General features: G+C 33.3%; 1 protein-coding gene and 2 long non-coding RNA genes across 5 annotated transcripts in view; all 3 read left to right on the top strand.

The window, feature by feature from the left end:
• Positions 1-180, top strand: part of LOC136235609 (24-methylenesterol C-methyltransferase 2) — a 1414-nt gene extending 1234 nt beyond the window's left edge. The window contains exon 1 of the mRNA XM_066025409.1: positions 1-180. This exon is cut by the window's left edge and continues 1234 nt beyond it. The gene's annotated coding sequence lies outside the window, so the exon portion shown is untranslated.
• An 8254-nt stretch (positions 181-8434) lies between these two features.
• LOC136234932 (uncharacterized) lies at positions 8435-11389 on the top strand. 2 transcript variants are annotated; one of them, XR_010691554.1, is made up of 4 exons: positions 8435-8954; positions 9771-9886; positions 10024-10239; positions 11203-11389. It is a non-coding gene; the product is annotated as an uncharacterized lncRNA (long non-coding RNA). The 2 variants fall into 2 exon arrangements; XR_010691553.1 differs by lacking the exon at positions 11203-11389 and having other exon boundaries at positions 8468-8954; positions 10024-11182.
• Positions 11390-39912: 28523 nt separating this feature from the next.
• On the top strand, positions 39913-54359 carry LOC136200740 (uncharacterized). 2 transcript variants are annotated; one of them, XR_010673473.1, is made up of 4 exons: positions 39913-40351; positions 40458-40543; positions 42113-42406; positions 54168-54359. It is a non-coding gene; the product is annotated as an uncharacterized lncRNA (long non-coding RNA). The 2 variants fall into 2 exon arrangements; XR_010673472.1 differs by lacking the exon at positions 54168-54359 and having other exon boundaries at positions 42113-42815.
• The last annotated feature ends 17730 nt before the right edge of the window (positions 54360-72089 follow it).

Here is a 72089-nt window from a genome sequence, read left to right as displayed (position 1 = left end):
CCTCTTCAAAATCTTCTTCATATTTGTTATAATTCCTTGTATTTTCTGAATTTCGTGGATGAATCTGGAGAAATTTGTTGTCGCTATAGTTTAAAAAAAAAAAAAATCAAGAGGTGAAAATAGGTTTGTTGGTTAATTTAATTTTGATTATATGTGGTGGAGAGTGATGATATTATTTTATTTTATTTTTTTTTATCTGATATTTTAAGATGGGAATCTGATTGTCGGATTTTTATTAAAGAAAAAGAAAAATAAAGGAAGGTGGAAAGAAGGCTAGGCGCACATGGGATTGGGATTAGAAAGTAACTTTTGCTAGATCTTGACTTTTTTTTTTTTTTTTTTTTTTGCCAGCAGTTTATGACTTTAAAAATAAATTATATCTTATAAATTGATTTTTTAAAAGAAAAAAGAGTAGAATTAATTTAAATGGGGATGGAGATTTGCCGTGGGAGCGAAAATGGTAGTAAAAAATTTTGCATTTGTAATTTGAGGATGTGGATGGTTATGTATCCATAATCTAACATAAATTAGGGGTTTGTTTGTTTTACCTACTGTTTGCTGTTACGGCAAACAGTTTGCTGTTTACTGTTTGCTGTTACGGTTTACTATTTGCTATTAAATAAAACTGTTTTTCCAACAAAGCAGAGATTTTCTGCTTTTGTAAAAGTTTACTTTTCAGGTGTAAAAGGCAAACAGAAGGTCACCAACCAAACATTTAATACTGTTTTTCAAGTGTAAAAGGCAAACAGGAATGTCACTAATCAAATATCTAAAACTCTCCCTTTCGAACTGAAAAGGCAAACAGTAGCACGAAAGAGGGCATTTGGTATCACATCCATAATCTTAATACTGTTTTTCAAGTGTAAAAGGCAAATAAGAATGTCACTAATCAAACATCTAAAACTTTTCTTTTCGAACTGAAAAAGGAAACAGTAGCACAAAAGAGGGCATTTGGTATCACATCCATAATCAACATAAACTAACTGATTATAATAAATCATAAGTGAAATAATAAAAATCTGAACATAAATAATCAAACAAATATTATCAGTTCTAATAAATTTTTAATGTGATGACACGTTACTTATTGAAAAAAATGAAATAAAAATAAAGTTGGATAACTTGATTGGGAATGAGATAAATTAAAGATAAGGCTCTGAGTTGAGGATTTATTGTATTTTTGGTTCATGTTTGTTTGGGAGAGGTGTGGTACAGATGATGATTAATTTAAGGTTTAAAACAATGTTAGCCGTTCAATTACCCAAAATATCAACCAATCAGCAACAATTTTCCATTCTCAGCCCCCACAAAAAGATATTACTGTCCCTTACTAAAAATTTGAAAAATTCAACTCTCTCTCAAACTCAATTTTTTTTCCGAAATTCTTGATTACATGTGTAATGGTGGGTAATCCGTCATTCCCGAGAAGAGACGAGAACAACCAATCCGTCGAAGTCGAGGTATATTTCCATTTAAAAATTTCTGATTATGTTTTATAATTTTTGAAAAAAGTGGCTGTCAGGGTACGGTACATATGAACATCACGTCCCACCACAAAGTGGAGCGTATGAACATTGCGCCCCACCACAACATAAGAGCTTTGTCTTCTTTATATTTAATATCTAGAATTTCCAGATCCAGCAAAATAGAACTAAAATTATCAAGGTGTGACTTTAGCGATGTACCTTCCGCCATATTGAGCATGTGAAGACAATGTTTCACAACAAGCTTGCTGGTGAGGTTTTTGGACATGTAGAGAGATCCAAATTTCTCCCATAAGCCTTTAGGAGTCTTCTCATGGATGATTTCATATATGATCTCGTTCGACAAGAATAACTGAATGGCAACTAGAGCTTTCTCCTCCAATTCTTGTTTCTTCTCCTTTGTTACCGTGAGAGGTAACTCGTCTACTACCACCTTGTTCAATCCGTTCTGTGTCAAAATGGCTTTCATCTTGGCAAAGCTGATAGTACGATCATACTTCTCGATATCAAATTTTGTCGTCATAGTATATACCAAAATAAATATTAATTGACTATGATACCAATTTGTTAAGGAAAAACCTCGCAACGGAATGAAATATTTAATTTGGATAAATAAATTCACAACAAAATAAAAGAAGAACAATAAGTAAATGACACAAGGATTTACGTGGTTTTGCAGTGTGCCTACTCCACAGGTGAAGGAGACCGAAAATTATTCCACTATAGAAACGAAAGTGGTATAAAAGATTGGAAAAATAACACTCAAAATCCTTAACCCCAATACACCCAAAACCTTACAATTCTCTCTTTGGAGAATATCACTCAAACTAGCAATTTAGTATCAATTGCTTGGACGCCCAAAACCTATGAGAATGCATGGTATTTATCGCTAAATTACACCAATGGTCACCGTACTTTACCCATTTTCACATTATGGCCACTGAACTTCATTTCTTCCTGCTATGACCACTGAACTTTACACTTTTTAACACCGGTGACCACTCAAATTTAACTAACTTCTCAAAATGACCGTTAACGATCGTTAACGACCTCAAAATGAAAATATTCAAGAATTAAAGTTGTTCAGAACTGTCACACCCGACCCTAAACGACCTCAATCGGCATCGGGCGTGAAATAGAAAGGTCATAATCAATACTTAGGAGTCTCCAATTTACTATGACGACCTCAATATATATTTACCAACTCCATTATATTACAATTGCAATACCAAAGTTCTAACCATAATTCTAACAATAAGCAACCAACTTCCAAACCTCGCCTAAACGGTCGGTAACCTTCTCTATATCCTGTACTTTCTCACCTAAAAACATACAAAAATCTCAGTAAGAAACTATCAGCTATAAAAACCAACTTTACTTAACATAGCTACATATATACCTTTATAAAGGGATTTAATCAAAACCTTCTCAAATATACTCAAAACTTAACGTTTCATCGAATCATTTCATAATAAAATAAATCTTTTATCAAACCAACTTGTAATCAAATAAATGTTTTATCAAACCAACTCGTAATCAATCAAACGTAAAACCTTATATCAAAATCAATCATAACCGAAAACATAATCCAAATGAACTTAAAACATTGTATCCATCCTCGAGTTTCTCCCCTTAAGTATCAATCCATAACCACATATATAATCGAGACGTCTCTTAACATTGCCTATCCCATATGGTCTTACCCGACACTTCTTTGCCATACCCAATATGTCTTTCAAACTGTGTACACAGGCCATGTCCCTCACTGAACATGGTCTTCAAATATAAAACCACCGATCCGGATAACTCTCGATGGATATAAAATCATAAAATCATAACGTGCTCAAATTTTCTTTCACAATCAAATTCCAAACTATACTATTTTATAACCATAAATCATTTGGCTTCAATTAGCTCTTTTGTATCATAAAAATCATATTTTGAACTTCAATCCAAAATAATAACAACAATAACCGCAACAGATTTCTCAATCCAAAAACAATTCGTAAGAAATCATCAAATTCATTTTGTTCAATATAGATATATATTGAAACCAAAAACATATATGTATATATGTAAATCAACCAAATTAAGCCTTAAATCAACATAATGAAGTAAAATATGAAATTCACATAGAAGCATAGTCAATAGCTTCATTTGAACCATAATTTCACAATAAAAAGCAAAATCGTGAAAAACCCAATTTTACAATTCTCTCTCTAAAAATTCAGTTTCTCTCTCCTAACCAAACAACACTCAAATGACCTTAAAACGAAAATTTTCAAGAATTAAAGTTCCTTAGAATATCATTAACGCTTTGGATTTTTTATTTTTAGCCGTCAACGGTCGTTTTGAGACGTTAAGTGGCCACTGCTGTTAAAAAGTGTAAAGTTCAGTAGCCATACCGGAAAGAAATGAAGTTCAGTAGTCATAATGTGAAAATGGATAAAGCTCAGTGGCCATGGGTGTAATTTACCCTGGTATTTATAATTTATTTCGATATTAACGTGGGTTATTCTCAATCATATTCCTATGGGAAAAAAGGAATACATAATGTGTAAATATAAAACAAGAATCTAGTGTTTTCTTATTCACATCTTTTATGAGAAACTAATAATTTAGAACTCGCCTCTCTATCAAAACTTCAATCTCCAAATGATGGAAACAAAATATGAGATTTGCTATATAATATGTTGGGATTACAATATTGTTTGGTTTTGATGACAGATTCAAATTGGAAGTGGAATTTTATTAGTTCTAAAATTATTCTCAGCTTCAGAGTCATTACCGGTTTGCAGAATTCAGAAATTGAACCTCCTCCCTCAGCCAAGCATCTTTTGATCATTAACTTTGATTAAGCAATGTCTGATACAAAATGCAGTTGTTTCGAGATGCACGTGGTCGGTTAACCAGTCCATTAAGGTTTATTCAGTCGGTTAACCATTTGATCAGTTTTTTTAAAAACACTAACCATACGCTAGTCCATTGAATTTGGTTAACCAATTAACAGGCCATCCCCGGGCATGGGCATGGGTAGGAGGAGCGCCTGCCCAGGGTCCAAGGGATGGAATGACCCCAAAAATAATATTTTTTCTAAAAAAAAATATTAATATTAAATCTTAAAAGATGTAACCGTTATACTCTTAGGCCTAAACAATTAGCAGTGCACATTTAAGCATAACGGAGGAAAATGTCGAAAAATAATTTTTTAATAAAAAAATACAGAAATTAAAATCTCAAAATATGCAATGACAATAAATATAATTCATAGGCCTAAACAGTCACGACATATAAATTTATAATTAATTTTTCGCATGTTGATGCACATGATGGTTATTCACAAATGAAAGTGTTGCAAATTCTTTGACCAAAATTATTGATGTTAGCATTCGAAATTTTTTAATTTGTCAAAGCAGCATATTATTATCCAAATATTTCAATTGCGTTTCGAATCCTCTTAACTATGTCAATGACTGTTGTATCTGCTGAAAGAATATTTTCAGAGTTAAAATTATTGAAAATTTATCTAAGATCATCAACATCTTAAGAAAGATAAAACGTTGAGAGAATATTGATGCAATACTATTTTTAGTGATTTTGCATCTAGAATTCTTGTAGATAATATTTTCTATGAGCAACTGATATTTAATTTGAAATAAAATAACTTATTTAGTTAAAATTTAATGTTTTTATGAGATCCATTGTTACATGTAATAAAAATGTGTTATTTTTAAGTAATTTTTATTTTACATTATTGATTTTTTACATTATTTTTTACTTGCACTGATTTATTAGGGCCCTCATTCGGTACTTCACCCCTAGGCCTCTAGAATCTCAGGATCGGCCCAGCCAATTAATTTGGTCGGCTAACCTTTTATTTTGGTTTCTAACCATTAGTAAATAAAAATAAAAATAATAAAAGACCTCCAACTTTTATTGTGAGTGGAACGGCGGGTCAATGGGGAGTTGAAGAGATTAATGACGGAAAGGGAGACGTGTATGCATTGTGTCTGTATGGACTATGGACTAGAGAGTGAAAGAGATGAAAAAGTGAGAAAAATAAACTAGAAAGGATAAACTAAGTAAAAATACGATTAAAAAAAAAGAAATGAAAAAATAATCTTTGGATGAATTATAAATAAGCAATCCGCAACCGATTGTTCCTAGCTACATGTACACGTTTTAAGTGTCACACCTGACTCTAAACGGCATCGAGTATGAACAGAAAACAGGATAACCAACTTCTAACAGTCTAGAAGGTGAACCGATTTTCTACGAATAAAAAAATTATTCAGACTACCTAAAGTTTATTTATTTATTTGGCTTGGACTCGATAATTCTATCAATCTTCCTACGTATCCCGAACATCTTTTAATCTTTAAATCGGGAATCCAAGGCACGTAGTTCTACCAATTTTAGGTAGTTCTGTTAACTTATCGACATGTTAATAATTTAACTGTATTCTTCACTTTATTACTATATAACTTTATAGATAAATCATTTTATCAAAACGAATCAAATTAAATAAAGTTTTATCAAAACGAATCAAATTAAATAAAATTTTATCAAATCAACTCGTAATCAAATAAACGTTTTATCAAACCAACTCGAAATCAAATAATCGTTATATCAAACCAACTCGGAATCCAATAAACATTTTATCAAACCAATTCATAATCAAATAAACTGCTTTAACAAACCAACTCGTAATGAAATAAATCGCTTTAACAAACCAGCTCGTAATCAAATAAACGTTTCATCAAAATCAGTAACAAAATAAGCTTGCTATTAAATATATTTTTCAAATTCTCACATATTGCCAAAAACGTAATACCAAATTTCTATGTGTGTCCATCCTCGAATTCCACCCGTGTAGATTATATCATAACATCAAACATATCAATAATCGAGATATCTCATTCATATCTTGCCTTGCCTAATGTTAGGACTACCAGCCGTGCACTCTGGCCATACCACCATTAGGTATGGTCTTACAACTTAAAACTCCTACCTCAAGCAATCCTAGATGGACAAAACCATTTTATATATCTTTCAAAATATCACAACATAAAAATCATATTTGAACTTCAATCCAAATCACAGAAATAATAACAATAATCGAACCAGCTTTCTCAATCCAAAAATACTTCGTATAAAATTGTCAAATTCATTTTCTCGACCAAATTTCCAAAATCCCACGATACTAAATAATTATTCTTCAAATAATCAAAATCAAAATCAAAAGTATATAAATATTTTAAACAATATATTTTAAACGATCTAATACAACGTATTCAAAGCCACTTAAATAATTTAAAACAGAAACTTATTTTTATCTGTCACCGGAATAGCTATTTTAAACCGGATATAGCGTTAGACTAGTTATATTATCATAAGTCTATTTGTATATTTTACTTTATGCCGACTCTAATCGGTAAATATCAATACCGACTCTAAGTGACAAATATCAGTATTAGTCCTTCTAATTTATAACTTATTTAACTCTAACAATTAAAGTCACTTAAATATAATTTAAAACTAAATTTTAAACCAAACACTTTTATCGCACTATTTTTATAGGTTACCGAAATTATAACGTGTAACACTGAACCGATCTAGTTAATTCAGACTGAATATACCATTAAACTCGTGACACTACTATCATTGTATTAATACCAATTTTATCTTCAAATTATCCGAATGTATTTTGTAACTATAAAATTTCTCATATTTCCTCTCCACACGTCAACCATAAATCAAATTAACCAAATTAATTGTAAAATAAGATACTAAATTCTGAACTCGTACCTAGAAAATTTATCGAAACCCCAACGATGTAAAATTGGATGCACCTTGTACTTCCAACGGTATAAATCGAGACACAACGGTGTAAAGTTGAATACACCTTATACTTCTAACGGAATCGTTTGTTTTCTATTTTCTAAATTTGCTTTTCCATAATCTCTCTAGTTTTCTTTTGTACTCCTATCACAACTCTCCTCATTATATATATCCTATATCTTATTTATAATAACCTTTAATTGATTAATTATTTTAAATTTGATTTTAAATAAAAATATGTGGCATTACTATATTTAAACAAAAGAAAGGTTGGGAATGTGTAAGCATGAATCAAAGACACGTATGAAATATTTCAACAACACACCATTCCTAAAATTTAAGTACACTTTCTATTCTAACTTAACACCATTTATATTTATATTAATAATAAGCAAACTAAGTAAGAGAGATTTCATCTTCTCTGATTTTTTCAGAAAACCGTCCAACTCCCTCCTCTCTCCTCCTAGTTTCTTCTCATCTCTTTCCTTATTTTCTCAAACCCTCATCATCTGTCAAATACACAACTTTTTCTATTTTGTGAATCTACTTTGAAGAGAAAGAGGGAAGTTTATCTTCACTACAAGAAATCGCTCTTTTTGTGGGGAATATCTAGTGGGGAGATTTTATTCGCCACTAAAATTAATAGATTTGTGAGGAACACATATTTCGTCACTGATCATAAGCTTTCCATGGGGAATTTATTTGTTCCCCACATAAAATGATATACCAGTGGAGAAATAATATATTCGACACAAAAATATATTATATAGTGGTGAAATTTTAATTCGTCATAAAATTGGATATATTTTTGTGTGGAATTAAGGTGTTCCCCATAAAATAATGCATGTTTTAGTGGCGAAAAATTAATTCCACACATAAACTCCTTATAGTGACGAATTATAAATTCCCATAAAATTGTATATATTTTTGTGGCGTTTTAAATGATTTCCCCACTAATGTTAATTTTTTTTTATTTTAAAATGAAAATCACATTAATAAATTCGAATTTACATAATTTTTATTTTTATTTTTTTGTAGTTAACAAAATAAATATAATTTTAATATTATTATATTTTTAGAAAAATTATTTATAAGTATTTAAGATTGTATTTTCTAATATATTTATATATCTTTTTTATTTAATATATAATTTTTGATGAGAAAACATAATAAATATTTCTAGTTACTATATATTATTTTCTACCAAATACTAAAAATTCCTATTGGGTATGGGTTAGGGTAAAGCAATTCATTTCTTCCCTCTTTCCTTAGTCCCAAACTACCGCCGCCTCATCCCCCTCTTCTCAAATCTGGATCCTTTCTTGTCCCCCCTCTTCTCAAATCTAGATCCTTTCGACTTATTTTACCTTCAGTTACTGCTGATGACGACAATGGTGATATGGGAGGTTATTAGAACAGATATGGCGGAGGTTTTCGGATCGACATTGGCGTTGAGGTTAATGGTGTTGCTGAGACTGGTGCTTCTGTTCAGCAGCTTAAGGAAGGTGAGACCGAATGTAATTTTTTATTTCATTTAGAACAGATATGGCAGAGGTTTCCGGATTGACATTGGCGTTGAGGTTAATGGTGTTGCTGAGACTGCTACTTCTGTTCAGAACCTTGAGGAAGGTGAGACCGAATGCAATTTTTTATTTCATTTAGAGCGAAAATAAGACAGAATTGGGTTTAATAGTTATACGTTTCCTTTTCCATTGATGAGTTGCAATTTTTGAACATGGGTCTGCCATTTCTTTTTCTTTTTGCATATTATTTTTAGTTCTAGAAAGAAATTGGGAGTGTAAATTATGTAAGGCTGATTGATGTATTTTTTTCTCCATGTGTATAATGTTAATCTTGCAATTTCCATTTGCTATATTGTTTTATATGGATTTGGTGATTTTAATTTGCAAATTGGCTAATCATTGCTTGCTTCTCATGCCCACTTTCCTTAATCATGTTATAATTTGGATTAAAATTAGAGCAAACTTGGTTGATTTAATTCTTTTATGTATCAGACTAAATTTTACCATTTTTGGTAGTTGGATATGGGTTGGGCGTTCAGTGTAGTATGGGTTGCTTAATTTGTTGATTAATAGCATGATTTGATGTTTATTTAACTTAAACTCAAGTAAGGTAATATTGTTTCAACATTTTTTCAGAACTGGTATACCAATTCTGGAAATAGAACTGGCACCAGTTCTGGAAATTGGTGTCTAGTTCTGTTTCCGGAACTGGTATACCAATCTGGAAATAGAACTGGTATCATGTTCTGGTGTTTAGTTCTGTTTCCAGAACTGGTATACCAATCTGGAAATAGAACTGGTATCATGTTCTGAACAGAACATGTATACCTTATGTTTAACTTTTATACTTCTGTTACTCAATCTAATCCATTGTCATCACCTCTTTGTTTCTAACTCTTTGCTTTGTTTCTGATAAATGCAGATCTATAGTTTGCAATATCATATACAGCACAAGAGCATCCCATTGCTAATGCTGCTATGAGAGCAAAGATTCAGGAATCAATGGGCCAGAAAGAAGCTATATAAGACTACCTCAAAGTAAGATATCTGAAATTTTGGCTCTCTTTTGCTAAAATTTTGTAACTTTTCTAGCTTTTTTGTATTAGTTCTTGTGATTAATTTATGTTATACTCACAATTGCTTGGTAACTTGCTAATTTAGTTATATTATTGTAGGTTATGGGTTCTGATTTGGATTGAGTAAGAAAGGAGCAGCAGGCAGTTTGGACCAGGATGAGCTTTCAGGTATATTGCCAATGATTTTGAGTTGAGATTCGTTCTGTTTTTGATGATCTTTTAAGTGATTTTTTTTAGTATAGACAAGGACACAGAGTTGGGAGTGGTTCAATCTGATGACTAAGCGCTGAAGTTTTGCTCCTGTCTCCATTATAGGCATGTAATTTATGGCAATAATGAAGAACCTTAGAAGTATTTGCTTGCTACTAGTTTTGTCTTCTTATAGTTCATTTTTAGGATCTAGTTGTTTTTGCTGCTATTTGGTTGCCTAAGATTTAGTCATATATAATTCATGTAGAAAAAGAAAATGTAATGCATATCTCCTGTCTCCATTTTAATGTCGGTATTTGGCAGATCATGTGTTAGAGTGAATAACTATGATGTTTATCATATCTAACTGATTTTACAAGTGTAATGCATTCATATATCTCTAAGCAATGAATTTAGCCTTGTTTTCATTTTCTAATTATTTGGATATCATAAAATTATTCCTTATAGTGTCTATTGCCAATTGTTGTTATTAATATTTGTTATAGTTTCTTATACTTCAATTGTTTGACTGTTCAATTAATTAGCACGGTATTATAATTATAAAGGATAAGGTACAAAATAGCACCAATTTAAGCTTAACGTTTATAATATAGCATCAATTTAGGCCTCACGTACAAAATAGCAACAATATAGGCTTAACGTTTACAAAATCTTATATTTGTTTTTCGTAAATGATTCCATTACTACTAAATTGCATTCCTCATGTAATATATGCAAACTAAAAGTAATTGAATGTCCACAATATTTTGAACACTAGTTAAAATAATATTGATACATCTCAGTGTTCGAAATATTGAGCCTAAATTGGTACTTCCCCAAAAACCTTAAGCCTATTTTGGTATCTTATCCCTAATTATAATTTAAGTCTAGTATTTAAATTGGGTTAATTTGTTAACTTCATCTGTGAACTATATTGCTATTTATATTATAGCTCTTAAAAGATATGTGTAATGTTAATAGCTTTATAATTCAGGGTCAGGGGTCATCAATGTATAATTATGAAATTCATTTTTTTTTTCTTACACATGCAAATTTTCTTTCTTAACGAATTTTGTTTGATTTATACAGATGGAACCTTGAGCATAGGTAATTTATCGGTGTGTCTGTTTTTAATATTGGGACTTGCAAAACCTACTGTTATTATGTATACTTATTTATACAACTTTGCCAAAGATAGAGAAGATTTGGAGTAGAAACTCTTTTTGTATCTATATCTATATATAGTGCATTTTGTAAAGTTGTTAAATTATTTTTGTCATTAGTAATAGAATTTCAGATTTTATACTATTTAATGATGTATTTTATTTTATTATTGTTACTTTTGTCAAGATATATTTTATTAGAAATGTCTAATTAAATTAATTAAAAACAAATTAATGACTGAGATTAAATTATCCCATTAGTGAATAAATATATATATATTATTTCCAGACAACTATGCATTTTATTTGTTGGGTTATTTTGTTCATAAAATGTATATAATCAATGATGATATAAATATTTCTCATAAAATATATATATGTGAATTATGTCGAGTTTTTTTTGTCACACAATGTAACAAATCAATGGCAAAATACACATTCCGCATACCATATAGTGACGAACTTTTCGCCATATAATGTCACTCATCAGTGTCGAAAAATAAATTCCCCATAACATCTATATTAATTGTGATGAATGTTTTGTCACACAATGTCACTCATCAATGACGAAATATATATTCTCCATAACATATATATCAATTGTGGCAAATTTTTCGTCACACAATGTCACTTATCAGTGGCGGTATGATGTGTTCCCCATAAACTATAATTGTTTTGTGGCGAATTTATTCCCCACAAAACTAAATATTAAACAGAATAAAATATTTATCAGTGGGGAAATAAATGAAATAAGTGAGAATATATATTTCGCCACAATATGATACCTAATTGTGGCGAAACGAAAATTCGCCATAAACACCTACTGTGGCGCCTATAGGGTGGCGAACTGAGGACGAAGTATGATTTCGCCACTAAGGGATTTTGTGACGAAAAAATAGCATTTAGTGGCAAAATATTTCTCCACAAAATGCACGATTCCTTGTAGTGCTTCCTTCTTCTTCCTTCCACCGGTTAGATTTACTGTACTTTTTTATTGTTTTTTTTCTGTCTGTGTTTATATACTTCATCTGATCTCTTTATTCATCTGAATATTGTATCGGTTTTCCATTATTCTTTCATTTATACCTTTTTCGAATTTAGCACGAGCGGAAACGGTTTATCTTGTTCGTAGATCAATAAATCTACGTGGTTGCAACAAAAGAAAGGATTCACATCCGAATGTTCAGATCGGCTTAAATGATGATGATTGGTTTGCGGGTGCTTTTCTATGGATTTGGAATTACGAGAATTATATATTTTTTTGTTCTTTTATGTTTTTAATACCTTTTATGGTTATTTTTGCTCTTTGTAATCATTTTAGTGCCTTTATGGTTCTTGTAAGGTTTAATTCCTTGTGTTTTTCTTGTTGTACTTGCTTGTTTATCTATTAAAGATATAAGTTTTTCTATCAAAATAAATAAATAATAATAAGCAAACTAACAATATAGTAATAATTAATTATCTATGTGTGGAGATGGTGACTTCCACTAAATTAATAATAACCTACCTCATCTTTCCCAAAAATATATGTATTAATAATTAAATATAACCTAATTAAATGTTTTGAATCATTCTTCATCTAAATAGAACTAGCTTTACACCCGTGCGATGAACGAAATTTTTCTTTTCAGATTTTAGTCAATGTAGCTATTCGTGGAAATTATCCTATAAAAGTTTCAATGGATATGTGAATCGAAAAGTAATGAAATATTTTATGATATTTATATTGAAGTGATGTAATTAATTATTATAATATGTTTATAAAATTAAATTATTATGACGCGATGCAGTGCAGAAATTTAATATAGTTGAGAAGTTTAACGTAATGGAGATGATTTAAGAATATAAAATAATTCCACATTTAGTTTAGTCTTCAAACCTGTGATTTGAATAATTCAAAATCCTACAGAATTAAAAATAAAAACTAAAACTTTATCACCTTATTTTTAATATATAATTTGAAACACTATTATATAATTTAAAATAAATATAATGTATATACGATAAGAAAATTATTAATTGATATTTATCAACTAATTCTAGTTATACTTATCATGAATAAAAGAATATATATTCTGTCAAAAAGAATATATGAAATAAGGAATTGCAGATTCATAAAACAGTTTTGATTTTTCTAACGTATGCTTATATGAAAATAGCCATATTCTAATACCTCTAACATTTATCAATACATCAAAAATTACCTAGGAATGGGAAGGAAAATGAACAAAAAAAAGAAACCAAAAACAATTCTCTCCCATGCTTAAAACTTGAAACAATAATAACATCACCAGGCCAGCATAAATGCATCAGCGGAAATTTTTCAATCAAAGTAACTTTTATTTCAAATAGATTTCATTGAAACAACATATACACTTTGATTATAGAGTGTAAAATATATGAAATGAAAGTATTTGAGCTGTACAGTATACCAGAGAACAAAAGAGAAAAAACTCCCGATCTTCCCAAATACTCGGTCTCTTCACATCCTTAAAATCCGCTGGTAACAGAACTGTTCAGTTTATAAGACTTATTTACCAAAAGCAACTACTTAATTAATTTCCTTGATTAGCGTATTAATTTGGTAACGTTTTCACCTGGAATGGATAGTGAGCAGGTCCCCTAGATGGTGCTGAATTGGTATGAACCATTCTGTCTCCATAGCATCGCTAATCAAAATTGCTTATTTAGCAAAATTAGGAAACAATTAGATTAGTGGTAACAAAATCTGATAAGACTTATTTACCAAAAGCAACTACTTAATTAATTTCATTGATTAGTGTATCTATTTGGTAACGTTTTCACCTGGAATGGATAGTGAGCAGGTCCCCTAGATGGTGGTGAATTGGTATGAACCATTATGTCTCCATAGCATCACGTATATGCCACATGTCCATGCACATCTAATAAGTGGCAATGTAAACATCAGAGACAATGTTGATCCTCCTAATAAGTGGTAATGTAAACATCAAAGTTCAGAATGGAATTTTAATTGCAAGAGCATGAAAAGTTGGAGGAAACAATAATAGTGAATTGGGAGCCCAAAAAAATGACATTTTGGAACATGTCTAGCAGTACAACCTATTATATAAAACCATGAACATAATAAAGCTTAAGGTGGAGAATTTACTACAACTCTAGAAGCCAACCTCTCAAGTTCACTGTTTATTAATTCATCATCAAAGCCATATAAAGAGACCTATGTAATTGAGAGAGAGAGAGAGAGAGTTATAAATAAAAGCCTAAATTTCAATGCCAAAAAAATTAGTTGCCACCTAATCCTTCCAAGTTCTAGTAAATGAAGAAACGTATGTGTAAGCTCTAGAGTATTTATGAAATTAGAATAAAAATATCAGAATTTAAGGTTACCTGAGGATAGTGGAAGATGATTCTTCTTCAATATTGGCAACCAGAGTAACAAAGACAAAATGATTTTTACTCCAACACTTTTCTCTTTTCTTCCGACTGTAGTTCACCATCTCTGTCGATTCTAACTATTGCAGGGAAAAAACAAAAAGAGTTAGAATAATAGATATCCCATCTTTCAATTCTGATGGTTTGGGATTTCTACACTTAAATTGAACTTCACCCAACAAATTGAGCTAGGCATAAAAGATAAAGAAGGAAATCATCATAAACAACTATACAATAATAAAAATGCTAACATGCACCAAGATATTCAGAGGCCGTCAGTAAAACTACACTTTTAGTTCGAAGGATGAATTATGAGTAAAAGGTATGCCAGATTAAAATTTGTGTTATATCCAGAATTATTATCATTTTCTTGGGCAGCAGTCTAAGGAACTTTAAGAAAATAATTTTAGATCACAATGACCTCTATCTCCCAATACAAATGACAAAAAAAAGTAAGGGACTTATACAGTACTTGCCTTGCATTTGGCCTCCGTAGCATCATCTTCCTCTTTCCTGCGCATTACCTCCTCACAGGCTCTTTTCTTGGAGTCTTTAACATTTAGAATTGCTCGTTCTAGTTGAGAAGTAGTTCTTTCAGACTTATTTTCTTCAACTTTTTCTTCTTGCAGACCATCTGTGATCTAACATCATAAGAAACCGAACTAAGACAGATTTTTATAAGAAATCTATAAAATTCTTACAATTGCACACAAATTCAATTCAATTATAATTGCTTCAGTAAAATCAAATTCACGAACTCAAAATTCAAAAGTAGCAGACAAAATCTCAGGAGAAAAATAATGTCATAACGAGAATAATCAAATAATAGAGGTTTAAACTCTAATTAGAAATCAGTTTTCAATCTTAGTAGCTTGCTCTCACAAATAATTTATGTAGCTTGTGTTGGTCCGTGTAACGTAGTAAAGTTAGTTACACGGGGTTAGGAACTATTATAACTTTTTAATAATTAAAGCTGACTTATTTTAAGATTTGATGCTTTAGCTCAATTTTAGGTCAGCAAGGCTAAGTATGGTGTGAGATAACTTTAGACAGACACTGACTAGAGCTGTTTCAATCGTGAGTTGAGAACTAACAAATTATTTTACTGAGTAATGTTAAGCAAGCAACACATGCATATATATATATCATGAGAAAGGGTTAGAAGTTACTCAGCAGACTTATCCCGGTTCGGCCTCTCCACCTACGTCCAGTCCCCGAAATCCTTCCGAGCTTTTTCAATACTCTACTGAGCTCTTTAAAGGTAGAGCACAAACCTTTTACAATAGCAACTGAGTATGCAAGAATACCGTCCTCTATTCCTCTACTCAATCCTATCTACCACTGAGTACTATAGCCGAGTACTCCGCTTCTCTCTACCACTGAGTACTATAACCAAGCACTCAGCTTCTCTAACCTTTCATAGATGATACAAGATTTGTTCTCACTTAGTGAAGAACACTTTAGATGAATAAAATCACTCTAGACTTTTACACAAAAATGAGAGTTGGTGTAAGAGCTTGCTTTTTCTTTTCAGACAGCTTCTATTTTGGATTTTGCAAATGAATTGACTTGATGAAGATTTGCTTGTCGGTCTTGTTAGATTCAAGTGATGGAATGGTCTTTTTATAGTGATCTTTGAGGCGCCAATGATTTGAATCCCGACATAGCTGTTGTGGGGAAACGGTCTTCATTCGTCATCATTTGGTCAGCACTCAGTGCTGCAGGCCAATCCTATCTTCTGTTTTCGTCAAGAGCCAGGTTTGCCAGGTTTGTCTTCTAACGCCAGGTTTGTCTTCTTGCGTCAGGTTTGTCTTCTAGTAAATATCAGACGGTCCATGCTTCTCAAAAATGTCTTTCCGATAGATTTCCGAGTCTTCTGAATTTTGCCCAGAATACGACAAATTTTATTTTCAACGCTGATCACTATCGAAGCTGACCTGAAGGCCACTCAGCTTGACATAGCGGCTTCGCCTTCAAGCTTTTATGAAGAAACATTTCTTTTCTCAAAACTGAGTTGCATTCTACTTAGCTCCAGCTGTGTGACTTACATCCGCTGACTTTTGGCTTTCTCTTATAGATATTTAATTCATGTTCTTGTTAATAAACTTACTCAACATTGAACAAACTCATTAGTACAATTAAATCAAAGCACTTAAATTTAATTTTTTTTGGATATTTTAATCATGGGATTAACTTAAATAATTTTGTCAAATCAAAATCATGTGAAAGGTGTTTCAACAGCTTGCTCTCACAAATCAGGTGTGTGATAAACATATAAGGGAAGTCCTATAGTAAACATATACTGGAAGAACTCTTAGTGTTTCAACTATATAAATGATTGGCTAGCCTTATGAGCTCATGGTATTTTCAAAATAAAATCTTGAACCATCATTTGCAATAGGACTTACAGCTCTGTTCTGAGCAGCAATTCCATTAATGCGAATGTCTGTTGGTACCCCTCAATTTTGCAGTATGCCTCTAGTATAGTATGAAACAGAATACGAAAATCATTAAGCAAGCACTAATAATATCGGCAATTAAAGCTTAAAAGAATTCAAAACAACCCTGAGCAGAATACAAACCTCAAGTCCTATTTAGTAAATCAAAGCATATTTAGCATCAAAACTATTTAGTAAAAGCGTATTTAAAATAGAAATCAGTGTCTTTAGAATAGAATCCATCTGTCTTTCTTTTTCTAATTGGAGAACTTTCCGAGTCGTTAAGTGGTTCATTTCTTTTTCTAAATGGCAAAGTGCTTTTTCTAATTGTATATCAGATTTATCTAAAGAAGTATTAGATTCATCTAAAGAAGTATCACTATCACTATCACTATCACTATCACTATAAGAATCACCGTTATCTTCACCTGAATCATAATCTGAAAACCAATTTATATCATCACTATCAGAATCTGATTCATCATTAAATAAATGTTTAGCCTCCTCATAACTACTGTCAGTGTAATTCCTTGAAATAATAAAGGGAGAATGCAACGAAATAACGCGGCTTGGAACTAACGAAATAATAATAACCCGGCTTGGAACTAACGAAATAACAATAACATGGCTTTGAACTAAGGAAATAACAATAACGCGGCTTGGAACTAACGAAATGCGTCTAATACTGAGATAATGACTGAAAAAGTTTGGAGACACAAAAGCTCCGATTGGAGACAATTTACGATTTTCACTAATAGTAGTGATTATATTTTTGGTTTGGGTATACATACCTTTTTTGTTATTTCTTCATAAATCTTAAAGTTGAAAAAACTCACCTTTGAAACTGCATTTTGGAAGAAGCACAGAGATAATATGGCGAGTGGAATTATCGGCTTCAACTAAAAGAACTCTAAGAACCATCCTCGGAAGAAATTATAATATGAGAAGCGTTGCCCAGATACTAATTTGGCCAACCGATTGAGATTGAAGAAATGGGAGGAAAGTATAAAACTGTCGAGGGAACCGTGTTAAAATAACGTGAAATGAGAGAAGGCGATGCTTTAGGAAAATGACACGTCAGTAAAGATAGTCTTAAAATACGACACATTAGCAATATTTTCTACAGATTTAGTATATATATATAGATAGATGTTGTTAATTGTTTTTTTTCTTCTTTCTTTTTGATAAAGTAATACGAAATTTAGTTGTAACATACATACATATGGTTTTTGTAGTCGGAAAAATGATATGAATGAGATATCTCGATTATTGATATTGTTGATGATATGAGAACCTACACGGGTGGAATTCGAGGATGGACACACACTAATTTTGTATTACGTTTTGAAAATGCTTGATGATTTGAAATATAATGTTTTACGTTTGTTTGATTACAAGTTGGTTTATTAAAGCAATTTATTTGATTACGAGTTGGTTTAATAAAATGTTTATTTGATTCCGAGTTGGTTTGATAAAAAGTTTATTTGATTACGAGTTGGTTTGATAAACATTTATTCGATTTGATTCCTTTTGATTAAACGATTATTTAAGTTGTCGTTTTGATAAAATGATTTATATACAGTTAAATCATTAATGTTTCAATAAGTTAAAACGAGTTAATAAATTAAGAGAACTACCTAAAATAGGTAGAACTACGTGGTTTTGATTCCCGAATTAAAGATTAAAAGACGTTCGGGATACGTAGGAAGCTTGATAGAATTATGGAGTCCAAGCCAAATAAATAAATAAAACTTTAGGCAGTCCAAATAAATTTTTATCTATTAGAAAATCGGTTCGCCTTTTTGACTTATGAACGCCCGTTTTCTTATTTTCCCTTCATACCCGATGTCGTTTAGGGCCGGGTGTGACATTAAGTATCCATGTTGTGTTGTTTTTAGGCAAAATTCAATCTCAGTTTTTTTTATTAATTATTGTTGATTATCATTTTATTAATTAATCCTTATTTATTTTAAAATTTTAGTTTCTTCTACTTAATTAAATTTTTAATCATTTGCCAAAAAAAAAAAAAATTTTTTTTAATCAAAAGTATGCCTTAAATTTTATACATAGATTGTGATGGCCTCATACGTCCTTCATTTTTTACATTATATAAAATTTCTCTTTATACTTGAATTTTTTCCATATTTATGTGGGATTCTGAAATAAAACCTACCTATTTTTTCCTAAAGATGAAAAGAGTTTGAACTTCAAGTGTATATATATATATATATATATATATATATATATATATATATATATATATATATATATATATATATATATATGATATTTTTTAACATTTGATTGACATTCAGTCGGTTTCGGTTAACTACGGTTTTTGAACCCCTTCTTGCTCTCTTCCTTCGTTCACCACCTCACCAGCATCGAAGTCACCCTCTCTCTCTCTCTCTCTCATACCACAGCGCTACTGAGTCATAGGAGGAGCTGCTGCAAGCAGTTATGAAGGAGAATTTCTTCTTCCTTATTTTTAAAGAGGAGAGAGAGAGAGAGAGGAGAAGGTGGCTGCTGAATGTGAAACCTAAGCCTCTGTAAGTGAGGCTTTTATACCCTCATTTAAAAAAGTAATGGGGTCGGTTTTTATAAAAGAACTAATGCCAATGGGAAACCAATGGGGTCAAAAAATGACAACATATTCGCAATGGTTTTTTTAAACCGACCCTAGTGACCCCTAATTTTTAATTAGGGGTCATTGGAGTCGGTTTTTAAAAAAGGTTGCCAATGATAAATCGTAGCCAATAATCAGTTTTCTAATTTCGATAATATAACATATGCATTGCATTACGAAACCTATGCTCTATTTTTTTTATGAATGAAATTTTGATTTTATATTTTAAAGATATTGATAGATAATAAATTAAATATTTGCATTGAGAAGAGATATTATGATGTTTTGGGATTAAATATGAGAAAGTTAAAAGTAAGATTTGTTTTAGTTTGACGATTTAAAGAAATAATATTATATAGTTTGGATATCGTAACTTATTAATTTAAATGGCGGTTTCCATGCTATTGTAATTGATCAATTTGTTTTGAACTTTAGATGCTAGTATTAGTAATTTAATGACTTTTATATCATGAAATGAAATTTAGTGGCTATAATGTTAGTAGCCATATAGTTCAAGGGTCAGCACTGGTAGAAACAACCTAGTGCTTGTGCGGACAAAACCCCCTTGCTCCGGCGAAACCCCTTCTCCCTCTTTTTTGAAGTCTCTAACTTTTTCTCCTTTTTTTTCAATTGTCCTCCTTGCTTACTTCATTCACCACCTCACCAGCATCGAAGTCATCCTCTCTCTCTCACACACCACCGTGCTACTGAGTCGTAGGAGGAGCCGCTGAAAGCAGTTATGGTGGGGAATTTCTTCTTCGTTAGTTTTAAGGAGGAGAGAGGAGAAGGTGGCTGCTGAATGTGAAACCTAAACCTTTGTAAGTGAGGCTTTTATACCCTCATTAAAAAAAGTAATAGGGTCGTTTTTAAAAAAAAAAACTGATGCCAGTGGGAAATCATTGGGGTCGGAAACCGACCCTATTGATAATATAATCGCAACGAGTTTTTTTAAACCGACCCTAGTGACCCTTAATTTTTAATTAAGGGTCATTAGAGTCGGTTTTAAAAAAAGGTTGGCAATGATACATGGTTGCCAATGATAAATCGTAGTCAATGATCGGTTTTCTAATTTCGATAAATAACATATGCATTACGAAACATATGCTCTATTTTTTAGGAATGAAATTTGATTTTACATTTTAAAGAAATTGATAGATAATAAACTAAATATTTGCATTGAGAAGCGATATTGTGATGTTTTGGATTAAAAGACGAGAAAGTTAAGAGTAAGATTTGTTTTAGTTTAACGATTTAAAGAAATAATATTATATAGTTTGGATACCATAACTTAGTAATTTAAATGGCGGTTTCCACATTATTGTAATTGATCAATTAGTTTTATTATTAGTGATATGTTAAGTATCTAATAATGAAGTTTTCTCTTGTCTTGTCCTCTTGGTAAGTATTCTCTCATCTTGTTCTTTTCGCAAGTTTATTTTTCTCGTGAATTTTCATTGATGCTTGATCGAGCAATTTGGAACTGTCCTTTGCGAATCAGAGCTTTGATGAGAAGGATTTTAATGATGATCATTTGGATTTTTGTTGGTGTTTAGATGGAAGATTTTTGGTTGATTTTAAACACTTCGAATTAAACACTTCTATTTTATTTGTGAGTTGCTTGATCATGAAGAAATCACTTGTTCTAAAGTGTATGAATCACAACATGGAGAAGTTGTTAAGTCATATGGTGTTGGAATAATAGCACATGTTGGTCAGAAGCACGCACCTAATGGTGCAAGGTGGCTGGTGAGAGGTGCTAGGAGCCGCGGTGGATTTCGGTCAAAGTTGACTGGCGGTTTAGCAGGGTTTAATCATAATTCCCAATTTGGTAGTGACGTAATTGCTAGAGATGTTACATTGAATCAAGGAGAAAAGTGGGGGTTTACTCAAATGATAGTTAATAAATAGGAGAATATTGAAAATGGTAAGATATTTATAATTGCTGCTCGCGGTACTCTGCTTACTCACGCTTTGGGAAATTATCGTATGTCATACATATCTATATGTTAATTTTCATTGGTTGAATTTGATTTTATATTTTGACACAATGGCATATTAGAAATATTGTGAAGCAATGCAAGAGTTAGGTCTTTCTGTGATGGAAATATTGTGAAGCAATGCAAGAGTTAGGGTTTTTTTTTTTTTGATGAAAACAAGTTTGATTACATCATGTATTCTTTCTATCTACATCACTATAAATGATCATCACATATATAATTTTAGGTCATCAATTTTATTAATTTTCCAACAAATTTTATTTGTTTTGAACTTTAAATGTTAGTATTGGTAAATTTTAATTACTTTATATCACGAAATGAAATTTAGTGAATATAATGTTAATAGCCATATAGTTCAAATGTCTACAGTGGTAGAAACAACCTATTGCAGGGTTGAATCATAACTTCCAATTTGGTAGGGCGTAATTACTAGAGATGTTACATTGAATCAAGGAGAAAAGAGAGGGTTTACTCAAATGATAGTTGTTCAAATAAATGGGAAAATATTGAAATTGGTAAGATATTTAATGCTATTTTAAACAAGAAGGTGGTCATTTTGGCCCCAAAATGTAGAAGAATGGAGGAATCATTACATGAATGGACTATTTCAGATTTAAAAAAACAAATAGAAGTGGGCTAAAAAAATTCAAATGTGGGCTCTACTGGACATGCTCGCCTATCATCGTGAGTATCATTGCTTGGAACTATCGTGGACTCTCCAACCCATGATTAGTTCATATTCTATGGGATCTTGTCCATGTTAACAAGCTTCTGGAAGGAAATTATTTTTCTCGTGTTGCACAAGCTCTTGGGGTAACCACTTAGTTAAAGAACAAGGGAGTTGATAGTGTATTGTTGAGACAGATACTAGTGTCGATCTTGCTCAACCTTCTTTTCAATCTCCTTATGGTGTGTTATTGATGATTGTAGAAGGTTGTTAGATTCTTTTAATAACATTTATGTCAGTTATATTAATCATCACGCGAATAGAGTCATTAATTGTCATGCTAGTTCTTCCTATTATATGTCAAAACTTATGGAATGCTCTTCTAAACGTCCAAATTTTATTGTTCAAGCTTTGAATCTCATTTTGCTTAATACATATGGTTATCTTTTAAAAATAACAAGGACACCAAAGTTTATATTAACCTGATTGTCTTGTTTTTAAGGGTATACAATACTAACAGATATTTCTATTTTTAAATCATTTTAATTAAATTGTTATGAAATTTACAGTGAAAAAATATTTACAGATATTTTTGAAAGAGTGTTAATATCTTATATAACTCATACAACACTAAAAATCAAGTGACCCCAAAATATTTAATAATCTTAAAAATCATTTAAGTTTAAATTAAATAACTTCTTTTGTTTATTAAGTTTTAATGAATTTCAATACGTGAAAAACCAATTTTAATAAATAAAACACAATAAAATTAAATAAGCGGCGTATTTTATTAACTTAAAGTTCCAAATTGTATTTTGTTTTAGGTTTTCCTTTTATAGATTTTCTTAACCTTTATGAGTTGTTTTATTATCGGATTTGGATCCTCTCAACTTAGGTTTCAACTTGAGAAGTCGTAATTAATACATCTAAACCACTAATTATAAAATCAATAAAATTATTTTATAAATAAATACATTCTAATTAGTGGTTGGGATTATAATAATTAAATCTCAATAATTAATTTCATATTATCTGTTGAGTATTACCAACATCCTTCTAATCATGTTGTCTTGAACTTCTTCATCTCTAAAATGGGCAAAGATTTTGAAGACACCGTGTATGGTTTTATGGTCTCGGTGCATAGTAAAAACAAATTGGTATTCACTAAGGAGATCCAATTTCTTCTTATATCTTTGTGCTTGCCATGGATAGTCTAGCTCATTTAGTTCAGAACTTTATTTCTAATAATAAGCTTCGATCTATGTCCCTACTATTTCCCATATGTTCTCCGTTGATGGTGTTTTGTTGTTTCTTGAGGGAGATATGGATCACCTGTGTGTTATTATGGGCATTATGGACATCATATGCTCTACTTTTTGCCAAAAGCTTAATTTGCAAAGTCTAAAATATATTGTTTCAAAAATATGTCCGCTAAGATTGTGTAATCAATTAATTGTTGCTCGTGGTATTCTGGTTACTCATTCTTTGGAAAATTATCGTATTTCATACATATTTATATTTTAGTTTTCATTGGTTGAATTTGTTTTTAAATTTTGACAGAATGGTGTATCAGAAATATTATGAAGCAATGCAAGAGTTAGGTCTTTTTATGATGGAAATATTGGCAATCAGCTTAGGTGTTGATAGGTTCTCTTATAGGAAATTGTTTGAAGATGGTTTGTCTTTGTTAAGATGTAACTATTACCCTCCTTGTTAATAGCCAGATCGAACTCTCGATACTGGACCTCATACTGATCCAAGTTCCCTAACCATACTTCACCAAGATGAGGTTGGTGGTCTAGAAGTTTTTTCAAACAATGCGTGGAAGGTTGTTGAACCTGTTCCAGAAGCATTACTCATCAACATTGCTGACACCTTCCAGGTATGCTTAACTTAAACATCAATTTAATTTTTGGCTATTTATTATTTATAAGCTTTCATATGGCTATTTAATTTTTGGCTATTTATTTCTTAAATTAAAACTCCTAAACAAGTATATTATTCTTTATTTGAATATTTACATTGGCATTTTGATTATAGAAAAAATTACAATTAATTAATAATAATGATGAAAAAAATAATTAAATTAGATAATAATATTGATATTTTAATTTAATGAAAAAATTATAGTTAGATAAAAAACAATGATAGAAAAAAATTGATATTCACATTACATAAAAGGAAAAAAAGAAAAAATATGAGATACATTTAGACAAAAACTAATGAGTACATTACAAAATAGCAAAAAAAAAAAAAAATGAGGAGTATTAGATAATAATATTGATATTTTAATTTAAGCAAAAAATTAGTCAACTGTTAAATACCGCAACCAAATTCCTTATCACCGCTTCTTTTGGACTTTTTTGCCATTCTCATAATTTTGATAAAAAACTAAAAATGCTCTCTCCAAAATCATAAATCCGAACAATAATAATTGAAATTATGAAAATAATTGATGTGTGACAATCCGAACCCCGAAAATGGATGATTAGGAGTCGGAAACATTAAGATTTACATCTTTTTATCAAAGAACTCATGAAATAATACATATTTTTCATGACGATTTTACATTTTTCGTCACAAAAAATAAGAGATTTTCATTTTTCGTCATAAAAAATTGAATGATTTAGTATTTTTCGTCACTAAAATTTTTACGATTTTGCATATTTCAAAATTTGGTCTAAACGGATGCGACATACCGTTCGATCCATGGCAGGAACGGATGCCGCGTAACGCTCGACCCATGGTGGGAACGGATGCGGGAGCAGTATGCCGCATCCGTTCCCGCCATGGGTCGAACGGTATGCCGCATTCATTTAGGCTAAATTTTAAATTTTCTCTCAATTTTTTTTCCCAATTTCGATTTTTTTTTATGCCAAGAGCAAAATTGTGAGTGCGATGATAAGGAATTTGGTTGTGGTAAATAGCAATACCCAATTATTATAGTTAAATAAAAAACAATGATAGAAAAAAATTAATATTCACATTTACATAAAAGGAAAAAAAGAAAAAATATGGATACATTTAGACAAAAACTGATGAGTACATAAAGAAATAGGAAAAAAAAATGAGGAGTAAGGGACTCAAACTTAAGCCATCATGGTAATAAAGAGATTATTAGATAGCACCTAAACCAACAGTGCAAATCTAATTTTATGTTACATGGTTACAACCTAAAATACAACTACTAATTAAATTATTTTGGGGGGCTATCCGGGACTAAACCACTATTCCTTAAGGGTGGTGCCGGAGTCTGGGGGGCTGGAGCCCCCCTCAGCTCCAGGCTGTCTCCGCCCCTGCTCATACAACACTAAAAATTAAATAATTTCCAAAATGTTTAATAATCTTAACAATCATTTAAGTTTAAATTAAAGAACTTCTTTTATGTATTAAGTTTTACTAAATTTCAATAAGTGAAAAACCAATTTTAATAAGGTAAAACAAAATAAAATTAAATATGTGGTGTATTTTATTAATTTAAATTTGTTTTGTTTTAGGTTTCCTTTATAGATTTTCTTAACCTTTATGAATTGTTTTATTATCGGATTTGGATCCTCCTAACTTGGGTTCAACTTATAAATTAAATATGGGGTGCTCGAGGTATGTTAAATGCTTCCTTCATGTGTAAAACATCATAATATCAAATCCAACGAATTTCTATTGTGAAGCAAAATTGTTGAAATCATATTCTTCATTGCCATGTTTCTTAGATGAGTTTTACTTGGTTACGAAGAAGCATGTTAACTAGTTATTAATAGAACATGACAAGTTTTGTAATAGAATATGACAAGTCCTATTTACCAGTCATGTTGTAAATTATGGTAGATTGTTTTTTTGACATAGTGGTGATGCTATTTGCATTATAGGTGAAGAATGTACGAACAGAAATTTCATGTTGGTCTGTTATGAGGTTCTCTGTGTGCAAAGATAACCAGACTCCTTGCATAATATCTATCATTCTTTTTCATGCTGTCACAGCTCCCTTCAATCCAAAGTTTTATTTATTTGACTATTTATAACTTTAGTTCAAATAATATCATTAACGAGGGGAAATATCATTATAAAAACTTGAAGCAATTTAACGAGAAGATTTTAATCTTTTAAAATATTTTAATGTAATGAATTTTTTTATCATTATAAATATTATAATGAGAAGATTTTAAATCATTATAAATATATTAATGAGAATATTTGCTTATTATTAAAAAAATACTTTAATAAGAATAAAATTGTTATCATTGTAAGTTGATAATGAGGATAACACTTTATCCTCATTAATACTTTTAGTAAGGGACACCAGTAATGAAAGGTGTCATGAGAGTAATTATTCTCATTAAAAATGGTTTAATGAGAATATTTAAACTTTTAATGAAAATATCTCCCTTCGTTAAAAGCTATTTTTTTTAGTGGTTTCGAAGTCATAATCAATACATCTAAATCACTTATTACAAAAACAATAAAATTAGTTTATAAGTAAATAAATTCTAATTAGTGGTTGGAATTATAATAATTAAATCTCAATAATTAATTTCATCTTTATCTCTTAACACATAACTAGTGGTTGAGATTACATCATAAAATCTCAAGTTAAAACTCAACTTGAGATAATTCAAATTCTTCCTGTCCCTGTGTGGATTTTCTATTTGGCTCTAGTCTATAATGGGGGCATAAAGTTTATGAAAAATGATAAATCAGACAGTTGAAAGAAATCAGGTTAAAGGACCTTAAAGTAAAAAAACACGACAACATCGAAAACTATAAAGGACAATTCAAGTAAAGAAACACGATTAAAAAAAGAACCATAAAAATCCATCAAAAGAGTCGAAAGGTTCAGAAGAACAATATAAAATATCAAAAGTTAAAAAACAAGACAAAAAGGACAATTCAAGCATTTGGATTGCGACTCAAAAACCGACTAAAATTGTTTGGGTCGCGTTACCCACCAATTGGCCAGGCGACCAGTTTGGATTACTCGACTTTATTTCCCCATCCATCTAAGGGCTCATTTGGTTCACATGTTCAAATGTTCTTGTTTGCTATTTGTTGTTACTGTGAGTTGTTTGTTATCGCTGATAGGTAGTAAAATTTGACCAATTTTTTTTTTTTTATCTTGTGTTTAGAATTAAAAAACAAAAAGTAGTTCAGAAAAGTAGAAACAAAAAACAATAAAGGGATGAGTACATGAATTATATCACAGTTCACACTTTAGTACTTGGGTTATATTTTATCAAAAAAGTATATCTCAACTATGAGTAACTGAACGTTTAAGTACATTTCTTCGGTAAGTGACCGATCAACGACTGTTTGGCCACTTTTATACAGATAATTAGGACCCAATATACACTTACTTATCTAAAAATACTACCATACCCTTAAATGAATTAAAAAAATATTCTATTTCTATCTCCTTTCAATCTCTCTCTCTTATCTCTTTCTTTCTATCCCTCTCCTCAAATCTGTTTCTCTTTATTTCTCATCCATGGCTACCATCGATGATATTATTAACAACCTTCACTAGATAATTTAACTCACAATCTCCCAAGCTCTTCAACAAATGCAGAAAATGAAGTATCAAATTTCGCCACCGGAAAATCCAGAGTGGTAATTTGCATAGGAGATATCCACAGATTCTACTCCAAACTCCAAAACCTCTGGTCCAATCTAAAAAAAGTAATCCACCCAAAAGATTTGACATTTGCCCGACTCATATTTTGGGCGATTATTGCGACCGAGGTCCACATGCCAAAGAGGTCAAATATTTCTTAATCAATTTACCCTCCGTTTATCCAAATCAGAAGCATATGTTTCTCTCCGGCAATCACGACCTAGCTTTCGTGGCTTTTCTAATAGTTCTGTCGGAGCCTAGAAACGGTGTGTCGTTTTAGAAAAGGTGGAAGGCTTACGAAGAGAATGAGGATAACAAAGGATGGTATAAGGGTTTTGGGTATGAAAATACACTACACCATAGATTGCCATAACAACCAATTTTCAAAAATCGTTGCATTATCTATTTTTTTTATTGTTAATGTGATGTAGATTGAAGTCGGGTGAAGGTTTTAATCGTAAACCAACAAAGATTACAAACTTCTCTAGTTTAACTAGAACGTTGAATAAACCCACAAGGATGAACCTTGGTGCTCCAATGGAGGCTTTCAATTACAATAATATCAAAGTTGTCAAACATTACAAAAAGAGAGGCTTAAATACTTCCTCCAAACATGTGAAAAAGGACAAAAGGCCCTTGAGTAGGGTTTTTTAGCAAAGCATAACAATAAGGGTAAAATGAGGAGGCTAGGTAATAATGGTAGTCTAGTAATTAAAGGGTGATGGCAAAGTAGTAATCATGATGAGTGAAATGGTCCCCCCTTCATGGTGAGAACTTGGAGGAGAAGCAGCCTCCGGCATAGTACGCCCCGCGTACCCGGGTTTACGCCCCGTGTGTTAGTCTCTAAGCTTGGGGACGCTCGTTGATGCTCCTTACGCGTGGCGTCTTCGGGATTGCGTCCCGCGTAATTAAGCTCCTGAACTTGATGGCCCAGAGGATTGGGATCTACACGTGGCATCCAAGGCGTACGCCCCGCGTTCGTGACCTCCTGAGGTGATTCTCGCTCCAAACCGCTACCCGCGTCCCGCGTGCTTTTAGGCACACCCCGCGTATCTGGTTTGGCGCTGTTGCCATTGCTTTCCTCCATTGGTTCCTCTCGTGCCTCATGTTTAGTATCCGGGTTCATCTTCATGTTTGCGGACAAGATTCCCTCATCATAATGTTTATATAAATGTAATACGATTACATATAAAATGATGTCTTTGATTTTATGTTTGACTGTTTAATTTTAACCAAGGCAACAATAATATTACATTAACGATATGTCGTTGCCTTATTTTTTATTTTTTGAAATAAAGCCAAGTTTTATTAACTTAAATCTAGGGCCGGCTGAGCTTCTAGGCAACCTAGGCAATTGCCTAGGGCCCCTAAAAATTAGGGCCCCATATATATTATTATAGTAATATATAGGTTAGTTTGGTTAATTGGTAAAAAAAGGCAGCTGAGATAAATTTGCTACACATATAAGATTTTAAGTAAAAAAAAAAATTGTCAGTTTTGGAGATTGGAAAGTACAAAATATTGCCATATTTTATTTTTGGAAGGATAAAAGAGGCCCCACTCAATTGACTAAATGCTAGTAAGTAGATTATTATTTCTTCTTTTTGTGTTTGATCAGAGACTTGGAAAAGAAAATATATTCAGTTGTATCAGTTTTCTAATGTTCAAAAACTTGAAAAGACAAGATCAGTCCTTATAAATTGAGTTCTTTACAATTAAATTTCTTTACTACATCTTCTTTATATTCACTTACAATTGTGCTCAACTATAATTATTATAATCTGGTTCTCTACAAGTTCTTCTTCATACTCACTTACAATTTTGCTCAACTATTCTAATCTGGATTGATTTTTGTTCACTGATTCATCTTATCAGATATAAAATTATTGTTCCTCATTTAATACTTCCTTTGATGTTTCTTTAGGTGACTTTGCTATATTTTTTATAGTTTCCATATTTTGTTTGTTATTTTTGTATATTTTCTTTATTTAAATTGAAAATTGCAATTTATAATGAAGAGAAAATATGAATCTGGTTATGAAAAAAAGACAAAAGAAAAAAAGAGCCGAAGAATTCGTACAATCACAAAAAGGAGCTCTTAATAAGTCTTAATAAGTTTTTGATAAAAACTAAATCAACATCACATGAACCAGAAAATGATATGGTTATGGAGGAGTCTAGAAGTATAGAAATCAATATGGAAGTATTAGATGAGAATGTTGATAATCAAACGGATTTACGTTCTACTATTTCACAGGAAAGATTAAATGGATTAGCTTTATTGTCTATTGAAAATGAGACATTAAAGGATATTAAATATAAAAATTTAATTAGTGATTTTGCATCTCAACGGGCTAGAGCAATTTTTAGATGAATATTAAATTTGTAATTTCATGTATATAAATATATATATTTTTTCATGTATTTGTAAAAGTTGTAAGGTATTCCCCGGCCAAAAGAGAGGATGATATTATACTTAAATACATCTATTTATTTTTTATAGTTTTGCTTGTATATAAGGGCCCATATTTTATATTTCGCCTAGGGCCTCAAGTAGTCCCGAGCCGGCCCTACTTAAATCAGATGAAAGAATATTGTTAAGAAATGGTGGTGGACATGCACACTAACCCCAAACAGACATCGAATTGACCGCTTTTGCTAGAGCATATGCACCCGAATTCGCTGAACACTTAATAAAATAGATAAAACACAACTCTAAATCTCGTAATAAATGAATACAATCAGAAATAGTGTTAACTAAATATGAAGGATATTCTAAACCCATTTGAATTATATTGACTATGATGAGACAATCAGACTGAATTTGATTTTTCTCACTGGCGCGATGCATCTTAATCCAACTTAAAGCTTTTTTGATAGCCATGCCCTTGGCTAGCTGAGGACTGAGATTTCGTTGAAAATCTTCCATCTTAACTAGAATGCATTTTCAAGAGTAATTACTTGATGATAGACCTAGGCATGGGCCGGGCTCGGGCAACCCTGTCGGGCTTTTAATAAAACCTAACGAGCCCAAGCCCAGCCCAGCCTGCAATAAATTGAGTCGGACTCGAGCTCGGCCTAAAATATGAATCCCAAGCCTGTCCGTCCAAACTCATCTGTATATTAAAAAAAAATACAATTAGGAAGTCACACCAACTTTTCTTAATAAAAAATAGTACACACAACACAATACTTAATAAGTTTGGAAAATTTCTAATAAACTAATTGTCTATCGAAACATCAAATCCAAAGTAAATTACAACATAACAATAAAAAATAGTTAGTTGGTGGTAAGGTAAGTATATATATCATCTCATAAAAAATATAATTAATTTATATTTATAAATTATATATATATATATATATATATATATATATATATATATATATATATATATATATATATATATATATATTGAGACGATACAATGGCAATGATAAATTATATTTATAAATTATATATATATAAATTATATTTATAAATTATATATATATATATATATATATAAATTATATATATCATCTCATAAAAAATATAATTAATTTATATTTACCCTAAGAGCACGCACTGAAAACCCGATATTAATAATAAAAAAAAAATATAACACTGGGAGGGAAACTGAAAAACAAAGTAAAAAATCAAATAACAATACAACAACAACAACAAAGCCTTAGTCCCGAAATGATTCGGGGTCGGCTAACATGAACCATCATATAAAACCGTGAAATTAAGTCGTGTCAGCGACACAAATCAGTGAAATCTAAAGTGACCAACATTACAGATATCATTCAAAAGCAGTGAGTGGCAGAAGAGCGGAGCCGATTGCCACCACGTAATGCCGGAGGAGGAAACGGGCTAAAGCATCAACAACCCAATTACCTTCTCTGTATATGTGGGTAATCATGATGGACATCTGCGAGCACTGTTGTAGACACTTCAACCAATCTTGACGGACGGACCAAGAAACGATGGTAGAATGTGAATTTAATTTATTGACCACTAACAAGAAGTCCGATTCAAAGCCTGTGTATGTGTGTATATATATATCGGGCCGGACCGGTCCGATGAAAATTCATATAGCCCAAGATCGCACAGTTTCTGGTGGGTTTATTAGGATTGGGTCGTGTCGGGTCTGACACCAATTTCATGTGTCCAAGCTCGACTAAATGGGTCTGGACGGACTAGGCAGGCTTGCCGGCCCATGCCCAGGTCTACTTGATGATTCTATAGATGGAAAAAGAACGTTTGATGCAAGAATTGAAAAGAAAAGAAGAAACTTGTCAAATGACAAGATAAAACCAAATTTTTCAAATGATAATACCCATATCCGTTGAACAACAACGAAAATGAAAGAACTCTAAATTCTCCTTTTAATCAACATTGTTTAACCCATTTTCTTCTTTATTAGGCATTCCTATGTTTTTCTCATATCTTCATGTTGCTTCTTAGAGCTCTACACCCCTCTCAAGTTTTTTTTTTTTGTTTTAACAAAGAAAGCTTTGTGTTGTTAACCCCAAAGTTGTTATTAAAGCGTCCTTAATTAACGTTATAATTAAATTAAGCAACGGTGTACTATATAAAAATATTATTCTAACGTTGCAATTAATAAAAATGCAATCACTATACCTAATTAGTTTGATAAATTTAATTTCAAAACTTGTTAATTAATGATTATATATATAGTTTGTGAATAATTACATGTATTGAATAAAATAGTGTAATGTAGTATAGACAGTCATAAAAAAAACAATTAAAGAAATGAAATTTATTCCAATTAATGTATAGTATATATAATAGCGGAAGCAGAGAGAATTTGTAAGAAGTGTTTTAGATGCTTTTTAGCTTAGTTGAAATTGTAGGAACAAAGAGAATAAATGAGTTAATGCGTTTTAATTATCTCTATGTAAGAGTAGCAGTACTGCTCACTTGAACCCTGAATGACCAAAGCTTGGATCTAACGGTGAATGACCAAATTCATTTGGTCATTCAGGATCCAGGTGTCACACCCGACCCAAAATGACATCGGGTATGAATGGGAAACAGGATGACGAACTTCTAACAGTATAAAAGCCAAACTTATTTTATAATAGATAAAAATTCATTCTGAACTACCTAAAGTTTTATTTAATTATTTGGCTTGGACTCCATAATTCTATCAAGCTTCCTACGTATCCCGAACATATTTTAATATTTAAACCGGAAATCAAAGCCACGTAGTTCTACCTATCTTAGGTAGTTCTCTTTAACTTATTTACACGCTGATGAAATTAATAGACTTTATTTTATCGCTACTACTATTCATAATATATTTACCATCCCGATCTACGAATTCGACTCATCAATTTTTAACATGTTAAAAACTTAATTAATTTCCTAATAATGTAACTTAATTTCGGAATAGACAAAAAACGCTTATTCAGACCGCCTAAAATTTATTTATTATTTATTTAATATACGCGAATACTTTATCGATTCGACAATATAAAACTTATGTCGGCATTTTATCAAAACAACTCGTAACCAATCAAATGTTTTATCAAACCAATTCGTAATCAATCAAACGTTTTATCAAACCAAATTCGTAATCAATCAAACGCTTTATCAAACCAAATCCGTAATCAATCAAACGCTTTATCAATCAAACTCGTAATTAATCAAACATAAAACCTTATATCATAATCAATTCATAACCCAAAACATAAAACTTTATATCCTTATATCCATCCTAGAGTTTCTCCCCTTATGTATCAATCCATAAGCACACATATCAATTCAATAACCACATAGTCGAGACGTCTCTTTAACCTTGCCTAATCTCGTATTGGTCTTACCCAACACTTCGCTGCCAATGCCCGACTAGGTCTTTACACTGCGTACACATGCCACGTTCCTCACTGAACATGGTCTTCAAATATCAAAACCAACCGTCCGGAGTACTATGGATATATAAAACTCATAAGATCATGATGTCCTCAAATCTCGTTCCAAAATCAATAATTCCATAACTACAAAACCAAATCATTTGCCTTCAATTAACTATTTCGCAAACAATCACAATTATTCAAAGTAGTTTATAACTTAAATACCAAAATCCTTTAAAATTAAATATTCTTTTAATATAAATAAAATTATTAAAAACTCGTATAAAATAACCGATTCATAATTTAATCCAACTTCAAAAGTTAAATAGCTCAAAATATTATATGTTTTAAAAGTACATATTCTTATCGGACTAATTCCGGTCACCGAAACAAAAATTCTAAACAGAATAATTAATTTGAACTATGAATACTCTTAAATCACGTTAAACTATTAAGGGTATATTCGCTCTAATTTTATATTCAAATTATATTTGAACTTTTATATTCAAATTGATATAGACTCTATTAAACAAATATCAGTATTAGTCCTTCTAATCTATAACTTATTTTAACTCGACAATTTCAAGTCTCTAAAATGTTAATCAAACACGTTTACCAGACTATTTTCGTACACTTTTATCGGACTATCGGAATTGTAACGTGTAAACTAAACTAATATCGTTAACTACAACCGAAGGTTCAGTTAGACTCGTGACACTACTACGAGTGTATCCGTACTAATTTTATATTCCAAACTCTTGTGCTAATTTTATATCCCGGTTATACATTTAAACTCGTTACGCGGCTAAAAGGTCTTTATACTGAATTTCACATCGATAAATCTAAAAGACAACTTTCTAAATTTTATATTTTTATTAGTAATTCATAGGCTTGATAAATTACTAATTTTAACCTTGTTAAAATTCAAGGAAACTACCGGAACTAAACTTACATAAAATAGTATCTAAAATATTTTAAAAATAATTTAGATCTAAAATACAGTTACCGAAATGACGTCGTTGGTCACCGTAAATGAATCGTGTGATCCGTTGACAATTGATCCAAAACGTCATCGTCGATCACCACCGTACACCACCGTAAATTACTCGATAACTCGATAACGTCATCATCACTCACCACCGTAAATTACTCGATGTAATCCATTAACAGCCAAAAGTCTTTTTTCCCCAAACCTCCCTCTTTTCCTTTCCATCTTTATATATTTTATATCAAATTGTATCTTTGATTTGTTAAGTTAAGTTGGTCTGAAGTTTCCTCTCCTTTTATATACAGGTATATGTAACCCTAACCCCTTTTCATACCTCCCAAATTCGCCTCCCCTTTTTCTTATCTCCATAGATATATGAATGTTTTTAAATCAAAAGAAAAGGATCATATATTATGTATTATGTGTCAATAGATATCATTAGGTGGATAATTATTAAATTAACATGTGTACATGAATAAACATCAGATTAACATGTGTTTTTATCAATGCCATTTACATGCCACGTTTTTCATTCTCATTTTTTTTTTTATTTTTTCATTTAATTTTTATTATCATAATCATAAATATCACTTTAATAGCTTAGTGGAGGATTAATGAGGTTTACACATATGATGCTTAATAAATTTATATATTAATTACAAAATATTAATTAAAGTCCTTAATTATAATTTATTTTAAAACACACTTTAAATTTTTAATTTTTTTACATGTAACACATAAAATTAGTTTTTAAACTATATCTATATTATTCAACCAATTATTTCATCACCTAATAATATAACCCAATCTAATATTGAGTATAAAAATTAAATTTTGGACACGGATGTTACACCAGGTGAGCACTACTCAGAGCAGTACTGTTCACTTGGACCCTGAATGACCAAATGAATTTGGCCATTCACTGTTAGATCCAAGCTTATTAAATTTAAGCCTTAAGATGATTTGCATCTCCACCACATGATCCTAATAAGATTGGATCTAACGGTGAATGCCCAATTTGGGATCCATATTAACATATTATTTATTGTCAATGAATAGCTCATCAATTAAAGTAATAAAAGAAAGTAAGAGTTACAGGAAGATGAAAAAACACAAAGCGAAAGAAATCCAAAAGTCACAAATAAACACACACACACATATTTATATATAAAGCATGATAGATAGTATTCTATCATTACATTCATTGGTCACAGAAAATCAAAGTTCCCATCGACCTTTAATTTTGATAATATATTACCTTTGTTCTTAATCTTATAGTTTTATTTTACTTCAAATAATATAGTCTTATAATTTTATTCTTACTTTATTAATCGATTCAGATTTATTTAGGAGTGATTTCCATTGATAAACTGTATTAATAGCATTTTCTTCAAGGATTATCAGAATTTAGACTTTGATATCTCCAATTGAAGAAATCTGATAGAAATAGAAGATGCGTTCACAACTAAAACCGGGAATCACAAATGTATCAAAATTTATAGGAAATCCTTATGCATTCTGAAGGTAATTCGATTTTTTCCATATATAATAGTTATTTTATTCTCAATTGTGTTGTTATTTTATTTTGGATAATTAATTTATAGTCCCTATATTTTGACAAAACACACTGTCTAGTCCCTGTATTTAAAAAAACACACGGTAAAGTCCCTAACATTTTTCTCAGTGAACTGTTAGTCCCTAACATTTTTCTCGGTGAACTGTTTAGTCCATGCCGTTAGACTCTCATGAAGATTCTGTTAGTGAATTTGGATTTGCGTTATTCTTTTCTTTTATTTTCATTTCCTTTAAACTCTAATGCATCTGAAATCAACTTTGAGTGTTCTTCTTCTTGATTTTCTTCTTAATCATTCAAATTCATAAGCATTGGGTCTGTTCTTTTTCTTGTTCTCCATACAAATAGCTTCTTCTTCTAAATTGGATTTCCCTAACATTTTTCTCGGTGAACTGTTTAGTCCATGCCGTTAGACTCTCATGAAGATTCTGTTAGTGAATTTGGATTTGCGTTATTCTTTTCTTTTATTTTCATTTCCTTTAAACTCTAATGCATCTGAAATCAACTTTGAGTGTTCTTCTTCTTGATTTTCTTCTTAATCATTCAAATTCATAAGCATTGGGTCTGTTCTTTTTCTTGTTCTCCATACAAATAGCTTCTTCTTCTAAATTGGATTTCCTCTTTTGAAGTTTGAAGGTAAATAGTAAAGGGTAATTTAGTCATTTTTGAAGTCATAAACGGTAAAAAATCTAACAAACAGATGGAAGGACTAAATAGTTCACTGAGAAAAAGGTTAGAGACCTTACCATGTGTTTTTAAAAATACAGGGACTAAATAGTGTGTTTTGTAAAAATATAAGGACTAATAAATTAATTACCCATAAAAAATGCCTTTTTATCAGATTAACTGCCTTACATAACGATGACAACAGAAACCGTATCTATGGATATCCGATCCTAATAGGACTGTTCGTACCATGTATAAATATGTATGAGATCAAAACCATTAATGAGATGGTTATGGAAATACCTCATGATACTCGGTACCCGTCATAACTCTTTTATATATTAAAAAATATTATTGTTTTTTAGATGTAAGATGTGAGATTTTAACCTCTACCTTTTATTCTTCAACCATTGAGTGCACCCATATTATCCAGATAATGATTGGTGGCGACTCGAAACACACATAAAACAACCCTCGGTGGCACGAAAGAGCAAAACAACAAATGATCACAAACAAAGGTCAAGATCTAAGAAGCAGGGCCGCAGGCGGGTTGAGGCAGAGAGCAGGTCGAGTAGATGTCATGTGCCCCGGTCGGGCGATAGGACGCGACAACCAGTAATTTTATTTTCCATAAGCAAACAAAGCATATCAAATTAAATTGTCACTTTGTCACGCAGAAGCATAAAGTAGGACTAGTGCATCCTACGACAATCGACAACTGGCTGATATTTTTTTTTTATCAAAGCTAGCAAACTTATTTCAATTTTTCAATAGCAATCTTGTCCATGTGCTCCGGTTTAACTAATTTTATTATTGATGTGTTTTGATTTCATTTAATTTTGATTTATCTTTTTTTAGGTTTGACCTAATATCAGCGTTAAAAAACTAGAAAATAAAAAACGAAAAACAAGTAACGAGAAAAAATAAAAACATGTAAAAAATGAAAATGAAGAAAATAAAAAAAATGAAAAACAAGTAACGAAAAAAAATAAAAACATGTAAAAAATGAAAATGAAGAAATAATAAAAGAAAAACACGGAAAATGAGAAAAAGATGAAGAAAATATAAGAAAAATTAAATTAAATAGAGAAGCCGGAGATAAAATCGAAAAAAATTAAGTAACGAGAAAAACAAAAAAAATGTTGATAAATCCTAGTTTATGATAGTTCTTCTTCAATTTCTGCTTCACTGCCGCGCAGTCCATCAATTGGCCTTGTTGCTGCATATCTAATAGGAAACTTAGTTTATGGATATGTATACACATTAAAAATTGATCTTTGCTTTGCTTCGCTAATTAAATTGTGTTACATTAAATTATAAATTTTAATCTGGTTAGTAAATTAATTAAATAATTTGGGACTTGAGTTATTTAATAGTGCAATTTATTGTAATTTGTTTTTTTAGAAAAGTTAAAATATGTTAATATAACGAATTATTTTCTGAAAAAATACTTGTATATATATTTTTCCTCAAAATATCAATGTTGTAACATGGAAATCACACAATTTATCAGCTGAAAAATATATATTTTAAATAGTTTCATCGAGAATGAATTGGATTAATGAACATTTTGCGTCAAATTTTTATATATCAAAATAGACTCAAAGTTTTAATAAAAATTTCAATTTTAAAAAAAAGCATCATGTTAGCCTCAATATATATGAAATGATGCAATTATAGTTATGTTTAAAAGACCTTAAATCTAAATTGATACTATTTTATAAACATTGAGGCATCAAGATCTATTATCAACAATTATAATTGCATAATCTTACATATATTGAGATTAAAATGAAGCAAGTTAAAAGGGCGGCCGGTGCACTACGCGTCCCCGCTTAGCGAGGGTCCAGGGAGGGGTCCCACCATAAGGGTGTAATGAGAGCAAGCCTTCCTCTACCAATTTATTTGGCAAGAGACCGCTCCTAATACTTGAACCCGTGACCTCTTGGTCACACGACAACAACGTTTACCTAATGTACAATTTATCAGCAAAATGAAGCAAGTTGATTAAAAAAAAGAGAATTAGAAGAATGAAGCAAGTTGATTAAAAAAATGAAGCAGGTGAAAATAGAGGGAAGATAAACGGTGTCGTTTTAGGTTAGGTGGGTACTCAAATTGAAAGAAATTAGCAAGACGAGTATTGTGATAGAAAGGTAAAATTGAAAACTTTGACATGAAAATACTGGAAAATAGCAGTGGATTTAGTGGATTGAAGTGGGATTTGGAAAGCTAAAAAGGGGAATAAGTTAAAGGGTAATTTAGTCATTTTTGAAGTCATAAACGGTAAAAAATCTAAGAAACAGATGGCATAAGTAAACAGTTCACTGAGAAAAAAGTTAGAAACCTTATTATGTGTTTTTGAAAATATAGGGACTAAACAACGTGTTTTGTCAAAATATAAAGACTAATTAATTAGCTTTTTATTTTTATAAAATAATAGTTTTTATACTTCCATGAAATTTCCTTCTTTCCTTCCTTACGTTCCCTAGATTCCATACCTCCTAAGCTGCCTAGGGATCCTCTAGAGTTGAAATCCTCTAGAGTTGGTGGAGTTGTAACCATCTCAATCATTAATTGCAAAATGAAAGGATGAGATTTGATTGATCAATAAATGACTAATTAAATATTAAAATTTATCAATTAAATCTTATCCATTAATTTTACAATTAATGGTTGAGATTACAACTCCACTAACTCTAGAAGCTTTTTAACTCCAGAGGATTCCTACACTCCTAGGCTTGACAAAGTTTGGGATGAATTTGAAAATTAATTTATTGATTTTTCATCTGCGTCTCACACTCTCCCCGACTTTCCCTTCTCTTTCTCTCAAGGAAAACGATTTCTCCTCGGCCCTATAATCTGCGATTTTCCCTCTCTCTCAAAATCATGTTCCTTTCCTCCTTCACTACTCGAAAACAGGAGGACACTGGGCAGAATCTATCAGCAGCAGGAGGACGCTGCGGAACTAACAACTATATTAGAAAGTCGAATTAGCCCTATTTTTTTGCGATCAATTAAACGTTTTTAGGCCGGCCTATTTTTTTGCGATCAATTAAACGTTTTTAGGCCGGATTCGCTTTTAGGTCGCTGATTAGAGAATCCATCGGGTCTGGGGTCATATTCACTAGAGTCCTTAGGTCTTCTAAAAGCCTAAGATATAACCTGCCATTGCTATCGACAAGTTGACTGAGGCGAGGCAGATTCCAGTCAAACCGAATCAACAAGGATCTCTCCTTTAGGTAAACTCTCATTCTTCTGTTATTTTTTTCAATTTTGTCCTCGTTGTGCTGCTCTCTACCATCTACAGGTTTACAAAATTAACTGATCGAGCAATTAATAAAACAGGGGTGCAGGACAAATAAGTATCCGCTTAAATAGTTCAGAACAGCTTAGTAGCCTTGATCGGCCTCCTTCATCTCTTGAAGAAGAAGGTATTTGCTTACTCTCAACAAATGCAGTTTGTCTTACCAATATGGTTATTATATTTACCTCGAGTATAATAGCAAGGAATAAAGACATTGAGGAAGATAATGTAAGCTGGTCCTTTTATCCTTTCGTTTGTGGAAGATCATGTAATGTACATGAGCAAGCTTTGTGTTTGGGTTATCATGTTTTTTACATATATTCTAAGTTCATATGATTTTATTGCCGGTTAGACCAACTCTATTATTTTGTGTTTTTTGACCATATATATGGTTCTAATTAGTTGATTTCAAGATGAAAGTTCTTTTTGTATATTTTTCACCAAACTCATAATATGTTTTGCAGGCTAAAAAAAAGTAGAGAGCAGATTTGTGTCTTGTATGCGGCTAATAGTCCAACCAAATTTTATATATAGCAGCAATCTTGTTGTCCATTTCAAACCACACTAAGGCTCTGTTCTTTATCGCTGAAAAAAACTGAACTGAATTGAATTGAACTGAATACTGTTGAATACTGAACTGAATTTAACTGAATACTACTGAATTTAACTGAACTTAACTGAATGCTAACGAACTTAACCGAACTTAACAATAATGATGATATTAGACTTTAAAATAATTTTCATGATAATATTGGACATTAATGAACTTATAATAATAATAATAATGATTCTAATAAATTTAATAATATCAATAATAAATAAATATATTATTAAAGATAAAACTAAATTGAATATCAAATAAAAGCCCCGGATGATAAAATCTTGGCTCGATAAAAGCCTATGAAATTAAATAAAAATGAGTCTAATTAAAATTAAAAATACAAATTACATACAAACACAAATTTATATATAATTTAAAGCCTATGAAATTAAATACAAATCTTCATATGAATACAAACTCTTAACTTTTTATTTTAATTAAGGGTTAAAGTGCAAAAATAACGTTTTGGGTCAGAAGTAATTTTACCTCTAACGTCTAAAATGGTGGAATTTTATCTCTAACATTGATAAATTGGATAAATTGGATAAATTTGAGAAATAATTCATAATATGGATGCAATTCCTAATTTTTAAATATGGATGCATACTTTAGTTTTATTTATTTTTATTAAACCATATATACTTTAATAAACTATCATTTCTTGACTTTTATCTAATTTATAGATAATGATAAACTATAAATAATAATAATAAATAATGATAAATTATAGATAAATAATAATAATAATTATAATAAATTATATATAAATAATGATAATATAATAAATAATGATAAATTACTGAATACTGAAACTGGATGCTGAAACTGAATGCTGAACTGAATTGAACTGAACTGAACTGATTGTTACTGAAATTAAGTGATAAAGAACAGGGTCTAAATATATTATATATAAAGAAAATCGAAACTTTTGTTGTCAAATTCCAATTTGCAGACTGCACTACTCATGAACAAACAATAATATCTTACAATTAATCAAATTATCTAGATGATACATACTGGTACTGGTACCTTATTTATCAGCTTGAATTAAATAGGTTCAAATGCTCACAAAATTAAAATTTGATGAATATACAGGTAATGTGGAGTAGATGGCATTATCAACTTGTAGCTATTCAAACTCACCATGTGCTGCCTGCAGAAATGTTTGCCAGATTGCATATTTGCAGCTTATTTTCCAGCAGAAGAGCCACAAAAATTTGCAAATGTTGCAAGCAATGTGAGTAAGCTACTGGATGAAGTACTTCCTCACCAAAGAAAAGATGTTGTTAATCCTGAAGCTGAGGCAAGAATGAAAGATCCTATCTATGGCTGTGTTGGTGCCATTTCCTTTCAGAAAGGATTAGATGCTACTAATGCTCATTTAATTAGGTACGCTTGCAATAATCCTGCTCCTGCTCATAATTTATTACCCTTCTCCTTCTCCCTGGAATAATGACACTCAAGATGACAGTGGTACTATCTACATTATTTTGCATATTACAATAAAAAATGCCCATATCCTTAATTGCCTTGTAATTATTATGCTTACCAATCAATTGGTTTTTGAGTTTCTCGGACCGTGTAGGTATAATATTTTGTAAAAACAGGCGCTTATTGAATATGTAATTTGATGTTCTTTTAAATAATTAGAACGGGTAAAACTGTCTCAATTTTTTTTTCTTGTAGAATTTTTTTGTTTGTAAAGAAGGTCATACGAGATGCTAGAGCAACATAGAGTAGTGGTGCTTGATTTTCGAAGTAGGAAATGTCTAAGAAAACAAACACCACAAGTGGAGACTAAGATTAAGTAGTGGAAATTGCAAGTGGAGAATCAACAAAAATTTGTGGATGAGATGACCAAAAAAGATATTTGGACTTTTAATATGGATTTAGATATAGATTCGATATGGACTAAGATGGAGCATAATATAAGGGAAGTAGCGAAGGAAGTTCTAGGGGAATCTAAAGGTAGCATGCCATCGGGTAAGGACACATCTTGGTGGACAGAAGAAGTACGACAAGCAGTAAAGAGTAAGCGAGAATCCTATAAAATATTGGGGAAATGTAGGAGTGATGAGAACTATGAAAAATACAAAGAGGCTAAAAGGGAAGTAAAGAAGGTCATACGAGATGCTAGAGCAAAGGTGAATCGGGATCTGTATACAAGATTGGATTCGAAAGAAGGGGAAAGAGACATATATAGAATCGCTCGGATGAGAGATAGGAAGACGCGAGATCTCGGAAAAGTTAAATGTGTGAAGGATGTGGACCAGAAAGTCCTAGTTGGAGATAAGGATATCAAGGAACGATGGAGGTCATATTTTGATGACTTATTTAATGGAGATCGCAGACAAGATGTTGGAGATATAAGTATTACTCATGATATGATAAATCATGAATGCCTGCGGAGAATTCAAAAGGGTGAAGTCAAAATGGCATTAAATAAGATGAAGTTGAAGAAAGCAGTAGGACCCGATGGCATCTCTATTGAGATTTGGAGATGTTTGGGAGAGAGAGGAATCGAATGGTTGACGACGTTCTTCAACAAAATTTGGAGAAACAATAAGATGCCATCAGAATGGAGGAAAAGTATCTTAATCCCTTTGTATAAGAACAAAGGCGATGTCCAAGATTGTGCCAACTGTCGAGGAATCAAATTAATGAGTCACACTATGAAACTTTGGGAGCGAGTGATCGAACAAAGGCTAAGGAGGACGGTGAATATCTTAGAAAACCAGTTTGGCTTTATGCCGGGAAGATCAACTATGGAAGCCATCCATCTAATGAGACAATTAATGGAGCACTATCGAAATAAGAAGAAAGACTTGCATATGGTTCTCATTGACTTGGAGAAAGCATATGATAAGGTACCAAGGGAAGTACTTTGGTGGGCCTTGATAAGGAAAGACATTTCGCGGAAATATATTGACATCATAAAGGACATGTATGAGGGAGCATGCACGAGTGTACGTACTAGTGTTGGGAAGACTGAAGAGTTCCCTATTACGATTGGAGTGCATCAAGGTTCCGCACTAAGCCCATTTCTTTTTGCCATCGTTATGGATGAACTAACAAGTTTACTTCAAGATGGTATACCATGGTGCATGCTGTTTGCAGATGATATTGTGTTGGTTGATGAGACGAAATGAGTGGAGAGGAAGTTGGAACTATGGAGACAAACTCTAGAATCTAGAGGCTTTAAGTTGAGCCGAAGTAAGACAGAATATTTGGAGTGTAGGTTTAGCGGCCATAGGAGTAGGGAGACAGGGACAATCACCCTAGATGGGAGAGTTGTTCAGGCCTCGGATTGCTTCCGGTATTTAGGATCTATTATCCAAACGGATGGAGAAGTAGATGGAGATGTTGCTCATAGGATTAAAGCTGGGTGGGTGAAGTGGAAGAGTGCTACGGGTGTCCTTTGTGACCCCGACATGCCTAATAGATTGAAGGGAAAATTCTACTGCACGGCAATTAGACCAGCATTGTTATATGGTACGGAGTGTTGGGCAGTGAAACACTATCACATCCCTTAGAAGGTATTTCATATTCTTCATTCGTAATGTGCCCTAGGCACAGCCTCTCGCGCTGCGATTCGGGGCTCCTGTGAGTGAGAACATGGGGTTTTCGATTGTGTTGGTGTTCAATGAGTAAACACAGCACGACCAATGATTTCGATAAAACGCTCAATCCCTTGCTTTCGTAACCCGTGCTTGATGCAATAACCGCAACGAGAGTAAGCGCTGTTGGATATCACGTAGCCTTGCTATGCTAAAGAAAAAAGATATAAGGTTAAAGTAGGGTAAGCAGAAATATCATAAGAGAAGAAAGGAACTTCTACGCCAGTCCCATTTCTTTCTTCGCTTCGATCTACTTAAGCGAGATGCTTTACACACCCAAGTCGATGTTCGAGTTTACGGGTAACTTTGTGAGAGAAAGAAGAATAAGAAATTCTTTAGCAAGAAGAGGGCGGAAAGAAGAATAAGCAAGAAGTAGCTGGATCGATAGGGGCAGGAAAGCAGGCTCGATAGGGGCAGGAAAGCTGGCTCGATAGGGGCAGGAAAGCTATCGCTGGCTCGATAGGGGCCCTCCCCCTCTATCTAAGGTTTTGAATACATGGCATAGCCAAAAGCACCAAAGCGCAGGTTTGCTGTCTAGGAAGGGAAAGGAAAGATTAGTCTGTCTGAAAGTTAGTGAAGTAACTCTCGGGGAGAGGGACGAACTTAAGGAGCTAACTTAAGCTTGGTCCTAGCTGGTTCCATGATCTAGGAAGTCAATCTAATCTGTCTTCTCTTTCCTGCCTTGGTCAAAAGCGGTATAGGCTGTTAATCGAATCTGTCCTCTAACCGAATTAGCGCATCTTCCTTTCTCTTATATAGTAGAGCTCCACTCCAATGAATCCCATCCGACATCGATCCATGTACTCTGTTCTATACACTACTTATTTTACTACTTGCAAACCCGGTGGATCTAGTCCAGATAATCTATGATCTTTCCGGAACTACCTTTGCTCCGCACCTTATCCTTCGATCCAAGCCACGAGGCAGCGGTAATTCTTGATTGATGTAGCTTCGTCGTCTGCGAATGAGACATAGTAGCAGCCAAGGCTTCTGATCTAGGGCTCAGAAAAGACCAAGATGATCACAGGAACCACAGAATCGAGAAGTAGCAGACATGACCGCTTACACCACTGTACTAAAAGTACTTAAACTCTACTTGCCGCCAGAACTTTAACTCTTTATTGCCACTACTTTCTAACTACTATGTCATTAGCTCGAAGTGCAGTGATCCAAAACGGGATTCTAACGATTTCATTCACTTCATCAACAAAAGGCGAGGTAGCTTGGCGTCAGTAAAGACAAAACAAGACCCGAGGGTTTCTTTACAAATGTAGAGCATACCAATCTCAGGCTCAAAACTGGTCAATGCGCGAACACTAAAGAGAGAAGTCTCGTCCAGGACTAATTTCCACTACTCTTACCGGCCTAACGACTGCTAATGGAGGAGAAGGCAGATTCTTCAGGAAGTCTTTCTTTCTTGCTTTGCAAAGAGTTGAGTTCTTCCTCTTGAGCGCAGGATAGCCACTGACTCTTCTGATTAATTAAGATATAGCGACAATACATTCGCAAGAAGAAAAATCATATAAGAAAGGAGTGAAGCTCCTAGAGAGGTTATGAAGTAACTGGACTGATAAGGAGAGGATACTTCGCTGGACCGAGAATGAGCATCCGAAATACAAGCACGGGAGGATGGGATAGGGCAACTAAATCGAAGAATTCATCGAGAAGAAGAATAAGAGTTTCGGCCTTGAGGCCATGCGAATATGGAAGGAGATCTCGCTATGGAATAGGTAATTCATTGGCTCGACACCAAAAGTGCGTGGTGGGAGAGTAGGTGGTGCCTATGGTTTAGTACTTCATGCAGCAGTCTTGCGGGGAATCATCCTTGAATTTCTTATTCGTTATAGCCGCATAGTTGGGCTTTCTATTTCTACTCGGCAGCGAACAAGGAAGCTAAGATCTCGATAAGCTAAGAAATTGACTCTTTCTTTGCAATTATTTCAAGGAAGACTCAGATCCAATATCGGTAGCGGAAGAATTAGACTTGTGTAAGCCTGAGAGGTGGCCTAGACCAGAAAGTCGTTAATTAAGTGGAGGCGGGGGGCAGCAGCAGAAGGTTGGACTGAAACCCCCGAGAAGGACAAAAACAATATCTCTTCAGTGGATGTTACTGAGGATCGGGCTTCAAGCAGCTAATCTCTAGCACCTGAACTCCTGAGCTTGCTTGGTGGGATGATAAATAGATTGGATTGGCTTAGAAGAAAATGCCTCTCCTTTTAGTCGAGCTACTTCGTTCCTCTCCAAACCAAATTTTACCTAATTTTCCTGTGAATAAAGCCAGAGCCATTTCGGTAGGTTTTACATTTGAAAAGCAGACCCCATTAGCCCAGACCTTCCCGAGAAGAGCCAAAAGCGAATTTCTGTAAGCAAGAAATTGATTTTTGAAACATACTATTGAGCCCAGCAAGAAAGAAGACTCCACGCATCATCTCTTAATTACTTGAGAAAGACGGTGCAATCGATTGAAGACCGGACACTTAGTGTATTGATCGATCCTATTTCTGCCTAGCCCCAGAACATAAGTAAGTTTGCCCAGTAAGTAAGAAAAGTGAGAAAGCCTATCTCTTCTCTAACCCCGCCTCTCGGACTATCTAAAGAGCTATCCAAGCTTCTAATTATATAAGGTATCGCTCGTCTAGCCCATCGCATCGCTCAAGTAGGAGACCAAGCACTCCTACTCGTACGAGAGGTTGAATTGATGACCGGTAACGATCAAGTTGGTATGCCTGTTATTTCCGTAGTATAAAAGTGTTCACACCCTAGCCGGTATTCTCTTCTAGACGTAGGTCCGCTCCTCGTTCACCACAAACATGTCGAAATTCCACAATCAGGGAATGAATCAGCGCTTCCCGATACGGCATGCAGCTAGCTGGCTGAACCGATATATCTTAGTAAGATATTTAAACCGTCGATTCAGGTGGAGAGAGAGTGGAATCCTTGGCTGGTATTTGATCGCTAGTTGGTTCGGATAAATATCTTGCTTTGGTTCGGGGCTTGGAACCTCGACGTGCTACCTACTAATGGTCTCGAATAAAGGTTCTTAGCAGCTGTTGCTTGGGTGCTAGGGATTGGTCCTGATGGCAAGGATGAACTTGATTGCTTTGAGCTCCCTGGGAATGGAAATGCAGATGCAGAGGCTGCCTCCCAAGCATTTGATCCTGGAACAGAAGACATTAGATCCAGCTTTGGGCTCAGTACCTCCATTAGGTCACTGACTCCCATTTACGTTGATTGGACAACCGGCGCTCTCTTAGCTTCTCTCGTTGGGAAGCATTTGAGGGCAGGAGCTTTCATTTGGGTGACCAGTAGATAGATACCGGGGTTCTCCCCTCCTTGCTTTGCCAGGAGAGAGGAAATACTTGGATTGGGATCCTTGGTGTTACTATCGGGTTATATGGAAAATGATGGTGATTCCATGCTTTTGGGCTAGGCATTGGAATGGGATTGGGCGGGCCCGGTGAAGAAGCATTGGATCCCAGAGATGGAATGGGAAATGGAAAAGAAAGAGGCGGGTTGATTAGTTATGGTTGGAGGGCTACGAACTCCTTCTCATTATTACGCTCCTGCTTTTTTATGTGGAAAAGGTCCGTATCAAGAATTATGATTTCAAACCAACGATTTCTCTTCTCAAAGCAATAGAGAGATTCCTTTTTTCCCGAATCTACTTACTATCAAAGCTCAAGTTCAACGAAAGGCTCGACTCTTATATTTCAATATATATAAATCTCCTTATTACTTCACCGCGGATCTAAAGGTAAGACGGAGTCTCTTCTCTGGGAGAGACCCGAGCCAGCAAGTGGTAGCTTTTCTTCCAAATTGGAAACCTATATACTCGTGATTCTACCTTCCGTAACTCTTTGGAGATATACTGTCCTATTTCCTTTTCACTGGAGCAAAGTCCATACCTTACTCCACTTAACTCCATACCTTACTCCACTTAACAGGGAGATCACCTCTATTCCTATTTATTATATTTATATGGTAAGAACCATATTCACTAGCTCTGGGACTTTCGTTTCATTTTCTTTTTCTGGTGTCTCCTTAGCACTACATGTCTGGCTATTCTAGAGATAGCTTTAGCGGCTAAATCCAACCCCTTTCTCATTCGGTCTAGGGAACCACTACAATAGGAAATAACGGATCGAACAACTGCATTCCTGCCCAAATTCTTACTATTTTTTTCCGAAGTTTTTTGAGCTCTAACTTCCGCGGATCCAAACGCGCTCACAAGGCGCACAATAAGAATAATTAAGATCAGTCTCTTTCCCGCAAAGGATAAGTTTTTAGCCCAAAGGCGTCAGTCGGACTCCAAGATGCTATCTAAAGTAAGTTGCTGAAAAAAGGGAAAGATCTGACACCGTGGTAACTCCGAGAACCACACTTCTCACTTACTCCCGGAATTCAATATCAAGAGAAAGAGAAGGCTGCCGTCAGTCTGTTTACGTTCGAAGGAACGAAGTAACGAATGAAGTGAAGAGTGGAGACGAAACTTCGTTTCACGTAGACTGACTTTTACGTAAGAGTCAATTCTGCATAGATTGAGCATTTCTTTTACACCTTTGTCTCAGTGCTAGCTGGGACTCCATTTCTAGCTTTTACAGAAAGATGTGTAAAGTAAACTCTTTCTCGATTGCAAACTAATTCTTTTCTATCTCCTGGATTAACCCTTGCCATTTCATTGCATTTCACTTTGCCTTCTTTTTAACACTCTACTCGCTATAGCTAGTAAATCTTTAACACACTCTACTCGCTATGGTCTTCGTGTGTACAGTACTTCTTCGCTAGATTCTCAGTTTCAGTTCAATTCCTAGCCTCGGGCTAACCTAACTCATTGTAGCGTAAGGGTAGTGGATACTAGTAGTAATGAAAAAAGTTACGGGAGGAGGCTAAGAGTAAGAGTAATGACGCAAGTTAAAGAAAGAGCCTATGCATACTTATTCCTATTCCTAAGGCAAGAAACTGCTACTGGCATGGATGTTTTTGTTTATATGAGGTTGGTAAGGTGGAATCTCTGCTCGGCGGAGAAGAGTTTCCAAGAATGTTTTCTCTATACGAGACTTTGGACAGGTTGGTGACTAAAGAATCAGTACACGCAACTACATCTCCGCTGATCTATATGCCCTGACGGCAGCTTTCAGTGAGTCTTAGTTTGTTTGATAATCGAACATTCTTTCATAACGCTATTATGTTTAATCATCGAGAAAGACAAATAGGTCGGGCACTTTCCTCGCCGTGATGGCAGCGATCTTGTGCTGCCAATGGTTGGCGCTGATCTTAGTAGGACCAGGACAGCGTATTTGACACTTCAATCAAATACCCGCTCAGGATATGAGCGAAAAGAGAGACCTGTTACAGTGTAACCTTCACCCACGGGCGTGGGTCTGAAGGAGACTATCGCCTCCAAAGACTTAGGTCACAAACCTAATATCTGAGTCTTTCCACTCATGAGGCCTTCTCTCTAACGGCATTCTAAGCTCTCGATCCATACACGAGTTCCGGGTAGAATGGGGTCTAGAGGGTGGAAGAAAGATAGAAGACGAAGTAGGGAAGCTCCCTCTGTTGTAGCTTGCCTTACAAGGTGAAAGGCCAATCGAAAGAGGGGCGCGGCCGGACCACACATGTGTTGTGGATAAGGAGGGGGTCTTCTTTGAGGACCTATACCTATAGATTGAGATTCCAAGGTAAATGAAGAATAAGCATGATCACATGCCCGCCGCTTTCTTGATTCACTCCATGACCAAAGAAATTGGTGTCTAGACTAGTTCTATCTTCTCTTAATGATATTTCGAGTTAGCGTCGAAAACAGCTTCTTCGAGAACAGCAAGAGGGCATTCGAGAGCAGCTACTTCTCCCCCTTCTGTGGCATTTGTCCCGGAGACTATTGCTGCTCCCTGCCTTTTTTTTCTTCTCACCCATCAGGTCATTCTTGCTTAGTCTTCTTCTTAAGTAAACCTTTCTTTTTTAGGCACAACCTCCTTTCTTTTCCTTCTGTAAACATTTAGTTCTATTCTATCCCTATTAGGTGTAACTGATTTACCTTAGTCATTTCTTTGCTGAAATTGAGTTTACGGGTAACTTCTTTCGCCTGTACTGTCTGTTGTGAGATTGACTTACTTCAGTAAGCTCGAGAAAAGAGAAGTTTACGCTTGGAGCAAAGACTAACGTAACGAATAGAAAGAAAGAAGGCAAAGGCCTGCACGAAGCCAAGTGCCAGCCACTAACGGATCGATTGACTTGGGCTACCTTTAACCTGCCCCTCCTCTCTCCCCTCTACTGACTCAATGAAGGAATTCATGGACTCATGAGAAATGAAAAAACTGTTGTTCCTGACCAACATCCTCGTATACATACAATTTGATCAGATTAGGCTAGGGTCAGCCCAAAACCAACGCGCACCTATGTTACTCCTCCGCTCACTCAGAGGGGTCACTGGGCAAGGCTTGGGTGGTCTCCCTCGTAACTGGCTTGACAAACTGCGCAGCTCTTCCAATTGGCAAGACCCCGTCATTAATTCCCTCTTCTACTGTTCAGTATTTTCTTTTCTTATCTTATCTTATTGTTGGCTGGAAAACTTTGTCGGTTGTTAGCAGCCAATAAGATCTTGATTCTAAGCCCCATCTCATGTCTCAGAATCTGACAAACTTGAAACTACTACGAATACTCCAACCCTACCTTCTTCTTTACTCCAACAGTTCGCTTGCGGCTCATCTGGGATACTCCACGCCTGAGATAGTGATCTAACCCCACTGTATCGTGCGCATTTCTGCACTGGAGTAGATAAGGCAAAGCATGGTCGAAGATCGGTTTCAAGGAAGGAAAAAAAGGCCTATTTATTTTCCATATCGTTAGCGTTAGTTAGGACCTATTCTTGGGAACAATGGCTTATGCCGTACAGGTTTCACCCTTGAGGTCTCTCTTTTCTCATCTCAGCCTCCTTCCTTATTTATTACTCTGTTCCGGGGCTACAGCCAAATACCAGCACAAATCCGAGAGTGAAAGGTCATAGGGCTCATAGACATATAGCCCCATTTTCGAAAAACTTACCCTCGACGAGTCCTATCCGTGTCCCCCTGCTTCATCAAACCTTGGCGTAACACCCGCTTTCGCGGATAGGCATCACAAAGACCCGAAGCTAAATACCATTTGTATTTGACCCCTCACTATCCCTTTCCACGCAATCAAACTTTCCCTGTAAAAGGGACGCTGCCCTTTGCAGCCTGTCCATAGTGCTCTGCGAACTACTCCTTCGACTAGGCTCCCCGCGAGGGGGTCGGATCTGTCTTTTCTACATGATATCTGGCTGGTCAATGTCATTCTTTGTATTGCTTGACTGGAGTCGTCCCTGACGGGCCCGAAGGCCCAAGAATGAGTGAAGGCAGCATTCGCTGAGCCCGTCTGATTGTTGGACTTACTAACTCTATGTTTGATTGACCGACTCAGGACTGTTTCCGTTAGCACATTTCAAGCGTAGGTGAAGCCTCGCAAGAAGCACGATCGCTCTCTCGTTCTTTATCTAAAACTTCCCTGGGTTGGTTTGGCCTCTGCCGTAGGCTAGCATACATATCATATGGTAGTTATTTTCGATTGGGCTTTTCCTTTGGCGAAAGCCATCTTCTATCCAAGCGGCGGGTCTTACCTTCTTTGGCCGCATGATTGTCTTGGCCATGGGATCCCCCCCGAGACCTTTTCTTATGCGCTCCCGCATGTTTCTAGCAATTTGGCTTGAGGTGAGGTGTGCCATCCGTTTCGACGGTCTCTGAAAGCGTCCTTCCTGCTTCCTGGGAGCTCTTAGTCTAGCCTATCTCTTTTTTCTCGACAGTAAATCGCCCTTCGAATCTTATATGATATTTCTACTTTTTCTTAAACAATACATTCAATAATGAAACTAGATCATTTCTGCTTTCTTTCAGTATTCAATGGTTGAGTTTAACTGATGTGGCAGTTGAATTGAATTTTTTTTCCATATCCATAATATATATATAATGCTATTCTTTCAATTTTACAGGGGAAAGAAAAGTGGGTTGCTTTGTTTTCTATATATATGAAGATTTTTTCAATTGTTTTGAAATGGGAAAGGAAATGTAAACGAATTCATTAGGCGAAAACCTCGAGTCAGTGACAAGATTCAGAATGAAAAAAAAAGCTTCACGCGACATTCTACTAAAAAAAAAGAAGGGCCCTTACTTTCACTACAGGATATCCACGGCTCTTGAGCCTTCCTTTGGAACAAGACCGCTACCTTCTTAATATTAAGACGTAGCTCACGCTACTCCCTTGCAGCACTCACATAACTGAGCTTAGCGTAAGAAACCGTTTGGGACTCCCTTGTCTTCTCAGGAACTGGTACCTGCCGATACACAAGGGAAGAGCCTCTCTTAAAATGAAAGAGCTCTTTATGTCCAATTCCCCGGGTTTAGCGACTCGAGAGTACATCTATTTTGAGCTTGCACGAGTATCGCCAAATAAAAGAACCACAGGTGTTCCCGGGTCTCTCCCTTCAAATCTAGTGAGCAAGAGCTGAATCATATTCCCCAGAGCAGAGGGAAGAGAAGGCTAGACTAGTGAATCCCGTACACCGGTGGGCTAAGAAAGATCCTATTCTATTCAATAAGTATTTAAACTAGTTGCCCTGTAGCTAAATAAATAAGCTTGAGTGTGGGAGCTAGTTGGGAGGGAAGTTGTCTTGATCGATCCAACAAGGCCAAGTGAATTCCTTAGCTGTGGAGGATCCTCTCTTAGTGTGCCAAGCCTGAATAGATGGTCCTCTTAACTAAGTCCTGAAAATTGTCTTGGATTCGTATGGGATAAAACGAACGGAATACTTGGAGTGAGAACTTTGGACCTGAATATTCTGAAGAAGACCAAGGCCCACCTTCTTCTCTTAATGCAGGCAAGGCATTAGAAACTAAATCCAAGCCAATTAATGTTAGATTGTGTATCTATGACAATGAAATCCTACAAGATCTCTTAAGATTATGATGGATTTTCAATATATGTATATATACATGTCTGAGCACTTCTTCCTTCCTCTTTCAAAATTCATCCTTGCATTTCATCCTTCCTTCTTGCCTCTGAGCAATTCTTCCTTCCTTCCTGCCTCTAGCAAATTCAATGGAGGATTACTATGTCAATCCACTTCCCTTGCCCCCTCCAAAAAGACAAAAAGAAAATCCAGTTTATGAATGTTCTCTGCTGAGAGAACAAAACCATGTCCCAAATGCTGATGGTGAGTTAGTGAAAGCCAAAGACAAGCTGTCTGCTCCAGTAGTAGACCTTGAGGGTCCCTTAAAACGGAAGCGGGTTGGTGATTCCTGCTCAGCAACTTGAATAGAGTTTACCCAGATTTGTCCATTACTGAGCATATGGATCCACCCTTCACAACTTTGTCATGTCCCTTTAAACTGTTTTTCTTTTTATCTATGTTTTTGTTTTGTTTATGGATCCTTATAATAAACTCATTGAGATGTATTGATGAATCGTTTCTTGCTTTGTATTGTGTTTCATGCTCATGTCTGGACTACTCTAATGTACAGGTGAATTGGCATTTATATCAGTTGTTTTTGCTTTCATAACATCCTTTGTCAATGATTAATGGTAAGACAGAATGAACCATTTTCATTACATTTGTCTTTTATTGTTAGTCTTCGAATTAACTTCAAAGGTTCATACTTTTAGTTCTAATTTTTATTACCTTAGTAAATATATATAGTTATATTCAATTCTTATTTGTATTTTGAGATGATCAATGAAAAAGTATGTTTTCGTGCTCCTTGAATTTACACAGAATTTCATTAAACTACTCAACTTGTTTAAAATAACCTATTAGCTCCTTGAATTTGCTTATATAGTGATTCATTTGATTTATAAACTTGTTTAAAGTGACGTAGATTGCAATTTGTCTAAATTTGTAAAAAAATTCAGAACCTAAAAAGTAAAGGCTTAATTCATGATTTTATGATATTTTTACAGGTTTAGGAATTTAATTATGGCACTTTAAACAAGTTTAGGGGTCACATAAATTTAGGGTGAATCAACTTTTTGAATAAATTCACCTAGTAAAAATTAATCACGCACAAGTTCTTATTCAAGAAATTACTATAGTTATTCACACTTTTCAAAGGTTTACCACCCATCCATTTCTAATTCGATAGAATTCAGAAAATTTAATTTTTTTACTTAATTATATATATATATATGAGATTGTTAAGAAAAACAATTAAAGTCAGTGAAATTGCTTTTCAACTGTGATTTTATATTTCCAATGAAACCTTACATGTATGGATAAAAAGTCTAATATGTGATTAATATTTGAATAATTACTCTATTATAAAACTTTTAATATTCATTCAAATTTCAATCATGTGAAACAAAATAATATAGTACCGACTCAATAAAAATATATTTGATCAATAAAGCCTTTTTATATTTCTGATTTTTTGGTTTGATATTCGTCATACACTTTTTTATGTGGCTCTTCCTCTATTATCGTACTTTTGTGTAATGAATCTCCGGTTAGAACTCCGATCACTTGAAAACACAATAACTGTTGGAAAAGAGGTCGGTGACCGGTGAACGCTCTCCAATATTAAAGTCAGTTGATAATTGAGAATATCAAAAACTGAATGAAGTAAATCAAAGTTATTAAGTATTGTTTCTCTAAACACATGGCAGCTTATGATAGGTCAATGAATCTTATTTTTGCGTGCCAATATATTTATGAAATTGAGGAGTGTACATTTGGAGTGTAGCGTTGAGATTGGTCCATGTGTCTCTCACAAATTTTCCACTGAAGACTACTTTGATTGTACTAAGATGATCGAAGCTCTGATCTTAGTTCGAGCTTCGGCCAAGATTTAATCTCTTGTTTCTGTTGAATTGGCCAAGGTCCATCTGAGGTCTTTTAAGCCATATTGGGCTTTCTTTACATAAACACAAATAACTTAATACCATAATAACTTTTTGTGCATGATGAACGTCAGACAATAACGCTTCAGACTATTCACGAAAAGCTCAAAAAATGAGCTTTTCGTGAAAAACCGTTTGTATATTTTTGATGTTGATAAAATTATTTTTTCTAATTTTCGAACATATTTTTTTAATATTATTCCTGAAAGGACAGAGTTCTACATCATTCAATAAAATTATTATTTTTAATTTCTATTAGTTATTTAAATTATTTTTTATTAATTTGGGCTGTTTATTGTGCAAATTTCAAATATAATCTTATGATTTTGCCGATACAAATACGTGTTTGTGATTTTTTCTTTTGTTACTAAGAGAAGACTAATATCACCGTCTTAACAAAATTAAGAACTTTGAGGTTGATATCAGTTTTGACCGTTTATAACCTCAAATTTAAAAATTTCAATAATTAAATTTGATTAGTACCATATTTACTATAAAATTAGTTTTTAGATTTTCCAAAATCATAATGTTAGGAGTCTTTTCTCTCTAAACGTGCACTTTCTCTCATAATAAAGAGCACATAAATGACCTCAAAATTAAAAAGTTGGAGAAGTAAAGTTGTTTATAATATCTCAAGTTCATGAGATTTTCTATTTTGCATTCATCAACCGACAAAACTGAGAGTGGCAACCTATAAGTCCCTAATTTTGCTAACGACGAAAGCCTCAATCATCTTTTTTTTGCTACAAAAATCTATAGGCACGAATTTGCAAATCGGTGAAACCACATCAATTATATTTAGAATTTTCTTTTTTCTTTTTTCTTTTTATAATTTATTTATTAAGTAATTTAAAATATGCTCATATTAGACATTTACATACTAACAGCAACAACTGTTCACAATTTAGCCGGAATCTCTTCTTTGTGAGGTATCGTTGGGATCGACAAGGACACTCTGATGTCAAAGTCAGTATAATATTTAGTGATAATAAGGATAATCGATAAGAGTTTTGTGAGCATACCTCAAATACTTCGAAGTTGGAGTATTTATGTAGATTTTTGCAACCTTTTAGTATTAATGATGTTTCATTTGAACAATAATGTCATTACTCCTCTTAGTGCCTATTAATTGCCTTTTAAGTATATTTATTCCCATTTAAAGGTGGCTGTAAAGGCGCCCCTTGATATTCTTGGAATAATCAAGGTGGATGTACGTTGGTATTGGGAATAATGGCGGGTCTCTTTCATTGGACTCTTTTCGTCGTATCTCTCTTATATGATGTATCTTGTTATCGTTCACGTGTCGTGGCATAATGCTGGATACTTATTCTCTTCTTTTATTATTACACATTTGTCTAAAGGATAATATCAAGATGTTAGTATATATATACAGAGTTCAAATATTCGGTACCTAAGATATAGTTGAACCTATAGTAAGGTGTAAAACATTCGCCTAAAGCTGTCGATCAAAAGAAATTTTATATTTCACGTCATAAATGGTACGATTACATCCTTGTCGCAAGCTCTTATGCACATAGCATGACAAACATGTGGGGTGGAGATAACGAGATTTATGAAAACATAGAGTATATTTCACGTCATAAATGGTACGATTACATCCTTGTCGCAAGCTCTTATGCAACTATACTCTATGTTTTCATAAATCTCGTTATCTCCACCCCACATGTTTGTCATGCTATCACTTATTAGTGACAAATTAAATGTATATGAGAGTACCTACATGACTTTTTTAAAAATATATAATGTGTTTGCGTATCTTTAATCGAATGCAAGACATGAGATACTTTTTTTCTTAACTTTTTTTATTTTTTTCATACGTGTAACTTTCTTTAATGTATTATTGATGAGTGATAATATCATTGCGAGTGAAATGCATAGAGTGATTTGTTAATAATAACTAAAAATTGTCCAAACATTTAAACATTTTAATGGTCCAATTTGTGAACTCTCGGGGTATAATGTATATTTTTCTTAACAACTTTACTAAATGTAAATATTTTGATTTAAACATAGGGATAATTACGAATCTAACCCAATCAAGGACCCCAATTTACATATCTAACCCACGTTGCTTCCATTTTACCAAATTAGACACTTTCACCCATTTTGGATAAAATTACCCTTAGTTGTATATAAAAAGGCTAATTACAAATCTGGGTCATTTACATATCTAACACACTTTGCTTCTATTTTACCAAATTAGATCATTTCATCAACTTTGGACAAAATTATCCTTAGTTCTATTGATTGATGAATTGATTTCTGATATCAATCGTTCACGATTTTTGAAATTTTTGAAGTATTATGTTCAATTTCCCGTAGAAATGGTATGTTTTTAGCTTACAATTATTTCTATGGTCGATGGATCTTGCATGCTTTTCTTGCTGGTCTTGCCTCTTTCTTCATCTATAATGATATCGTTTCAATTTTCTCTATTTTCCACCATTTCCTCCATTGTTGTCGCATTTGTGATGAAATTTGTCGCATTTCGTCTCAAATGCAACAACACTTGTCGCAGATGAAACGAATTCATCACAAATGCGACAAGAGTTGTCGCATCTGTGACAAGTGTTGTTGCATTTGCGACGAAATGCGACAAATTTCGTCACAAATGCGACAACAATGGAGGAAAATGGTGGAAAATATAAGAAATTGAAACGATTTCATTACAGATGAAGAAAGAGGCAAGACCAGCGAGAAGAGCAGGCGTATAAGCTAAAAACATACCATTTTTACGGGAAATCGAATATAATACTTCAAAAATCGCTAACGATTGATATCAGAAATCGAAGAAGATGAACCGAAGAAGAAGAAGAAGCAGATCCATCGATCAATATAACTAAGGGTAATTTTGTCCAAAGTGGATGAAATGGTCTAATTTGGTAAGATGGAAGCAAAGTGGGTTAGATATGTAAATGACCCCCTTAGTTTGGCTAGATTTGTAATTAGCCCATATAACAACCATCTTCTCTTTCCCTTTCATTTATTTTCAAATTCTCACAGCAAAATTCATCAACTCAACCCAAGATCTAAGCACATCCATACCCCATTCAAGTTTATGTAAGTATCATTTCTTCATTTTTCATACACATTACTAGAAATACACAGTTGGTATTCAAATGCATTTTCTTGAATCTAGAAATTTTTCGATTCTGCCATTTTCGCCCGATAGGTCACATTCTGGTGCTCAAATGCGACAACAGATGTCGCAGATGCGACAAGGATTTGGTATAGCTTATCGCATTTGGTTTCCCCTGTCGCATTAGCTGTCGCATTCGTGTCACATTTGATATAGGGTGTCGCATTTGGTATAGCTTGTCTCATTCATTGTCGCATTTACATATGAATTGGTTTCATTATGGTTTGATCACGTGTCCATTTTACTAAATGTAGAAGCATGTGAACCAAAGAGAGGTGTACGTGTTTTTTTTTGTCTTGGAACAGACAGTGGAGCATAGAGGGAACTGCGATGACATACATGGGTGGTAAAGCGAAGTTGTTGGTTTTGCCAACAGAGATTGACTTGCAAAAGTTGAAAGAGAAATTTTATAGTGCCCTTTGCATTGATTCAACCTCGTATGATCTCCAAATTTCCATGCAGGCGCCATATGGTCCAAATAAACTGCGTGGTAGGATAGCACATATTGATGATGATGGAGATGTCATGGGATTCATAGAGTATTGCCGAATGAATCTGACCGATTTGATTCCACTGTATGTTACTCTAAACATGCGAACAATAGAAGCTTTAGTATTGCGACCTAACAAGGACGGACATGTTGGTCATAGCAAACCAACGAAAGTAGTAAGTCATGATCCCACCATCGAAATGGATGCTCCTATACATGGTAAGGATGATAATGATGGTGGAAATGGTATTGATTATCAAAACTACAATAATGATGATTATCTGAATAATGATAATCATGATCATTATGGTGAGCATTATGATAATGATTATTGGTACGATAATAGTGACGATGTGGAAAATGAAGATATCACTCGGAATGAAATTCCTGTTAAAAGTGTTCATGAAATAGCTAAACAATCTGATCATGTCTGATAAGTCCAAAATATACCTAAAATATCATTAATAATTACGTCAGTTTTATATTGAAATCGTGCTGATTATATTTATTTAGAGTACTTTTACATCTATATTTGTTTCTATTGTGCAAGGTACTCAATTATTTGGTAAAATCCAAATAGGAGCTAAAACAGAGAAAAAACGAGAGAAAAATCTCAGTTACGAGCTAAAAGTACGTGTAAATTTAAAAGACCGATACGAGGAGTTGGGAAGCAGTCAGGACCGGGAACAAACACCCATGTCACAATCAAGATTCCTAATATCTCGGTCGCGACACGCTCATTTCAGGCACGAAAACACACTTTCGTTCAAGCATATCTCTCAGCCCCAAGCCGCGACTGAGATTTCTAAATCTCGGTAGCAGCAGCAGCATTTTTAGCACTGATTTCACATGTTTTAAATCCAAAAAACACGTCAGTTCATCTTGATAGAAACGACCCTTCACTAGCGGACACGACACTTCAAACACAACCATTCACCAACTATAAATAAGTGGTTCATTTCAGAATTCATGTTGGGTTAGAGGTTGGAAAGTTAGATATTATATTGAGAAAATTCGGATTCAGAAGAGAGTTAGATATTAGTTTTCATTTCTGTAAAAACAAACTTGATGTACACAAGTTGTTCTTAGTTTAGTTTCATACCCAGTAGCAATTAGTTTATATTCAAGAATTGTTCGAAGACAAGTTTACATTCTGATAGTGGATTTAGCGATCTCTATTTCGAGGATTCAACGAGAAGAACTAGCGGCTGAAGCGCCCCAGGGTTTGACAAACCTACAAAGTTTGAGGAAAGGATTGACAACCCAGAACTCAAATTAGTTAAAATGTTATCCATGTTTCTTCTTCTCTGTTAACTTGTGAAGATTCACAATTCACTAATAATATATCTTTTCTATTCGATTTATTTTTCTGTTGTTGTTCTGAAGTATGTTTTGACAAAATGTTCTTCAAAATAATAAATATGTTTTCTATAAAAACCATTTTACATAAATATATTTCTAAGGAAACTTTGTTGAACACTTAAAAGGATTAGGATTTATGGATGATATGATCGATAGCTCAGCTTATCAGACATAAAACACCAATTTAATTAAGGTAGCGATCTGTTCCGACCGTAGAAAGATCGTCTGCAGTTCGAAGCCCGTTAATTGAGTTAAACGATAAATTATTACACAATCATAATCTAATCAAAGTTATAGTTGCTTTCTTGCTTAATGCAAGCAAGTTTCGTATGCTTCTTAATCTTAAGCATAAAAGTTCATGTAAAGTAATTAACACTTCTAACAGATTTGCATTCTAAGTCTCAACTATCTACTTCCATCCAAACCAAATAAATCCAAAATAATTAAACGATTTTCTATGTTAAACCTAAAAACGTGAATTAAAACTGAATTGAAATAAGTTTTTATTAAAAAGTGTTGGGATCGATATCTTTTATTACTACAAGCGAAATCGTGCATTTGCGGAAATTGATCAACAAGTTTTTGGCGCCGTTATCGGGGAACGCCAAAATTTTTAACAAAAAATTATGTTTTTCGTGTTTTATTCCGAATCTTGGTTTATAGACTTATTTTTAATTTATGTATTTATTTATTTTATAGCTTTTTTTATTTGAGGATGGTTACTAGGACTAAATCCTCATTGTTATTTGACGTTTGCATTAAGATTGTTAGCAGATAAACAGAAAAAAATCCAAGTTTTGTTAAAGAAGATAAAATAGAGATTTGATCATCAATACAAATTCATAGGAGGAGTCTACAGAAAAGAAATTCATCATGCAAATACATCAGAAGGGAAAAGAAATTTTTGTAACAACATGTCAGACGTGACAGGATTTTTTCAAAATTTTTTTTTACCTCTTCCCAAACACCTTTAACTCTTCTCTATAAACTTAACCCTTCACCAATACATCATATCTCTTTGTAAAAAAATATATTCAATTCCTACATAAAACCAAATAATTTCTCTTTTTATCATATCATTTTCTTAAACACCTACATCTATCTCTCTAAGAAATCACCATGGAAAATCTTCTCAGACAGATATATCAGAAAGTAGGAATGAGGAATACAGTCAATGAAATTATTTTATCCGCTAGGAAGGAGTTGTCTACTTTTAGTATAGTTTTGAAAGTTTCGGTTCATGTGCATAGTTTTTGTTCGTGTACAGAACTAGAAGTTCAGGTATTCGACCGAAATCACTAGATCCTTAATTTGAGAAAACGCAAAAAAAAAATGAGAAATTTATTTTTTTTCAAAGTTGGAGATAAAGTTCTGCTTTTTAATTCCCGATTGAAGTTATTTCCATGTAAGCTTAAGTCTAGATGGACTTGACCGTATTTGGTTAATAAGACGTTTGATTATGGAGCTTTGGAATTAGAAAATTCCAAAGAAGATCGATTTAAGGTTAACGACAATTGGTGTAAAATTTATTACGAAAGAGCTCCAATTCAAGAAATTAAATATGTGGACGAGTTTCATGAAAATTAAGTCACTTAGTTTTCATTCTTAATTTTCATTTTTCTTACTTTTTGTCCATAGTTTTTATTTTATTTTATTTTTATTTTGTTTTTATTATTTGTTTTTTTTATGTACAAATGAGTTTTGTAATTAAAAAAAAACTAGTCAAGTCATGTTTTTGAAAATTTATTTCAGAAAAATGTCAAGTATATAAAGAAAAATTCATAATCTCTATAGAGATTTTAGAAATCTCAATTGAGATTTTCAGTGTTTAGAAATACGAAAAATTTTCTGCTCGCGTAGAGCTTTTAAAAATCTCTGCCGCGACTCGGGAAGAGGTCACGACCAACTTTGCCCAAATTGGCAAAGTGTGTCGTGACCGAGATTCTCAATATCTCGGTCGCGACACAACTTATATTTCGTACTGTCACCTTTGTTTTTTACATTTTCCTAAGTTATATGCTGAAATTCGAATTTTCAGTCAGTTTTTACTCAAAAGGTTTCAATTTAACACCTTTTCATTTTCAACAGACATAATTTTTCATTTTGGTAACCTATAAATTGATGTAAGTTCAGAATTCCATTATCATTTCATCTTTTTCAGAATTGTAAATTTCTTTCTCTCAATTTTTCAAAGTTACAGAGCACAATCTTTTCTTTCAAACATGATTTCCTCTCTGAAAAATACCACGCCAAATGCGTCTGCTCGTAGCAAACGTGTTGACATCTCAACACGGTACGGAGCATCATTTCCCATCTATAATGAAGATGAGGGCCGACGCTATTTAAGGTTTCGTTATGCTATGTTTTATGGAATGTTGTATATGGACGAGTTCCTAAATGAAGAACTCAGGATTAGCGAAGACATGACTCATTATCTAATAAACTTAGGATGGACTAAGTTTGCGTCAATGCGATTTCCTGTTATCGGAAATTGGATATTAGAGTTCCTTTCAACTGTCCGTTTCTTCAACAAAAGGCGTGTTCGTCTTAGTTTTCGTCATGATGGAAAGGTGTTTACTTTTGGATATCCTGAACTGCATGCATGGTTTGGTTTCCCAACATGGGATACTAATCAATACCATCCTGGATGAGATATGACTTCTCAAGACATATGGAGAATGTTGGCGGAATTTTGGAGATTCAATCCGAGTCTTGCCTACAACAAGTCGATAAATTCTAACTCCATGCTATATCTTCATAAGTTTCTCTGTCATAGTTTGTTTGGACGAGTTAGTAGTAGTATCATCCAAAATACAGATTTGTATGTGTTAAGAGACATTTTCCAAGGCAATATAGTTAATTCCTCGAAGATTTTGATGGAGGGATTAGTTGCCGCTTCACGTTCGAAGAACATGAAGATAAGGTTTAGGAATATTATTTGTGGTATTATTTTTGGTACCAAGGGATCAGTTTGTGTTCCTTGGAGTGCGAAAGAGTCGTTTCCAGTCCTTGATTACGAGTTCTTAGGAAATGAAGGAATTGTCAAAAAAGTATTTCGTGTTGGTGAATTTCTTTCTCCAGAAGAAAGACAAGTCTTCATTCAAGCGAAGATTGACAGGGCAATGCAAGACGTATTCCCATTCATCAGGATACCGCTTAATTTAATTTATGATTGGATTGTTTTTCTGTACTGTTTATATGTTTGATATTATTTTCTAATTCATGTATATATATGTATATATGTTTTTAGTTGGTGTTTAATGTAAATATATGTTTCTGTTATTAATAAAAGCATTACTTCTTTCATTTAATTCTTATTAATTAAGGCAAAACATTGAAAGAGAAATTTTATAGTGCCCTTTGCATTGATTCAACCTCGTATGATCTCCAAATTTCCATGCAGGCGCCATATGGTCCAAATAAACTGCGTGGTAGGATAGCACATATTGATGATGATGGAGATGTCATGGGATTCATAGAGTATTGCCGAATGAATCTGACCGATTTGATTCCACTGTATGTTACTCTAAACATGCGAACAATAGAAGCTTTAGTATTGCGACCTAACAAGGACGGACATGTTGGTCATAGCAAACCAACGAAAGTAGTAAGTCATGATCCCACCATCGAAATGGATGCTCCTATACATGGTAAGGATGATAATGATGGTGGAAATGGTATTGATTATCAAAACTACAATAATGATGATTATCTGAATAATGATAATCATGATCATTATGGTGAGCATTATGATAATGATTATTGGTACGATAATAGTGACGATGTGGAAAATGAAGATATCACTCGGAATGAAATTCCTGTTAAAAGTGTTCATGAAATAGCTAAACAATCTGATCATGTCTGATAAGTCCAAAATATACCTAAAATATCATTAATAATTACGTCAGTTTTATATTGAAATCGTGCTGATTATATTTATTTAGAGTACTTTTACATCTATATTTGTTTCTATTGTGCAAGGTACTCAATTATTTGGTAAAATCCAAATAGGAGCTAAAACAGAGAAAAAACGAGAGAAAAATCTCAGTTACGAGCTAAAAGTACGTGTAAATTTAAAAGACCGATACGAGGAGTTGGGAAGCAGTCAGGACCGGGAACAAACACCCATGTCACAATCAAGATTCCTAATATCTCGGTCGCGACACGCTCATTTCAGGCACGAAAACACACTTTCGTTCAAGCATATCTCTCAGCCCCAAGCCGCGACTGAGATTTCTAAATCTCGGTAGCAGCAGCAGCATTTTTAGCACTGATTTCACATGTTTTAAATCCAAAAAACACGTCAGTTCATCTTGATAGAAACGACCCTTCACTAGCGGACACGACACTTCAAACACAACCATTCACCAACTATAAATAAGTGGTTCATTTCAGAATTCATGTTGGGTTAGAGGTTGGAAAGTTAGATATTATATTGAGAAAATTCGGATTCAGAAGAGAGTTAGATATTAGTTTTCATTTCTGTAAAAACAAACTTGATGTACACAAGTTGTTCTTAGTTTAGTTTCATACCCAGTAGCAATTAGTTTATATTCAAGAATTGTTCGAAGACAAGTTTACATTCTGATAGTGGATTTAGCGATCTCCATTTCGAGGATTCAACGAGAAGAACTAGCGGCTGAAGCGCCCCAGGGTTTGACAAACCTACAAAGTTTGAGGAAAGGATTGACAACCCAGAACTCAAATTAGTTAAAATGTTATCCATGTTTCTTCTTCTCTGTTAACTTGTGAAGATTCACAATTCACTAATAATATATCTTTTCTATTCGATTTATTTTTCTGTTGTTGTTCTGAAGTATGTTTTGACAAAATGTTCTTCAAAATAATAAATATGTTTTCTATAAAAACCATTTTACATAAATATATTTCTAAGGAAACTTTGTTGAACACTTAAAAGGATTAGGATTTATGGATGATATGATCGATAGCTCAGCTTATCAGACATAAAACACCAATTTAATTAAGGTAGCGATCTGTTCCGACCGTAGAAAGATCGTCTGCAGTTCGAAGCCCGTTAATTGAGTTAAACGATAAATTATTACACAATCATAATCTAATCAAAGTTATAGTTGCTTTCTTGCTTAATGCAAGCAAGTTTCGTATGCTTCTTAATCTTAAGCATAAAAGTTCATGTAAAGTAATTAACACTTCTAACAGATTTGCATTCTAAGTCTCAACTATCTACTTCCATCCAAACCAAATAAATCCAAAATAATTAAACGATTTTCTATGTTAAACCTAAAAACGTGAATTAAAACTGAATTGAAATAAGTTTTTATTAAAAAGTGTTGGGATCGATATCTTTTATTACTACAAGCGAAATCGTGCATTTGCGGAAATTGATCAACAAGTTTTTGGCGCCGTTATCGGGGAACGCCAAAATTTTTAACAAAAAATTATGTTTTTCGTGTTTTATTCCGAATCTTGGTTTATAGACTTATTTTTAATTTATGTATTTATTTATTTTATAGCTTTTTTTATTTGAGGATGGTTACTAGGACTAAATCCTCATTGTTATTTGACGTTTGCATTAAGATTGTTAGCAGATAAACAGAAAAAAATCCAAGTTTTGTTAAAGAAGATAAAATAGAGATTTGATCATCAATACAAATTCATAGGAGGAGTCTACAGAAAAGAAATTCATCATGCAAATACATCAGAAGGGAAAAGAAATTTTTGTAACAACATGTCAGACGTGACAGGATTTTTCCAAAATTTTTTTTTACCTCTTCCCAAACACCTTTAACTCTTCTCTATAAACTTAACCCTTCACCAATACATCATATCTCTTTGTAAAAAAATATATTCAATTCCTACATAAAACCAAATAATTTCTCTTTTTATCATATCATTTTCTTAAACACCTACATCTATCTCTCTAAGAAATCACCATGGAAAATCTTCTCAGACAGATATATCAGAAAGTAGGAATGAGGAATACAGTCAATGAAATTATTTTATCCGCTAGGAAGGAGTTGTCTACTTTTAGTATAGTTTTGAAAGTTTCGGTTCATATGCATAGTTTTTGTTCGTGTACAGAACTAGAAGTTCAGGTATTCGACCGAAATCACTAGATCCTTAATTTGAGAAAACGCAAAAAAAAATGAGAAATTTATTTTTTTTCAAAGTTGGAGATAAAGTTCTGCTTTTTAATTCCCGATTGAAGTTATTTCCATGTAAGCTTAAGTCTAGATGGACTTGACCGTATTTGGTTAATAAGACGTTTGATTATGGAGCTTTGGAATTAGAAAATTCCAAAGAAGATCGATTTAAGGTTAACGACAATTGGTGTAAAATTTATTACGAAAGAGCTCCAATTCAAGAAATTAAATATGTGGACGAGTTTCATGAAAATTAAGTCACTTAGTTTTCATTCTTAATTTTCATTTTTCTTACTTTTTGTCCATAGTTTTTATTTTATTTTATTTTTATTTTGTTTTTATTATTTGTTTTTTTATGTACAAATGAGTTTTGTAATTAAAAAAAAAACTAGTCAAGTCATGTTTTTGAAAATTTATTTCAGAAAAATGTCAAGTATATAAAGAAAAATTCATAATCTCTATAGAGATTTTAGAAATCTCAATTGAGATTTTCAGTGTTTAGAAATACGAAAAATTTTCTGCTCGCGTAGAGCTTTTAAAAATCTCTGCCGCGACTCGGGAAGAGGTCACGACCAACTTTGCCCAAATTGGCAAAGTGTGTCGTGACCGAGATTCTCAATATCTCGGTCGCGACACAACTTATATTTCGTACTGTCACCTTTGTTTTTTACATTTTCCTAAGTTATATGCTGAAATTCGAATTTTCAGTCAGTTTTTACTCAAAAGGTTTCAATTTAACACCTTTTCATTTTCAACAGACATAATTTTTCATTTTGGTAACCTATAAATTGATGTAAGTTCAGAATTCCATTATCATTTCATCTTTTTCAGAATTGTAAATTTCTTTCTCTCAATTTTTCAAAGTTACAGAGCACAATCTTTTCTTTCAAACATGATTTCCTCTCTGAAAAATACCACGCCAAATGCGTCTGCTCGTAGCAAACGTGTTGACATCTCAACACGGTACGGAGCATCATTTCCCATCTATAATGAAGATGAGGGCCGACGCTATTTAAGGTTTCGTTATGCTATGTTTTATGGAATGTTGTATATGGACGAGTTCCTAAATGAAGAACTCAAGATTAGCGAAGACATGACTCATTATCTAATAAACTTAGGATGGACTAAGTTTGCGTCAATGCGATTTCCTATTATCGGAAATTGGATATTAGAGTTCCTTTCAACTGTCCGTTTCTTCAACAAAAGGCGTGTTCGTCTTAGTTTTCGTCATGATGGAAAGGTGTTTACTTTTGGATATCCTGAACTGCATGCATGGTTTGGTTTCCCAACATGGGATACTAATCAATACCATCCTGGATGAGATATGACTTCTCAAGACATATGGAGAATGTTGGCGGAATTTTGGAGATTCAATCCGAGTTTTGCCTACAACAAGTCGATAAATTCTAACTCCATGCTATATCTTCATAAGTTTCTCTGTCATAGTTTGTTTGGACGAGTTAGTAGTAGTATCATCCAAAATACAGATTTGTATGTGTTAAGAGACATTTTCCAAGGCAATATAGTTAATTCCTCGAAGATTTTGATGGAGGGATTAGTTGCCGCTTCACGTTCGAAGAACATGAAGATAAGGTTTAGGAATATTATTTGTGGTATTATTTTTGGTACCAAGGGATCAGTTTGTGTTCCTTGGAGTGCGAAAGAGTCGTTTCCAGTCCTTGATTACGAGTTCTTAGGAAATGAAGGAATTGTCAAAAAAGTATTTCGTGTTGGTGAATTTCTTTCTCCAGAAGAAAGACAAGTCTTCATTCAAGCGAAGATTGACAGGGCAATGCAAGACGTATTCCCATTCATCAGGATACCGCTTAATTTAATTTATGATTGGATTGTTTTTCTGTACTGTTTATATGTTTGATATTATTTTCTAATTCATGTATATATATGTATATATGTTTTTAGTTGGTGTTTAATGTAAATATATGTTTCTGTTATTAATAAAAGCATTACTTCTTTCATTTAATTCTTATTAATTAAGGCAAAACATTTTGGTTACCTTACATTTAATGTTTTAATTCTGTTTTTTAAGTTACAGGAATTAAATTTATCATTAATGACACATAATTGCAAGAAGAAATTAATTTTTCAGCATAGAAATATCAGATTTTCAGCCACCAGGTCAGAAATCTCGGTAGAGATTTTAAAATCTCTGGACGACCAGTGAAACAAAGGCTTCAGGAAGAATTTTTCCTTCCAAAAAACCTCTTATCGCGATTGAGATTCCTGATATCTCGGTCGCGACGCACTATAGTGGATGCAGGATTGAGCCTCAGAATTGCATCTATTCCTATTCCTACTCTAAATTAATACCTATTCTTCTACCCTATTTAGTACCCATCAATCACACCTATATACATCACCTCTATTTTCACCAATCAAACACCCTTTACTCTTTCCAACATAAAGATTCATCACCTTCCCCATAAATCTTTTCCCTATTCATCATCATCTTCCTTACACAAAACATAACCTTACTCAACCATTTACAATTTATTTCATCTCTCTTAACTATCTCAACCCAAATTCAAGCCAAAATGCCTAGACATAAGAGAGTTGCCAACAAAACAAAAGCCACAGAAGCAAATCGTTTACGTGTTTAATATGGAGCGACGTTCAATATTGAAACGGAAGCGAAAGGATGCCGTTATCTACCCTTTTCCGGGACCAAAATGGAGTTTACCAATATGCAATTCTTGGACTTCGATACGGTAAATGCTTTTTCTTTCTCCGAACGTATAGATGATTATTTGAACTTTGTTGGAAAACATTTTCTAGTATGCGTTTTCCGCATATTGAGTCCTATATTGTGGAGTTTTTGGTCTCTTTGAGCTATGATAAAGAGCGTGGAGTTATTTCTTTTCGAGATAATGGAGTTAAGTTTGAGGTCAGTTATGAGACGATGGGGGAATGGTTTGGTTTTCCCACATAGAATTTTTATCAAAAGCCAAAAACATTTAGTACGCACTCAGTTTGGAATTATTTAATGAACTTAGAGGTTTTTTTATCGAAAAACACTTCAAGCAAATGGATTAAGGATAATTGTGTGTTTTACTTTCACAAGTATTTGTCGTTTTCACTATTTGGTCGGGTTGAAAGTTCCAAAGTGCAAAGTCGTGATTTGTTCATGCTTGATAGTATTTTTAAGAATTTCACCATTGATAGTATTGGCATGATATTCGATAATTTATACCGAACTGCCATTTCCCGCAATAGGCAAGTGCCTATGGGTAATTTAATTACCGGGATAGTTTTGGGTGCTCGGGGTGAATTAGCGGATTATCAAAACCTACCTCATCATGTTGGATTGCCTCTTTTGGATATTGCAGCTCTTCAAAGAGCCAATTTAGTGCTTAAATTTGGTCCCCCCGCTTTTATATCCTATGAAGAGCGCATTAAGCGTCTCGTTGCTAGTACGAGTGGTGGAGCTTCGAGTTCCCAAGGTTTAGGTACCGAAGAGGATGAAGATGAAGATGACGAGGATGAGGAGGCGGAGCATGTTGATGCACAAGCACAAGAGCAAGCACAAGAACAAGAACCTAATGCTGAAGACCAAGTCGGATGGCAACGTGTTTTGACACAACTTAATGAGCATAACCGTCAAATGAATTTGAGGTTAGATGAAGTGGTTGCCAACAATAACGAAATGAGTTCAAGGATCACCATGGTGGATGACAACATCCATTCTTTGAGGCATTAGCACACATCAACTCGCCGCCGGTTGTTATCATTCTTTCGACGCCAAGGAGTCGTGACTACACCATCACCACCGGGTTCACCTTTGCAAGAATAGGTTTTATCCTTTCTTTCTTAACTTATTTTCCCTATTATCTTGTTTTTATTAAGTTCCGTATAATATTTTTAATTATGTTTGGTACAATTTCTAATTTTATGTTGAATGTTTTGATACGATATTTTCGATTCTAATTCGTATGCTTAATTTCGTACTATTTTTTCGTGTTTTATCAATTTTTGCACCAATGAGTACATAGTCCAATTTAAGTGTGGGAGGAGATATTTCATATTCACTATTTATTTCGGGTACGAATGAATGCAAATGAATGTGAATGAATGCTATTTATTTAATTACAAATGCATGTTTGTATTAATTTAATTTTCATTCTTAATGTTTAAGTAATACACAAAATGCAACATTTTCGTGTATTGCAACATTTTTCACAAAAATAACATTTTCATAAACATAAATTTTATATATTTCATATGTTTCAAGTTAAATTTTCAAAATATGTTTAACATACTTAACTTATGATTATGTTTAGGTTGTCATTATCGTTAGAAATACTATTTCTATACGGACAATATTTTTCAAATATTTTTACAAATCTCTGAAACGATTTTATAAAAAACGTCTCGAGTAAATGTATTTAAGTAAAATTTCTTTATTTTCAATCTCTATTTTATATCATGCAATACATGATAAATATAAATCTTATTTTCAATTTTCAATTAGGTTTATAGGCATAAATCGGACTAACAACTTTAGCTTTTTAGCTCGGTTTTTTTTATTTCGTCTTACCTTAAAACCAATTGAAGTTTTTAAGGAAACTTTAGCCATAATACATATTGAATTTTAGGTCAATATAGGATGATTGTGCTATTTTTCTTTTCCATTGTAAATTTATATTTTATAACTCGTGTTAATTAAATAAAGTAGTCATATTCTTAACTTTTGGCCACGATTGAGAACATCCTTATCACAATCGAGGTATGAAAGGGAGAAAAAAGTAAGTAAAATGGTACTTTTGGCCACGATTGCGACCACCCTTATCACAATCGAGGTATGAAAGGGAGGAAAAAGTAAGTAATACGGTACTTTTGACCATGATTGCGACCACCCTTATCACAATCGAGGTATGAAAGGAACGTTAAAATTAAAGCAAAATTAAACGTACTAAGTTTAAAGTAACGATTGCGTCCACTCATGGCATGGTCGGAACCTCTTAAACAAACACAAAGCAATTTAATTAATATAAAGTCACGGACGAGACCACCCTTATCACGAGCGTGACTAGCAAATAAATTAAACCTAAGTCCTTATTAATCCATATTTCATATAATAGTTTAGGTTTGGGAAAGGAAAATTTGTGCTTTGAAATGCCTTGAGATGAAAGACTCGAAAAACATGCGTGCTTACACCATCCCGAATACTTCAATATAAAAATTGGAATACAAGACGAATGATATATCGCTTTTACACTAGCTAGTTTGATGTTTTGCATATAAATTTACCATGCAAAGTTTATCTTTCGGTTTAACTAATTTAAAGAGGATACATGGATATATGTTATATTTTCATAAAGAGATTGATTAAAGAATAAATTCAGTAAAATTTTGCTTGGGACTAGCAAAACCTTAAGTGTGGGAGGTTTGATAAGCCAAA

The sequence above is a fragment of the Euphorbia lathyris genome, chromosome 7, assembly GCF_963576675.1.
Source record: "Euphorbia lathyris chromosome 7, ddEupLath1.1, whole genome shotgun sequence".
In the NCBI taxonomy this organism is placed as follows: Eukaryota; Viridiplantae; Streptophyta; class Magnoliopsida; order Malpighiales; family Euphorbiaceae; genus Euphorbia; species Euphorbia lathyris.
The sequence above is the reverse complement of the archived record's forward strand: the minus strand, read 5'-3'. Positions and strand labels throughout refer to the sequence as shown.